Genomic DNA, 72,089 nt, shown 5'->3' on the forward strand with positions numbered 1-72,089 from the left:
TGTGCGCGCGTATGTGTGTTGCAGTCGTAGTCCCTGTGTTCAGCGCACTCCTGAAGACGAGCAGAAATCAATTACAATTATTCTCTGTTGACAATGTAATTAAAGTCAAGGCGGCGGCTAATACTCCGCCTCAGCCTCTTATCTGGAGCGGACGGCGGAGATTTACAAGCAGAGGAGCCCGGCGTGAATAGCAAGTGACCGGCCCCTGAGCGGGACTCTGCGCGTCCTGGTGGAACCGCACTGATCCCACCAGGGAGTCACGAAATCAGCACAGAATTAAGAAAAAAGGAAGATCCAGGAAAGATCTCGATCTGGGAAAAAAAAATTGGATGAGCATGCGCAAATCTACCAACAAGCATTTAATATTAAGAGGATATTCTATTTGTTTTTGATCAAAACACAACTTAATATGGATTTTCTTTAAGTGTGTCAAAACTTTCAAAAGTAAGAGGTGATATCTTTCAGAGTTTGAGGCCCTACCCTTATTCTTCAAACACTTTAAGCCTTAAAATATCGGCTTTGGAAATTTAAATAAAATGTATTTAATAGATTAAATATTATTAAAAAAATATTAGAAAGAGGAACTTTTTTTTTGCTCTTTGTAAGTATAGAACTATTTTTTATGGCCTTTCTGTTCTGTGTCCCGTCCACCTTAACGGCCTCCTCTCGACCAATAGAAACAGTTTCTCTTGCTGTGAAAGTGCGCAGTTGCTAAGCGACGACGCACACGCTTAGCTGGTTTTCTTTTCGTTAGCACGCCTATAATTGGCCTGTCACGTCCACATTAGCTTCCAATGTAACCACCAAGCCTGACTCAGTCAGAGCAGAGCAGAGCAGAGGCCCGGAGCTATTCCGCTTTGTCAGGAGAAAATATTTCAACACAGTGTCAGGATTAGACGTTTTAAACGAAATCAATCCCCTCCTCTTGGTAAGTGTGTTGCTTTGTGGTTTGCCCTTGGCTCCTGTGCCACTTTCTGCGCAATGTTCCATTTTACGGAGGCCCTGAGATGAAAATGTTCTCCAGTTGTTACTTATCGCAGAAACACAAAGGTCACTCATTCCTTATTTTTCGAATAAGTCAGCTCACACAGAACTTGCATATGCCTTTTCTGTTTAAATGGAGGCTTGTACAGTGCTATGCGCAATGCAGTGTTTTAGAATCTCCAGTAAGGCGCCTGTACTCCCCCCTCTCTCAGCCGTCACTGCTCCCAGGCCAGGCTTCAGTGGTTGGCTTGAGTTCAACCTGACACACGTGATTCAAGAAAAAAAACTCCTTCTTGCGTAAGACTTTAACAAATGAGTAGCTTTATAGAGACCTCGCCCACTTTTCACAAAAAAACTTGATCACTGCTCCCATCGCTGACGCACGAAGGAACGTATAGGAGCCAGGAACGCGCCGTGCGTAAAACCCACCAAGCGTAAAAACCTATTTATAGTTCACCCCATTTTTGGCACACCCTCTGAGCCAGTATTTTTTTTATTTTACAGCTTTAAACTTTTTTACTGCAAATGCATATTTATATGAATGGAAAACAGCAGAATAGTTGATTTATAACAAATAAAAGTCAGTTAATCTGACATCCATGTCTGGAAGTCTAGTTCTTGTATTTCCAGGCCTTGGTTTTCAGAACAGAGTAGATTTTTTTTAATAAGTAAAAGAAAAAATAATGCCTATTCTGGGTTTTTCCACCATGCCTTGCTGCTGTGATCGTAACCGTAGCTGAGAAAACCGAGTCAGCACAGTGAAAACATTATCAGGACCTGCCTGGTCTCTGGTGTCTTAGATCTTCTCCAATAATAGCCCTAACGAGCAAATCTCCATCCCCAACGAGCTGTGTGCGCGTGCTCGTGCGGGATGCGTCCATGTTGACGTGCATGTGTGCAAGCATCCCGCATCTCCCCAGAGACAAGTGTATTAATCAGCTTGGAAAGAGTCTGTCCAGTTGCTCACGCATGCACCGTGCGTAAACCCAGAACGCACTCCATCCACGCACGCATACACGCGCTCCTGTCGTCTTAGTTCCTGTTGTCCCTTTAAAAATCCGAATCCAAGGCCAATGATTTATCAAACTCCTATTATCAAGAAAATGTCACGCGAAGGGCACCTTGCTCGGCACTGACGCAAACTCGGCTCTTTCTCGCGGAGCTATAGAAAAGCTTTGCACTTGGAGCTTTGCGCGGATACAAGTAGTCTGCTTCCAGTTCTCTTCTCGTCTTTTTACAGCTGTTTCCAGCCTGACAGCACAGCTCTGCACAAAATGGTGAGTGTCCCACAAGACTTTCTTCACTTTTTTTTCCCATCTGCGCTTTAACTTACCTGTCTTATGAATTTATTCTGAACTGTTTCCTGTTAATCTCACACTTTTCTAACAGCAGTTTGGCGCGTTGATGCACTGGAGCTGTCCGAGGTGCTGATACGCAGCTCCATTTAAAACTTTCTTTACTTTGTTTTTGCTGCCTGTTTTTCTTTATCTTGCAGAAACTTGTATTTTCAGACTCATAACTTTTTTTTTTATTTTAATTTGTGGGAGATTCTTCATTTCAGTCCATGACACTTTATCTGCTCTTATTTTCATTTGTTTCCTATTTAAACAGAACTGATTACAGCCGGATGCATTTTTCTCTCTAATTAACAGCACAGCTTAGCAGGCCTAACAATCAATTAACCGCTTTTTCAAATTACCACCCATCCTAATTTTCGAATCTGGAGCATTTTCTTGGTTTTTCTCCCACTCCCCCTGAAGGATACATTTTAGGGAGTCATTTATAATCCCCTGCCCCGGGTCCGCTCACTGCTGTAACGCCGGCGATCTCGCATGCCTGCCGGGGAGAGCGGAGCTGCACCGAGAGACCCGCAGCAGCTTGTCTATTGCCCATAAAATCAGTGGATGTGTGTGGCTGAATGACATGAGGGGGAAATGGGCCGTAAAATTAAAGAATCTTGCAGAAAACGAGAACTGGAGAAGCACAGCAACCCCCCTCCCTCCAACATGCACACACACATACACACACATACACACACACTAGAGCACTCTCGGTGGACTGTGAGCTGAAACTATAGAGCAGCCAGAGCCAGACCATGCTGCAGAAAGAGGATAGAGCATTTTAGTCCTAAATCAGACATGGGCTGCAGCAGCCTCTCAGATCCTCGTCTCTTGCCGTCCTGCAGCTTTTTGTCTTGCTAATCTCTCCCTCCATGTTCCAGGATTTCTCTGACCAGAGCAACATGGCCAAACAGCCGCCCAGCGCTCCCACCGGCTACATCCCAATGCAGCAGCCGGACGGAGCTGCGGGACTTACAGCAAATAAACCGGACAACACGGCAGCGTGCGCCCCGCCCGCCCCTCACCATCACCCGGCGCCTCAGCCGCCGCCCCCCTGCAACGAGACCAAAACTTTTTGTCCCACGGAAAATAAACCGGGAGAACTTGACAGCAATAAAGCGTATGGGACGTTTAAAAACAACCCGCCGCCGGTTCCGGGAGCCGTGGCCGCTAATTCGGCCTTTAGGAAGGATTCCGCCGGATCAGCCCGCGGGGGGTCCGCCCCGTACGGCGACCCGCTCCGGGCCACCACGGAGCAGAACAACACCGTGGGCAACTGGACGGCTATGAGCCAGACCACCATCATACTGGGAACAGATGGGAACACGTCTGTTCAGCCCGGCACCGTGACGGGGGTAAGTCAGCTAAATGAACCGTTTCCTTAACGGAGAGCCGAGCGGCTGGAGGCAGGTGTGGGTGGATGTTGATGGGAAAAAGCAGAGTGAATTAACCTCACAGGGAAGGTGCTAACCTCTGGGAGTTTTAATCATCGCGCAGGGTTTGTTAGATCAGAGCTGATGCTGTGTGGTGGACTGAGAGATGCTGGAAAACACATTTAATCCAGGAGCTGAGATTGCATAGAAATGCTGATCTATAGCTTTGTAACTTCCTGATTTAGTGAATGCATTCGTTATTTTACCACTCAAACTCACAGAAGCTTCATTATTTAAGCTTTGTTAATTATCTTCCTCCATGGAAAGAGTCAGAAGTTGCGCAGATTTGAGATTTGTCTTCTTTGGCCCTGAACATGCTGACTGGACGTGTCTGTAAACTGCGTGCGTAAAAAGCTGAAACCTCAAAAGCTGAATGAGTTAGAGATGGAGGAGGAGGAGTTGCTGCCTACTTTGGGTGGATCTTGGGCGATTTGGCGCAGCCTCTGCACCAATCTGATGTGCCATCTCAACTTTCATATCTGCTTATGTCAGCAAAATAGAAGAGGGAGAGAACAGATGTGGAGTTTGATGTTTGGTGATTTTTGGAGTCAGTGCAGAAGGAAGATCAGCTCTGAATGAGACTATCTAACATTTAAAATAAAAAAGAAATAATCTCCTTTCTTTTTTTCTGTTTTTGTTTGGCTGATCTTTGCTCACTGTGACAAAACAGTTAAAGAAAAGAGAAATCTCACTCTCGCGGTATCTTCGTGGCTCTCGCTTGGTATGGCCCAGACGCGCAGGTGTTATCCGGCTGATAGGGAAGCTCTGTATCACACTAGACTGCGGATTGTCTCCAGTCCCCGCGAGGGAACTCCCCATCCCTCACACACACACACACACTCAGACACACATTCCCTTGCATGCTGCTGTGTATTTCCCTGAATATTCATGCACTGTCTGTCATGTTTTCGCCGGTGCTGCAGCTGTAATTACGCATCTCTGTCGGTGTTTGCAGCCGTGATAATCTCGCCAACAGCAGTTTTTAATTATTTTGCATGTTAGAAATCGTAATTCTGAGCGGTTTGGAGGCTCTGTGTGCAGAAACAGAGAAAAACAAAGCAATCATTTATTTAGAGATATAAAAAAAAATGAGGAAAATATATTTTATATCCTGGTGATGTGCGTTTTTATGAGTTATTATTTCATCACATTCTAATGGTAGTGTTTTAAACCCATTTATGACGCGTTTTAATTAAGTTACTTTGGATTTAATTCTTTCCAGACCAAGCGATATGTTTTTTTCAGGCCTAAGTTTTCTACTTTGGCTTTTTAATGTTAATTTAATTGACATTTATTTTTTCAGAAAATGAAGAGATGTTTTTCTCCTCTCAGGCTGACGATGATGATGAGGGTGGAGATGAGAATAAGGCCAGAGGAAACTGGTCCAATAAACTGGATTTTATTCTGTCCATGGTGGGCTATGCGGTGGGACTGGGCAACGTGTGGAGGTTTCCTTATCTTGCCTTCCAAAATGGTGGAGGTAAGAGTTTTGGGTTCGTGGTTCTGAGTTTGTGGCTGAAATTTAAGAAACGAAAAAAAAAAAAAAAATTGATGAAGAAAGAAATCAGAATTTGCTGGAGTCAGGGTGTAAGTCAAGTCTTTTATTTTTAGAGTATAAACAGTGTGTGTATGTTGATCCAGTAGGCCTTCAGATAGAAAAGATATATATTTACAAAAAAAAAAAAAAAAAAAAAAAACTACTTAAAAAAAAAAACCTAAAAAAATTAGAAATTTAATTTAATTAAAAAAAAAAAATGAAAAAGGATTCTTTTAATGGTTATTTTTATTTTCCAAAACGAAAAAAATTAAGATCAGCGTCTGAATAATAATAATAATACTAATAATAATAATAATAATAATAACAATAATAATAATAATAATAAATTTTATTCATTTTTATTTCCATGAAGTTTTTGTGTAGCCTCTGTAGCCTCCTGCTGTCTGGTTCCTCCACAGGAGCTTTTCTGATCCCCTACCTGACAATGTTGGGCATTGCCGGGATCCCAATCTTTTTACTGGAGGTGTCCCTGGGCCAGTTTGCCAGCCAGGGCCCCGTGTCAGTGTGGAAATGCATCCCAGCTCTGCAAGGTAAACTGCCACAACTAAACAAGTAAAATAAAAAATAAATAAATTCACAAATAAATCTCATTTTTGATCATTACGAGTTCTCCACTTTTCTTAAGAGTAATTTATATATTTCGTCTCATTTATTTATTTTAGGTTGCGGGATTGCCATGTTGATTATATCTGTCTTGATAGCCATATACTATAATATTATAATGTGCTGGACACTGTACTACCTGTTCGCTTCGTTGAAGGGCTCACTGCCATGGGCTAACTGTAGGAATGAGTGGAACACGGTGGAATGTAAGGACAAAGACATGCTGCTGTTAGGTAAGACACACACCTCCACACACACACATTCCCTCTCTCTCTCTCACACACACACAGTAAAAGTACCCCCTCTCTCTCCACATTGCGCAATGCGTCATGACTCCCTCAGCTGAGGTGTCCTGCAGTATAATGAATCCTGACCTGTGATCTCTGCGGTGTTTTCACCCTCAAAAACTCTCTGAATCCAGATTATTCCACTTTATCTGTGAGATTCATGTCTCTGGAAACACACAGAGAAGGCCTCATCATGCTCCAAAACGAATATCTGATTTATTTTCCATTTTTCTCTTCTTTGATAACGTCAGAAAATGGTGTTTTATGTCCCTTGAATCTGAAACACACAGCTGGAGCAGTCCGTCACGCTCTGATTTTTAATGAAACTGGAGATAAAATCCTGTTTTTGTGATGAGAAAATGTGCGTGTATTTGTTTGTTGTCGATGTGCGTCGAGTAAATATCGAAATTCCGCTCATTTCTTGGAGTATTTGCCTCCAGCGATTGTGTGAATTCAGCACAAAAACTGCTTGCTTGACAAATTTACTGTACCGGCTGAGCTGCTGCAGTGCTGCAGTGAGCTCAGCACTGACACCTAGTGGCCGGTACACGACACTGCAGCCTGTAGCGCTCATTCATTTACCGGTTCGTAGTTTTAAAATGATAAAAAATAGACTCTTAATCTATTTCCTATTGAAATTAAAGAAAGTTTTTTTTTCTAATATTACTATGAAAATTAGCAATTTAATGATTAGTGAATGAAATTGACCCAGATTAGAGTGCCCACGTCACCTTTTTACTTCCTGTGTTGTGGAAATTTATGAATGCTGTTGTTTTCTAACACAAAAAGATCTACAAAAGCTGAAAACCTAGACTATTTCAGTGCAAATAAACATTTTTTTAATTAAAGAAAACATGAAAATTAAGTTTTTCATATCCAAAACCTCAGTGTTATGGTCAAAATTGTGGACAGGAGTCATCCAGTAATACAATTTGTGCATTTTTTTTCTTCTATTGTTTAATCTGATGTGATTTTGCATGAATGCATTATTGAATTTTGTATAAATACTACTGCAATCAACAGTTTGGTGTTTTTAATCACATGTTTTTGACCCTGTATAGGTAAGAAAATCATATCCATCTGCATCTCAAGGGTTCAAATTGTTGTTTGTTAGAATAAAAGAGGGATAAGAAGCTTGTTTGTTGAAATTTGAGTCAACTTTTTGTTTTTTATTCAGCAAGAAAAATGAAAAATAGGTGAAGGTTAATGCACAGAGCTCAAAAAAGGATTTTTCAAAATTTAATATCTTGCAAAAAAAACAGAAAACTTTTTTTTCTCTTTCAACTTTATAGAAATTCCCTCCTTCCTACTAGTCTTTATTTTTTTTATCCTAATGTGTCACAAGCACAAAAGCAGAAAAATCATTACTTTTATTCATATCTAGTTGTTAATTTAAAGACATATATCGAATGTTTCTCATTGAGTGCCCTCGCTGCAGCCCACACATCAGCGTCCTTTTCTCCAGATCTGATCCGTCTGTTCGTTTCCACCTGAGCAGACAGTAAACTCTGTCCACAGCAGCTCTCTGCAGGTCTCTCCTCCTCCTCCTCCTCTGACGTGTGTTGGTTTCTGATTGGAACAGATCAGTGCATCCTGCGGGACAGAAATATCACCTCCATCAGAAACTCCTCTTTCTGTCTGTCCGCTAACGCTGTGGGAAACCTGAGCAAACTGATCAATATGACTGTGGATGGGAACAAGACATACGTCAGCCCCAGTGAGGAGTACTTCAAGTGAGTGCAAAATTAAACACTTCCAGTCTGAGTTTTTGTATTTTAATCAACAAATTAAGAAACCTGCACATTTCCCACTTGCCCTATCTGCCTGAAAAGCAGAGTTTGGAGACACTGAAACTAGACAACAAAAGCGGAATAGCTGATACTTTTGGTTTAGATTTCACTGTTCTCAAGAAAAAAAATGGAAACAAGAGACTCCATGTTTGATTGAGGAAAAGACAAGGACACCATTGAAATGACCTAAAAAATAAAGTCCCAAGAACTTTGATCTTTCCATCTGAGAATTCTGCAAAAAGAGCTTGAGAGATGTAAAAATCTGTCCTCGACATGAAGGTATCACTGGTAAAAACACTAACACTAACACAGGGGACATAATCAAGGTGAAGGGTCACAGCCACGTGAAACTGGATTGTTGCTGAATTGAGTTTATTTGTGCTGCAAGCAAAAGTTTAAAAAAGACTTCTCCATTGTTTCTGAGTTTGTATCTATAGTGTGTTGCTTTGATATTGTGTTGTAGAGATTTGTGCTTAGACTAAGTTTCTCTGTCCCTACCCTCTGCAGGTACAATGTTTTGCACATCTCTAAAGGAATTGAATACCCAGGAGACATCCGCTGGCCTCTAGCAGGCTGTCTGTTCCTGGCCTGGGTTATTGTCTACTCCTCTTTAGCCAAAGGAATCAAGTCATCAGGAAAAGTAAGAAAACACACAAACTGAATGCTCTGACCTCTGCAATCTGAACATCTGGTTCACAGAAGGAGATATTCTTTAAGCTCTGTTGCTTCTGATGCACTGAGAAAAAGTTGGAGATAGCTCTGCTGATCTTTATGTTTCCCTTCTGCAGCTTGTTTTGTTTGGGGCTTGGTGCTGAGTTTGTCGAACTGCTGAATTTTGTTGGATTACGTCATATTTCAGAGTTATCAGAAAACAGGATTTGTGTTTCTTTTCATGCAGGCTTTTCAGTCTCTGAAACTTTTCTATTTAGGAGTTTTATGTGCATATTATTAATGGATATGAAAAAAATAAATATAATAATATAATTTATTTTTTCCTATCCATTAATGACATGCAGGTACTTAATAAGGAATAGGATGATAAGAGCCAAACACACATTTTATAAGACATTTTATTTATGATTCATTAAACAATTGGACCTTTTTTTAACAGTGAGCTTCTGAATTCAAGGTAAATGCAGCCTATGCTAAGCTACCTAACAATGTGAAAAGTGATTTAAGCTGCAAATGTCAGGATACAATTTTATTCCTTGGTAAAACTGGAAGAAAAACACAAACATTTCCTTTTATTTTCCTGAGTGACTGAGCTTATTCTTGCAGAAGTCTTGTGCAACGTTGCCCTCTACTGGGAATGAATGTGACATGCACCATAACTTCATTTAAACTAAGACATCAACTAAATAATTTGAACGTCTCTTTCTGATTTCCCTCCTTCTCTGTCTCCTCTCTGCGCAGGTCGTGTATTTCACAGCCACTTTTCCGTACGTGGTGCTGGTCATTCTGCTGATCAGGGGAGTGACCCTGCCCGGAGCCTTTGACGGCATCCTTTACTTTATCACACCAAAGTGGGAGAAACTGAACGATGCAAAGGTACAAACACCTGCTGGTTTTTCCTCAGCTGTTCTGTACGGTGGCCTGTGGGTGTCAGACGATTTGCAAAAGCTATGACACAAATGTAAGAGCAGAAAACAAGAATGCAAAAGCCACAACAAAAAAGAATGCAAGGGCAAAATCATAAATGCCAAAGCTACAAGACGATTGCAAAAGCAACAACACAAATGTAAGAGCTATAACACGAATGCAAAAAGCAAAGACAGGAAGGCAAAAGCTACAACACGGATGCAAGAACAACAAACAAAAATGCAAAAGCAACAACAAGAGTGCAAAATGCTACAACACCATTGCAAAAGCTACAATACGAATGTAAGAGCAACAAACAAGAATGAAAAAGCCACAACAAGAATGCAAGAGCAAAAAAATGCAAGGGCAAAAACATGGATGCAAAAGCTACGACACCAGTGTAAGAGCTGTAACACAACACCATTGCAAAAAGCTACAACACCATTGCAAAAGCAACAACATGAATATTAGAGCTATAACATCATTGCAAAAGCTATGACACAATTGCAAAAGCTACAACACAAATGCAAAAGCAACAACACATATGCAAAAGCAACAACACAAATGCAAAAGCAACAACACATATGCAAAAGCTACAACACAATTGCAAAAGCTCCAACACACATGCAAAAAGCTATAACATGAATGCTAGAGCTACAACACAAATGCAAAAGCTACAACACAAACGCAAAAAGCTGACAAAACACATGCAAAAATCTACAACAGATATGCAAAAGTCACAACAAGAATGCAAAAGCTACAAAACAATTGTAAGAGAAAAAAAAAAAGGATGCAAAAGCAAAAACATGAATGCAAAAGCTTCAACACTTGTGTAAGAGCTTCAACGCAAATGCAAGAGCAAAAACAAAAATGCAAAAAGCTACATTTTGAATGCAAAAGCTTCAAAGCGACGGAAGTTAAACAGGGCAGTTACCTCATTGGACACAGAAAAGTTGTGAAACAAAGTAAAACTAAGTTAATGGTTATCTTTTCCTAACTTCATCTATGACAAATAAAACTTCATAGGGGTCTCACTTTGTAATGGCCTTCTTTGTACATTTAATTTTTTTATTTACTGGAAAAATTAGTTACCTTATATTTAGCTTTATGAATCAATACCATTAGCATTAAAACTATATTTATCACAGCTTAAGGTAAAAAAGTAAACAAACATTTAACTTTTCTTTGTCTGTTAGGAAAACTGTCCTCTTCACTTCCGTTGTGTTGCAGCTCTTGCTTTTTTGAATCCTCTGACACCTACTGGCCACCATAACTCTGCGATCCCCTTCTGTCAGTTCTTCACCTGTGATTTCCTCGCCAGGTGTGGAAAGACGCAGCCACTCAGATCTTCTTCTCTCTGTCGGCTGCTTGGGGAGGTCTCATCACTCTCTCCTCCTACAATAAGTTCCACAATAACTGCTACAGGTAAACACACAAAAGGTAAACTATTCTTCTGGCAGATGATTCAAAGTGTCACTGCAGATGTCTGATAGAAATGTCAATAATAGATGACTCTCTTTGCAGCCGACAGCTCGGTGTTTCTTTGGTTGTCTAGATTTAATCCACACTCATATAAACACTCACAAAACACCTGAATGCACGGGAAAGTTTGCCTCCTAGTTGGTGAAAACTCATTATTATATGCAGATATTTCTTCACTTATACATTTTTCTTAAACATTTGAAAATATACTGAAGCACACATCACTTAAAAGTCCTGCATTGATATAGAATAAAGGGAAGGGCCCCCTTGTGTTCACTCTCTGTAAACACCTCATAGAGCCACAGTTTTAAGAGTATTTATTTCCACCACCAGGGGGCACTGTTACATCTTTTTTCCCCTATGCAAACACCATAAATGCCTGTGTTGAATGAAACTGTCATCCTCTCATCCATCATGTGTCAAATGTAAAAATATTTCAGGACCGTTTCAGAGACCGTAGCAGATATTTGCTCATTCAGCCTCTTGTTTCTCTCTGTCCTCTTTTCTTCCCCTCCACCTCTGCAGGGATACGATTATTGTGACATGTACAAACAGTGCCACCAGTATATTTGCTGGGTTTGTCATCTTCTCGGTCATTGGTTTTATGGCACACGAGCTGAAAGTGCCGATAGAGAAGGTGGCGGATGAAGGTAAGACACAGAATCTGGAGGAAGCAGCAGCAGCAGCAGCAGCAGGTCGACGCTGAAACACACCTGAGAGAGTTCAGCATCTGCTGTTAACATGATGTGTGTGTGTGTGTATTCATTCATGTGTGTGTGTTTGTGCGTCAGGTCCAGGCATAGCGTTCGTGGTGTATCCAGAGGCCCTGACCAGACTCCCCCTGTCTCCTTTCTGGGCGATCATCTTCTTCCTCATGCTCCTGACTCTGGGTCTGGATACCATGGTAACTACTGCTTCTACACTGTGTGTTTGATATTGTGTATTTTGGCTGTAATTAAGAGTATAATACGCCTGGACACTGAGGACAAAGAAAGGTTTCCAGAGAAATCTGTGTGTGCTCTGGCTTTTGAGACACGTTAAGATGGAGATAGAGAGATTTTTAAGAGTAATTAAGATGATTATAAACCAATTAATTCATCTAAAGAGCAGAGATTCTGTTGGGAAACTTCATTCATCTCATTTACTTCCTTGTTAAAAACTAGCACCCAGTGTTTTTCTCATGCTAACACTTTACCATGCACTGTGAGTACAAACTCATGCTGCAGGAAGTCAGGGGAGCATGTCCCAACAGAGTCCTCAATCTTTAATACTTTTAATTCTTTAAGGACTCAGAACGAAGATAATAGAGAAGCTTCTTGCAACCACTGTTTTTAAAACATGGACGTAGTCTCAAGGATATCACCAACTTGTTTCTGAGGAAGCATAATGAAACCAAAGATGTAGGCTTCTTTTTAGAAATACTAAATCCTGCTGTTACAATGGGCCCACATGCCAGTAAATTAGCTGTAAGCCTTAATTATGCTTAATTATGCTTTATTATGCAGTCTGAGCCTTGATTTGATTAAAACAGATGAGTTTTTAAAGTAACAGCCTCTGTGAAGTTGTTCTTTTAATATAAGCTCCAATGTGGTTTCTTTGCTTTTGAGGCCAGCCTCGAGTGGACACTTGAGGAACTGCAGTTTTCTGTTTTGGCTTTGTAACAGAGAATGTTGCTGCTGGGTTCGCAACACCGTCTTGGTTGTTGGTAAAAAAAAAAAAAGCCCTGCCCCTAATGATGCATAAAACCTGAAACAGTTCACAGTTTTTGTGGCACAAACAGCAACCAATCAGATTTCAGAACTACCCCATGCCGCCCCTGATCACCCCTCCTGAAACTCCGAGCATGAAGTTTGATTCAATTATTCTAAATTTATAACTTTTGAATTGAGAATATCCACTTTAACTCAGGCGGTTGTGGCTCAGGCAGAGTCATAGTCTCTGATTTGGAAGGTCGACTCCAGCAGAGATGGCAAAAGTACCAAGATTCCTTACTGGAGCAGAAGTAGAATACTTACGTCAAAAAACGACTTCAGTAATAGTAAAATGTACTGATCCAAATATCTACTCAAGTAAAAGTAAAAAGCACAGGCTCTGAAATGTACTCAAAAGTACTTTTGAAAGTAGAAAGCATTTGTATTGTAAGATTAAACACAGGATAATTTATAAGGAATGTACTTTATCAAAGTTATTGTTTGAACAAACTCTACCTGCCTGGTATCCTAATGTACTTCACATTTGTGTCTCACTGGGCAGGTGTTGTAGTATTGTAAGTTACTTTTATGTGTTTCCTGAGGTTTGACGGGCTGTTGTTGAACGCCATTACTTCCTGGAGTTTTTGCTTTGTCATTGCTTGGCATCTCTGGATTTCAGCTCCTGCAGTCACATGCCAAAGTGCCCTTGCGCAAGACACACTGAAAATGAACCCCAAACTGCTCCCAGTGGTGTGTGGATAGTATGAATGGTTAGAAAGAGCCAATGGTTCCTACAGTAGAACTTACTACCATCAGTGTGTGAATGTGTTGTGATTGGTTGAATGAGACGGGCAGTGTAAACGCTGCAAAAAACTGAAAACTCATGAAGTGTTTTTGTCTTAGTTTCAGTAGAAAATGTCTTTTTAGACTCAAAATGACCCACATTCACCTGACCAGTCCAGAAAAATGTCTCGTTTCAAGTTATATAAAGACTAAAATTAGGTCTGAATTGCTGTTACAAGTTAAAAAAATCTGCCAATGGAACAAAAAAAGTTACTATATTAAGACATTATTCTAGTTTAAGCAATTTTTTCTTGTTCCATTGGCAGATTTTTTTTTACTTGTTACAAGAAATTCAGACCTAATTTTTGTCTTGAAACAACTTGAAACAAGACATTTTTTTCTGGACTGATCAGCTGAATGTGGCTCATATCAAGTATAATAAGACAATTTTTTACTTAAAATTAGACAAAAGCACTTGAAATATTTTAGTTTTTTGCAGTGAAGAGCTTTGAATGATCGGAAAGACCAGAACAGTGCTGTATGAGAACTGCTTAGTTTACCATATTAAGATAAACATTTCATAAGGCTGCAGAGTGGAACCTTTAGACCTGCAGGATGTTGACCTTTGATACCTTAGATGAGGCCATGGAGGCAGGTAGCTCCCTCTGCTTTCAGTCTGCAATCCGAGCCTGTAACCACCAAAACACTTCAGACAGGAATGTACAAATTTAAGACCAGAAAAAAATGACAACAAGAAAATCTGCAGGAAATTTAACTTCCTTTATTTCCTGTGCTTACTTTTGATATTCTAGCCTAACCAATAAAATATGTCATTCAAATCTACAAAAAACTTTTATTTTCTGTAAAATAAAAAATACTAGAATACTTTTGGGAAGTATCTCCACTTTGAAAATCTTGAGTTGAGACCTTGAGACCTTGAGAAGTGTCAGAAACCCACTGGTCTTAATCTGGAGAAAGAAAAAACAAATCACAAAGACACACTTCCCTTAATAGCAATTGGCCACTAGGGGGCAGAAGTTCTCCATGATCTCTGTTCAATAACCATCACTTGTATTAACACCTCCAGCATAAACTAAAAGAGATAAAAATCCCAGAGGAGTTTAATTTGGTGTTAGCTTGTTTTGCTGTAGCTCATTCACTCTGCTTTAGTTTTTTCCCTCCTACTCCACAGAAATGTTTTTCTGCTGCTGCAAAATGTTTCACTTTTTTCATTTGCTAACTTTCTGTGAGTGATTAAAAAACAAAACAAAGCTGTAAAATGTGGAGTTGATTAAAGAGCGTGTGCTAACAGAGGCTAAAATACCCAGAGGAGCTTCAGACGTGGTTTTAACTCTTCCTGTGTCAGTGAAAGCAAACAGACGTTTCACTAAACAATAACATCAACATTTTTCATCTTGTTTAAGAGTTAAGATGAGTCAGAGATCAGATACTGATTAGAAAAGAGTCCCTGACTTCACACACACATCTCTGATCCTTATTATCTCCAGCAGTGTGGGTAAAATCTGTCATCTCCAATAAGTTTGTGTGGGAGATCAAACTCTTTCTGATGTCTGCCTCTGCTGATGAACTTCTCTGAAGTTTCACATCATCCGTCATCTTTATGTCAGAGTCGAGAGCCTCTTGACTCCAGTTTGCTCTGAAGTACGCTCTTAACTTCTGTTGCGCCATCCAGCTAAGTATAAATGCTGCAAACACTGACCCAATTAGCATAATTACCCATACACACCACCCACTGCGGCTGATTTCAGCTGGAGTGCCGGAGCTCTCCGGGTACTCCAGCAGAAGGGGGTCTGTGTGATTGGATTGAGTGAAATTAAGTTGACCCTGAAGTTTTATAACAACAACACTGACGTAACACAAAGTTTGAGTTCAGATGAAGTACGTGGCATGAAGTGAGGAGGCGCCGGCGAACATGGATGAGAGTTTTTCAGTGTTTCTTGACATTTCAAAGAAGGCGAATCAATGCAAATTATCGTCAAATCTTTACACATGAAAAAAATAAAAACACTTTAGCAACTGATTTAATTTCTTTTAAAAGGCAAATGAATAAAGCAGATATAAATTCTGACCTTGTGTAAAGGTATGGCTGCTGCTTAAAGCACTGAAACAATTTGTTTGATTTCCATTAAACTGAAGTGTTTCAGTCTTTTAAAGCTTGATTATACATAAATTATGGGAACCAGTTTATTTGTGATGTAAATATTTTAAATGAAGTCCTGAATTTTTTTTTATTATGTAAATTAAGACCTGCACAAAGAGACTTTAGCAAAAATAAAAATCATCCTTAATAATGTACAAATACAAAAACTCTGTCACAGCTGATTTAATTTCTATATATATGCCTGATTCTAATCCACACTTTAAAATGAGATTATCAACACCAATATAGGTTATTTCGAAATGCTTCTTCATAGCTTCCCAAGTGAATCGTGCAGGACTGGATTGATTTACGACACATCCAAGTCTCTATGACAACACCACGTCGGCTGATGAAGTTTAGAAGAGACAAGAGAGATCTGTGTTTTTCTCTGCTGAAAATAATGTCTGTGATTAATTTTGTAGTGATGGTGAACACCGGAGCCTAACTGTCAGACAGAAAAAGGAGAGAAGAGCAGAAGAAAGAGAAACAGGAGAGAGATAGAGCACGAGCTAAAGGCTATCAGGGCTAATCTGTTTGTGCTAATGTTGATTCCAACCATGGACTGTATAAAACATGGATGTAGTCTCACCGATGTCACCCATCTGTCTCTGAAACGGAAAATGAAGCACATCGGCTATAGCGGCCATATTGGTAGTGGCAAGGGCAAACAGCAGATTTTAGCACTTCAGCATTGTCTCATATTCCCAGACCAAAGGTTGCCACTTGATTCCAACCCACATGCAGCAGATATCAGAGCACTGGACTGTCAGTAGTGCCACATATAGACAGCTACTAAGCTACTGTGCGAACTGACAGTTAGCTTGTTGTCACGTTAGCCTATGGCTACGTCTTAGCACAGGGCTGCTATTAGCGCTACATTGAGCCTGTTACTGACGTAAGGTACAAACTTTTGTTTGCTTGTCACATTTCAAACAGCATTGCTACGTAACTTTACTGATAAATACCTTATCTTGTCGTGTTGTATCCAGTACAAAGTTGACTCGAACAAAGACAATTTTTTCCAGAACAAACACGTCTGGTTAAAAGTCACATTTTTATGACAGTGTGCGCGAGACTCCAGGCTTGAAGTTGGCATGACAGTCCAAAAACAGATCCTCCTGATAGCATCTTTAAATGTCGAAAACCCTCTACATGGGTATTTTATTTATGACTTCTTTTTTTTTTTTTTTACCTTTATTTAACCAGGTCGGTCCCATTGAGATTAAAAACCTCTTTTTCAAGAGAGACCTTGGTAAGGTATTATATTTAGTTTTTTTAAATCAGTTATATGTTACTTTTTTACTCTGAAATGCCCCTAAACAAAACTACTAGGGGTGCACCGATCACAATTTTCTGACCGATCACTGATCTTTAAAAAGCCTGACCTGCCGATACTGAGTTTTATTTTTTTATAACTGACAGCAAATACCTTCAATGTTCCAATCTTTTTTTTTTTTTTTACTAAAAATCATTGAACAATACCTGTGAAACAATACAATCTACAATCAAACAACCAATAAAGTGTCCTGAATTTTAGGTCTCAGAGCAAAAGGCGACGATGGCTGGCTGTCAGACATTTCTGGAGGAAAATAAGATCAGTTTCATATGTAAAGATGGGCCATTCACCGATCACCCAAAATTAAAGAAATTAGCATCAATTAATCCGTGCATGTCTAAAAACTACCTCTTCAAAAACAACAATTACAATTTTAGTCTTGTTTACTTAAATTATTTTGCCATAGATAAAAAATATTGAAAAGATGATTTTTTATTATTATTTTTTTTAACACATTTATTGCCCAAAATTGACCAGATATGTAAGTTTTGATAATGTAAGGTGACAAAGCCAAGTGCTTTAAGGACTGTTTTTGAGCCTTTAAGCTTTTTGTTTTGGTTTTCCTGGATTTCATCAAACTTGGTTAGAATCAGCATGCAATGTGACAACCTGCCGGCAGATGTCAAAAAACTCAGTTAGCTCATAATCATACCACACTGAGTATTTAGCAGGTAAGCTAAAGTAATTTCCCTCGATAGCTAATAAAAGAGAGATAAAGTTAAACTGTAACACTCTTCAGGGCCCAGAAAGCTGATTTCACTCCTGTAAAAATAAAATCAAAGGTATGTGGCCGTGTCTTTGACGGCCAGGGAAATAAGCTAATTTTGCTAATTTGATATTAGCTTGTTTCACAGCCCTGAAAGTTCTCAAAATCTGATTAATGCAGCTTTTAACTGCTGGGCTAATTTCACAAGTTCCAAAACTGTGATTGTGTGAGCGACCGTGCTGATTCATTCCTCAAGTGAGGGGGGTGAACAAACATTTCTGAAGTCCAGAGCTCCTCCATGTTCAAACAAACAATTGCAGATACAACACAAAGAGCTCCGAGTGCAGCGTGATGCTCCTGAGGCGGGCGGAGGAGCAGAGGGCACAGTGGCACATTAAGACACGAGTCAACAGCAACAGTAAATGATGATGTTACTCTGCTCTGGCAGCGGCAGCTCCGAGGAGTGGGCTGCTGGTGGCTTTGTTGTAGAAAGCAGCCCGATGATAATAGGCTTGGGATGCTGACGGGAAATTAGTTTTGGGAGCTCAGGAGGAAGGCGAGGAGTGGAGCAGAGGCAGATAGTTCGCTGCCAATGACTTTCTACACACACATTAACACACTGCAGCAACTTCCCTCTGTTTGCTTGTTTATATATTCATCTGCTGCTGTCCTCTGGGTGTAGAGGGCCTTTTACTTTCTTGTTACACTGGCTAATCTCCACACACACTCCACCTGTCCGGTCTCCTGATTGTAAACTCCATCCAGAAAACTAAGTGTTCACTAAACATTAGCTGCTCAGGATTAGGGTAATAGTCCTGTTTAACAGTTTTGTCTGTGAAGATGTGTTTGTTGGCTGAGCTGGAGGAGAAAACCGAACAGCAGCTGCTTGGGCTGAAGTGTTTGCTTGCTGGACGATTTAAAGCTTTTCTGCTGAGGGTTTAGTTCCTGCTGCAGATCAAGACTTTTTTGTAGGTGTGTTGTTTCTTGCAGAGGCTCTGAAGTCATGTCACAGTAATAATTTTTTTGTAAGTAAGTATTTTGTAAGTAAGTTTGACCACACTAAGTGACTGTTTTCTTTTTCTACAGAAATCACTAAAGGAAAAATAGTTCACAAACAGAGGATGCTTTCTTTCACAGTTGATAAATATGTCAGTAAAAGCCGCTGTCCTTCTACCTTCTGCTGCCAAAGGGATGGAAAATAACGCCCCCCTTGCTTTAAAATGGCACATCCCACTTAAAAGAGACTATGAAGAGGATCTGTTTGAATTAGACTACAGCGCCACCTTTTGGCCCAGAGTCTCACGCACACTGTTGTGATGACGTGACTCTTAACAAGGCGTGTGTTTCAAAAATGAATGGAGACCAGATCTTCTTTTAAACTCTACTTTTCTTTGTTCAAGACAAATAGGAGTAGAAGGCTGCAAATGTGTCAAACAGCTGTGAGACGTTTCTCAAATGTGTAACGTTACTGAATCCTGGTTATGTCCTGCCAGTCATCTACCAATCAGAGCTAACGTAACCTCACTCTTTATTTTATTGATAGACTCTCAAGTTTGAACAGACCACTGCAGAATAACTGCTGACTGTGGGTTGGAGTCAACATTTGCACAAACAGATTAGCCTGTGTTTAAGGCTTTAGCTGATGGTTTAACCTTTAGCTTGTGTTTTTGCCTTTAGCTTGTATTTTTGCCTCTAGCTTGTGTTTTTTAGCCTCTAGCTCGTGTTTTAGCCTTTAGCTTGTTTTTAAGCCTCTAGCTTGTGTTTTAGCCTTAAGCTTATTTTTAGCCTCTAGCTCGTGTTTTGGCCCCTAGCCTGTGTTTTAGCCTTTAGCCTGTGATTTAGCCTTTAGCCTGTGATTTAGCCTTTAGCTCATGTTTAAGCCTTTATCCCGTGTCTAAGCCTCTAGCTTGTGTCTAAGCCTCCAGCTCTTGTTTTGGCCTTGTGATATTGTTTTAGCCTCTAGCTTGTGTTTTGCTTTAACCCTGTGTTTTAGCTTCTGGCTCACGTATTAGCCTTTGGGTAATGTTTTAGCCTTTAGATAGATAGATAGATAGATAGATAGATAGATAGATAGATAGATAGATAGATAGATAGATAGATAGATAGATAGATAGAAGTGTTTTAACCTCTAGCTTGTTTTTTTATAGCATTTACCTTGTGTTTCAGCCTCTAATAGTGTCTTAGCCTGTAGCTTGTGTTTTAGCCCCTAGCTTGTGTTCTAGCCTCTAATAGTGTCCTAGCCTGTAGCTCTTGTTTTGGCCTTTAGCTTGTGTTTTAGCCTTTAGCTTGTGTTTTAGCCTTTGACTTGTGTTTTAGCCTTTGACTTGTGTTTTAGCCTTTAGCTTGTGTTTTGGCCTTTGGCTTGTGCACTATTTCTCTCCTGTTTATCTTTCTTCTGCTCCTCTGTCCTTTTTCTGTCTGACAGTTAGGCTCCAGTGTCCACCATCACTACAAATTAATCACAGAAATCGTTTTCAGCAGAGAAAAACACAGATATCTCTTCTCTCTACTAAACTTCATTAGCTTGTGTGGTGTTTTCATAGAGACTTTGGTGTCTGGGAAATCAGTCTGGTCCTGCTCAACCCAATCTGGAATCCAAGGAGTAGCATTTTGAAATAGCCTATGTATGCGTTGATATTCTCATTTTAAAGCGTGGATTAGAAATATATCTTGAACTGAGACTTTTTCAAGATCACTAAAAATCTCCTCACAGCCCCTTCAAATACTCCGAAATGGCTCAGTTGACAATTCAATAGTCATATGCATTTTGTACCAAGTAGGATTAAAATGTTGCCAAAGTACTTTAAGTGTAAACAACCTATGAGCTAAGCATGCAGGCGCAGCTAAACAGACTGATGTCAGTAGGGAGTCACAAGTCTAAAGACAAGCCTTCAGTTTGACATGTATCATCTTTCATTGTTAGTATGGACTAAAAAACTGTTTTTAAAAGGCAAAGTAACGATTCAGATGCTTTTAAATATTGAAAAAGCAAACACAGTTAGTGTTGATGTTGTGACAGCCCCAGTGCGTCAGTCACTGATGGATAATCCACAAAGAAAAAGTTGATTTCTTTCACAACAGCTGTGAAAGTTTATGTCTCACTGCAGGATTACAAAATTAAACTTTCTCTCCCTCAAAGATTGAACATCTTTTCATCTCTCTTTGCTTTGAAATGCCTCTTGAGTTCGCCTGAAGTGAATGCAGAGATGTTTGAAAGTACGAGCTCGACATCAATAATTTGTGTAATTTTCAGCCAAAAGTTACTCTTAAGGAATGTTTTCATTTACATCATCCAACAGATGAGATTACACAGAATTTCTCCTTTCTCTGGCTGATCCTCCTTCATCCTTTTACTCTTAGTTTGCAACAATCGAGACCATCGTGACGTCAGTGTCGGACGAGTTCCCCAAATACCTGAGGAAACACAAACCTGTCTTCACCCTGGTCTGCTGCGTCTCCTTCTTCATCCTGGGATTCCCCATGATCACAGAGGTATGAAACAGACCCCAAACACACACACACTTACACACACTCACACACCTTTTTACACTCTGCAGAGATGCTTAGCATTCTCCCTGCACCTCAGGCTCTCTTTGAATCCATCGACAGATTTCTGCATGACAAACACAGCCGTGGCCTTCAGAGGACGAGCTCAGTGAGCGGGACAATAGAGTCTGATTAACCCTTTAAACCCTGGCCTCTTTATTGAGGCTCTGCTAGAAAAAAATGACAAATTGAAATGAGTAAATCTCTGCATCTACTGTGTATATTTAAATCATTCTGGTGTCATTTTAAAGTGAACACTTGTGAAATAAAACATTTTCAAACTTAAAAATATATATATATTTTTTTGCAAATTTTTGAAATTTCAAAAATGTTGGCAGACTTTTAAATCACATTTTTTTGTGGAATTTTTAAAAAACATTTGAAATCACAAAAAATTTAAACAGTCAGTCAAATTCCCTAAATTACAAAATTTCTTGAAATTTATGCAAATTTGTGAAATTTCCTGTCTTTTTAGAAATTTTTGCAGTCTTTTGAAATTTTTTTTTTTTGAAAGTTTTGCAAATTTATCAAATTTGGACTTTTGGAATTTTAGCAACTATTGAAAAATAATTATATAGGACAACACATGTACAGTTTTATAAATAAAAAAACCTTCTCGTTCAGATAAATTGTTCACTACTTTTCAACTATGCATAGAATTTAATACACTTTAAAGTAGGGTTGCACTGACCCGATACTGGTATCGGGTATTAGGTATCGGGTATCGGGTATCGGGTATCGGGTATCGGCACTGATCCAGCCCCCAAAAGTTGGATCTGATATTGGTGGGAAAGGATTGGTCCAAACTTGACACTAACACTAAACTATGATTTAGTCAACAAGGTATAGAATTTTACAACCAAATAGTCATTTCTGTAAATTCTAAATAATTTTTAACCAAACTGGTGTTGAACATTTAAACACTTTTAGTTTAAATAAGGCTGAAACAAAAGTTAAAGACTAAAACTCAAGCTAAGGGGTAAACCACAAGCCAGAGGCTAAAACATGAGCTAAAGCCTAAAACACAAGCTAGCGGCTAAAAGATGAGCTAGAGGCTAAAACACAAGCTAGAGGCCAAAACACATGCTAATGGTAAAAACAGGAGCTAGAGGCTAAAAAACAGGCTAAAGGCCAAAACACAAGCTAGATGCTAAAACACAAGCTAGAGGCTGAACTATGATTTAGTCAACAAGGTATCAAATTTTAGAGTCAAATCGTCATATCTGTAAATTTTGAAGCATTTTTTTTTACCAAACTGCTGTAAAACATTTAAACACTTACAGTTAAAATAAATATTAACTTCAGTAATTCCATATGTACTCAAAAAATTACCAGCCCTATCCCACAGTACAGCATGCAGGTTATTATTTTACACTGGTATCAGACCAGGATTGGTATCAGTTGATACCCAAAGCCCATGTATTGGTATCAGGACCAGAAAAGCTGGATTGGTTTATCCCTAATTTAAAGTCTTCATTGTGAAGATACAGTAGATTTTGTGGCTCTGGAATGACTTTAATCCAGGTGAGCTGAGGCAAAATGGTTTTTATGAAAGTAAAGGTTTAAGATCCCTGATAAAACAACCAAAGATTGATGTGTAATATGACTTTATTTACTTTATTTAATGCTTCGTTTTTTGCTTGAGAGGGGAAAACAGACCCTAATATTCAGACATCATTTGTAATAAGATGTTAGAAGATAGCTCAGAGGTGAAAGATGATGGTGAAGTTGATGTTTTGTTTGTTTGTTTGTGACAGAACGGGATGTACATGCTGCAGCTGGTCGACACATTCGCAGCCTCCTACTCGTTGGTCATCATCGCCATCTTTGAGCTGGTGGGGATTTCTTACCTCTACGGTGAGTCCTCATCCCTCCTCTCTGCTCCTCTTCCCTCTTTCTAATGATGCTCACAGCTCCATGAATCACAAATCTTAAAGGTTTCTGGGCCAAACTCCCTCCTTCCCTTTTGGTAACACGAATATTTGTGATTTTTTTTTTTTAATACTGATGCTCCAGCTTCCCTCTGTAACCTCAATCCATTCCCCTACTTCTTCACCCGTCCATTTAGTGGCACTAATGCACTTCTAATCCAGTTCTCCAGACTACATTACCACAGTTTATTTTAGGACATTCACACATGAAGTCATCTGAGAAGAAAAAGAAGATACGCACATAAAAATATGACGTTAAAAAACCCTCACTTGTAGAGCTGTGTACGTCAGGAAGAGTATAAAGCTAAAGTGTTATCTACGCACATAAATTATGTGTCCATTAATATTTCAGACAGATTATTCATCAGTCTCATCCAAACAACTGTAATCGAACCAAAATTATGAAAACTAAGACCAAGATGAAACGAATCCAGCTAACAGCAGCAAGAAGACAAACAATATCACATTCTCAGAGACAGAGAGGAAAAAACACCTCTCTGTGTTGTACCCTGGTGTCAGGAGCGCATCACTTTGCTGATCTTTGTAACACTGAACACGACTAATTATAGCCACAGAGATAATGAGCTGTTGTTCGTTGGAAAGGAGTGGAGCCACAAGCTCTCTTTAGAGAGTCGTGAGCTCCTTTCACCAGCAACGTTAAAGATTCAAGGTCACTGGATTCAACAGGGTTATGAGTGATTTTACTCCTGACTGAAGCGGGTTTCTCTGGCGTTTCTTTGTCCAAAAATTACAACAAGACTGTGTTTGCACCTCTCATTTTATCTTGTGTCACTTGCTGTAATGAGAAGATGTCCTTTTGGGTTCAGGGCTGTTGTAAAATTACCCAGAATTCATTGCAATGTGATGTGAAACCATAGAAACGCGGGGAAGCCCACAAACACTGCAGGTTAAATGAATGCCTAACACAGAAATTGAAAAAGAGTAATGGGAAATAAATGCAGAAATTACAACCAATGTTGATGCTTCATAAATAAAAGTCTGCCTTATTTATTCTTTAAGAAAAAATGTTTAAAACTACCTTCATCACCACTTTCTATCTTTACAAGACAAATGTGCTTGTAGGGATGGGTACCGAATTGGGTACTTTTATAGGTACCGACCAAAGTCTATCAAAAGTACCGGGTATTGATTCGTGTTAAAATCAAAAGGTTCCATGTTTAGGTACGTGAATGCATCTTTGTGACTGTAAGAGAGTGGAAGTGTAGACGACTTTCCATGCTGGACATGAACACAGCATTGCAATGGTTATATATGGAAGAATTAGCATGTCAAATTGAAAAAAAAAAAAAAACATTAATAAACACATTGATATTTTTTACCACATATACTTAAAAAAGTTCCAAAAAGTGGTATCGACGAGTACCGGTACCGATTGCCAGGTACCGTGTCATTTCAAATATGAAAGGTACCCATCCCTGTGTGCTTGTATTGAAAAAATTATTTTAATCTTGACAAGAACATTTCTGATTTTTTTACTTGTTACAGGCAGTTTGGACCTCATTTTTGTCTTTAAATAACTTAAAACAAGACATTTTTCTGAACTGGTCAAGTGAAGGGCTGCACGGTGGCGCAACGGTTAGCGCTGCAGCCTCACAGCAAGAAGGTTACCAGCTCAATTCCCAGCTAGGCCGGTGGGCCTTTATGTGTTGGCTTTAGTGTGCATGTTCTCCCCATGCATATGTGGGTTCTCTCCGGGTACTCCGGCTTCCTCCCACAGTCCAAAAACATGCTCATCAGGTTAATTGAACACTCTAAATTGTCCCTAGGTGTGAGTGTGTGCGTGAATGGTTGTTTGTCTCTGTGTCAGCCCTGCGATTGGCTGGTGACCAGTCCGGAGTAATGACAGCTGGTATAGGCTCCAGCCACCCGCGACCCTGAACAGGATAAGTGGTTTAGAATATGGATGGATAGATGGTCAAGTGAATGTGGCTCATATTAAGTCTAAAAAGACATTTTTACTGAGAGGAAGAGAGAAAAACACTTGATAAGATTTCTGTTTTTTGCTGTGCAGTTACAAACATGATAAGCCAATGCAAAAACAACATTGGTACAACACAAAGAACACCACAGATATACAAATAATACAGATAATCTTCATATTGAGCGTGAAGCAGAGATACGGTGAGTCTGTGTGCAAATGTGAGTCTGAGAAACTTCATTTAGTTGGTCTGCAGAAAATGTGCTGTATGCATGCACTGCATAAAAAAGGAAATTTTTTTCAAGTTTTTCAGCAGAAAATGTCTTTTTAGACTTAATATGAACCACATTCACCAGACCAGTCCAGAAAAATCTTTTATTTCAAGTTACATAAAGAGAAAAATGAGGTCAGAATTGCTTGGAACAAGTAAAAAAAAATCTGCCAATGTACCAAAAGAAAAGTTATTTTTACTTGCTACAAGCAATCCAGATCTTGTTTTTGTCTCTAAATAACTTATAAAAAAGACATTTTTTCTGGACTGATAAGTTGAATGTTGCTCATATCAAGTATAATTAGACATTTTTTACTTAAATTAAGACGAAAACACTCAGTTTTTTTTGCAGTGTGTCATCTGCATATCTTACCTGTTTATTCGCAGCTATCACCTCTGAGAACATCTGGCTAGGACTAAAAAAGGAGAAAATTGACATTTTTTTTATTTTTTCCATGGCTTTATCTAATTTGTTTTGATACATTTTTCCATGAAAATTAATAAATAAATAAATAGATAAATTAGAAGTAAAATTTGAAACACATTTTAAAATTGTACTTGGAAGCCAGTGGACCCAGTTTTACTTATTTATTATTTTGAGTGTCCTTTTGAATTCCACACCCCAAGGTTTTCCCAGACTCTCTGAAGTTTAACCTTGAAAATATGGCTGTTTGGGGGACTGGGCTGCTTCTTTCAATGAGTTTCCTTTCCTGGCAAAGAAAAACACTGAACTTTCGTCTTTTGTGGAGAGAAAATGATAAAAACTGATGTGTTTGAAATAAAACAGTAAAAAGTACCACTCTCCACGGTGCGCTCAATGCAATCCCAGCCCTGTCCACTAGGTGTCTCTGTTGTAATGCAGTGGCAGTGCCACGTGCAGCCCAGGGCTCAGGTGTGTGTCAGGAGGCTGTTACCGAGCAGCAAAGCAAGCAGCTCTCCTCCAGTTTGTCAGAGCATCAGTACAGGTGACATATTGAAATGATTGTGTGGCTCTGCCTCTTCATGTCACTCACTGTTATCCGTCAATAAAAGTGGAGGAATGAAGCCATCTGCTCCTTCGCTTTTTCCCAGGGACGACAGAAACTGATGCTATCTCTCTGTCTCACACACACACACACTCTCATGAGGATGTCTCCAGTTTCCTCTCTTTTTTTTTTTTAAGGTGGCGTATTAAACCCGGGTCACTCTCCGTGTTCCTCTGTCTGCCCTTTTTCCATTTTCCCTTCTTTTATTTTTATTTCCCTTCCTGTTCTGCAGGTCTGCAGAGATTTTGCGAGGACATTGAAATGATGATTGGTTTTCAGCCCAACCGATTCTGGAGGATCTGCTGGGCCTTTGTGACTCCAACCATTCTGACGGTATGTTTGATTTTGCTCTGCTTCACACACACACACACACACTACACACACACTTTCACAGACACAGACATCGACATGTGCGGCTTAAGCTGTTTCCATTTTTACTGCTGTCTTCCAAAGTCATTGATTTGCAATTGGAAAGAAACCAGAGGGAAATAGCTCTTGTAACACCAAAATCGAAAATATAGCGTTGTTTTTTCTTGTCCCTAAGTTAAGTTGTGTTTGTTTTTCCAAAATAGCAGCAGCAGAATCATTTCTGTGATGCACTTACTGCTGCTGCGAAGACACAAACGCATTGAATTCCAGATATTTCTCATTCCTGTGCAGAAGAATATGAAGCTTTCAGCCCACGGTGTCAGAAAATGGCCGGTTTTAATATCAGAAATTGTAACAGAAGCTCCAGAAACAGAGGTGACGATGACAAATGAAGCAGCATCAGGGCCGGCGGGTGATCCTGCTGCTCCCCGGGGACGCCAGCTTCCTCCTGAGAGCTCATTTAGCCAAACCTCAAGCTAATCTATTCCTGTCTGTTTTTTTCTGTTTGTTTGCCTTTCCTCCTCATCTTATTGTAATCTTTTTAGCCACATTTCCATAGAGAGGAGTCAGACTTCTCCTCAGCTCCTTTTTCTGTATTCACCGCACATAAAGTCAAAATGAGGCTCTCATTTTCCCACCATCTATCAGCTCTATTATGTAGAGCTGTGGACTTCATTTTGGCTCTGTGTTTTGGGTCCGGTTCAGGTAATTAGAAAGAAATCGTCTGCACCAAAAAAACATGTACACAGAGAAGCACGTCAGGATACATCTGTGTGAAACAACAACTTCAGCTCCTTAGATTTGAAGGGGACATATCATGCTGATCCCTGATTTAATACTTACATATAATATAACAAATTTGAAAACAAGACCTTACACCCCCTGAATTTTCAAAAAATGAGACATCGTATTTTTTCTGATATCCTAGAATGAGATTTGATGCCTCTGAAAATAGGTCATTGCCATTTGGCCGCGAGATTTCGACCGTCGTGACGACACGAGGATCCTTTCTTTTTATTGGGGTAATCTGATAAAGCAGCTCCTCCTCTGTGATGTCAGTTAGTCAAACAACCGCCACCGAGGGATACACCCATCAAGAGCTGACTGACTAAGTGCTAGATGCAGGGACTCTGCTCTGCTGAGCAGCTCGGCTTTACATGGTGAATTAGCAGTTAAAACACCGTAGTTTTAGCAGACGTCGTAATACTTGTGAGACTGTGATATTTGCATGCTTGTTCTGACATGCACTGTGAACCTGGACCACAATAATGCTGCAGTAATAACATAGTGACGAACTGACAGTAGAGGCGATCTTTAGACGACACTTTCAGCATGATGGATAAAACAGACAGAGAAAAGTGAAGGAGCAGGATGGAGCCCTGTTATAGAAATAGTTTATTGGTGAAGTCTGCCTATATTTCCACGTATAAACTCTACATGTTACAGTACCGGTTTGACTCACCACACTGAAGCGTCCTGAGATGATCTGTGTCGAGGTGGATTTTCTTCCTCCTGAGCTGCAGAACCGTCCGGGTCTGACTCGGGGTCCAATACAAAAGGACGTATCCTACACTCTGCCATTTTATTAGTGCTATCAATGCCTTACAGTGAAGTTTTGGCAAACAGCAAACTCGCTCGGTCTGCACCATTCAATGTGGCAATTTTGTAAATACTGCTATGCTGCAAAAACCGCCCCCTGGCTCTACCCCCTCCGCCCCTCTGATAGAACTGACCAATCAGAGCACAAAGGGCTGTGACGTTGCGAGGTTACTGGAGGTCATTCTTGAAATGGAGCTTTTCAACGAGATCTTCAGAATGGCCTAAAATGAGGATATTGAGAACGCTATTGTGGGGAAATGAAGGAACTAAATGACTTGTACTGAGGGCAGAAATGCTTTACAGGCATCCTAGTCTGGCAAAGTGAAAAGGAGAAACAAGCATGATATGTCCCCTTTAAAATAATATAACCTCTGATAAAGTGGATTTGAAGGGGCAGAGAGGCTTCTGATTGAGGCATGAAGTTCTCATAAAATGATGTTATAGGTTAGCATCATGGTAGCTTTGGAGGAGCTGTGAGAAAGAGGAGAAAGAAAAGACTTGTGCACGTCATGGGACAGGTGCGAAGGAGAAGAAACAGAAGAACAAAGTTTGCAAAAAGAAAAAAGTGAATAAACATTTGGATGGTAAACCTTTGTCAGGCTTACAGTCAAGCAGAACATCTCAGAAACGGTCAACATCGCAGCGCCATTTGTGGGGAGACAGACGAAAAAGAAAAACATCAGATGGTGACTAAATTAAAAAACAAGCACAACATGAATCATTTGCAAATTTTACAAAGAAAGAAAGTTTAAAAAGGGATATTGAAACACACAGGTAACACCTGAATCCCGACTTTCTGGTCTTTCTGATCACTCAAGGCACTCATCTGCCTCGACAGTCCACGCACACTGATGGCACAAAAGACCATTCACTGGAAAAAACTAAAACCTTATCAAGTGTTTTTGTCTTATTTTCTGTTGAAAATGTCTTTTGAAAATGTCTTTGAGCCACATTCACCTGACCAGTCCAGAAAAATGTCTTATTTCAAGTTATTTAAAGACAAAAATTAGTTCCGAATTGCTTGTAACAGGTTAAAAAAACAAACAAAATCTGCCAATGGCACAAGAAAAAATTGCCGGAAAATTTGCTTGGAACTACAATAATGTCTTAATACAAGTAACTTTTCACTTATATCATTGGCAGATTATCTTTTACATGTTACATGAAATTCAGACCTCATTTTTGTCTTAAAATTACTTACTTACTGGACTGATCAGTTAAATGTGGCTCATATCAAGTGTAATAAGACAATTTTTACTTAATATAGGACAAAACACTTGATAAGATTTCAGTTTTTTGAAGAGAGAAGAGCAGGAAGAGTGGGAAGAGTGGGAATCATATAATAATGTGAAACCTGTGGACTGGATATCTTCAAAACTCATGAGTTATGAGAAAGATCAACCCTACTTCTGTGTAAGAATGGAAAAATGGGCGACTCAGACCAAATCTGTGTGTTTTAACCAAACCATATATATAAAAAATGGATGTTATTATGCTTGGCTTTAAGTAAGGTTGCCACAAAAACTTCTCCCCCTGGTGGCTGGCTGCAGTATAGGTCAGAAAATCCATCTCTCCAGTCATTCCAGATGGGCTGTGGTCAAACTTTGAAAAATTAGTTCACCTGGTAGAAATGTTTTTCACGTCTGATTGTTGTGGTGATTTGAAGATGTCATTTGGCTGCCTTGAATTCAGGTCCTCTTTTTTTCTGAAAAGTTTTGTTTTCATTTGTTATAAGAGGTTAAAGATGAAGTTTTACGACACGTTTAACGATGACTGACAGCTGCCGTCCTTGTGTATTTTTGTCAGGGATTGTAAAATATGTCGGAAGGGAGATCCAAGGAGTGATTACACTCTCAAAAGAAAAATAAATTATAAGTATTTTTGTCTCCTGGCTCCACTCAGATTCTCCCAGAATCCCTCACAGTCTCTACTGCGCAGACTCTGGCTGCACAACTGCTACCAATGGCGGCGCCTGTGACGGGGAATTTTGGCTTCCAAATTGCACAATGATAAATGGTGGAGCCACGCTGTCCTCTCTATATACAGTTGGGCATTCCAATATGGGTATTAATGGGGCTTCTTCGGCTTTCAGAGCCAGCCTCTAATGGACACTTGAAGAACAGCAACTATTTTTTTCTTTTGGCCCTTCAGTTATTTAATTTCTAAACACAATGCATCGTTTCCTTATTAACACAGATTAGTGCTTTTCTTAAAACCCTCTGCCATCAGCTTATGAAGCAAAATCATTTTCCTCTCTCTACTTTTTATTTTCCTTTACACAAGACTTAAAGGACATTTAAATCTACAGAAAACCACCAAAAAAGGAAGTAATGATTTTATGTCATTTCTAAAATAAATAATCTCAGTTTTATGATTTATTACCTTTTTTCAAACTTAAAGTAAAACATGCACAGATTTGTCACCTCAGCCGTGCAGGTTGTTCACACATTTGCATTCCTGCGTCTCACTGCTCATCGTTAAACAATGTTTACTCTGAACCACAGCGTCCCCTCACAGCAGGGGAGACTCTTTAAAAATATCTGTGAACAAAAATGTGTGATGGATGTTTCTGTGAGACGTGACTCATTCTGACATCTGTGCAGGGCATCCTGGGTCTGAGTCTGTATCAGTGGAAGGTGATGACCTATGAGGACTACACCTACCCCACCTGGTCCATGGTCCTGGGCTGGCTCATGGTCATCTGCTCCGTCATTTGGATCCCGATCATGTTCTTCATTAAGATGCATCTTGCTCCTGGAACCATCTCTGAGGTAAGAACGGAGACGACGCTGTGAGGAGACAATGCCACGCGTGTTGTGTTTTTGCACAAACACACACACGTGAATACACACACAGGACTCCACACACTGACGGAGAAATCAATAGTCTCATCCTTTGCTCATTAGCAGGGGAGGCAGGCTGCTGGCTGCTGCCAGAGTATTAATTTGGACATTTTTCTGGGAGTCCGGCGGGTCCCTTTTAAATACTCTGATTAATGGATGATGATGATCGTGGCTTCCTCTTCCCAACGTCTCCGCTCCCTCAGCAGCTCCGACAGCCGCTTCAATCACAGAGCTTCCTCCAAATTCACTCTCTATTTTTATATCTGTGCCTGTCTGAAATAAATGAATAATCATCATAAATTTATCTCAGATTGAGGATGATGCTGCGTGCCGCGCAACATCCACAAACACTTCACGTTTCATGATGTAACACAAGCAAGAGGAGGATCTTTGATTCATTTTCAACTAAACTGATTTGAGCTTATTTGATAGTGATGATAGTTAAGTTTCAATTTTGTTTCTTTATCAAATTTAAGCTGCAAGCCACATTTTTCCCCAAGTAAAAGTCTCACAGATTCCAGAGCAGGCATCATCTCAGGGAGCAGTCGACATCATCCATCATGAGGCACCAAGTAATGAGACTCAATGACCCGAGTTAACAACCAAGCAAAAAATAAAAGCACCAGAAGTAGAACTGAGAGACTCCTTCAGCAGTAAATGAAATAAAAGTATGCACGTCAGTAAGACCAGGCAGCCATGCATTAAACAGACCTTCGAGGAAAGTAGTGAAATTGCTCAACTTGACATAAGTTAACAGTGGAGTGCATCGGAAGAGGAGCAACATGTGTTTCCAGGACTGACCTTTTTAATGGGAGCATCAAGAGTTTTCAGTATGAGTGGAGTCTTATGATGGAAATCCATGCATTTTAATGTTGTGATTTTAAGGTTTGAAAAATAATTTAAAGTTGAACCTCAGCACTTGTAAATCCCTGAAATTGTAATCACATAAATTTCCCAATTAAAAGCAATCTGACTCAACAGATCAATCAGTGCATGACATGCTGGTCTCTTGCAGTGGTGTATAAAGTACATGAAAACTAAACTTAGTAAAAGTAAAAATATCTCACTTGAAATCTACTCCTGTAAAAGTGAAAGTCACCCACTAAAAAATCACTTGAGTAAAAGTCTTAAAGTTGGCAAAATTGAAAGTACAAAGAAACAAAACAGACAGAAATTGTTGTTTCTCTCATAAGCTTTAAAAGTAATTCCCCTTCCCTCAACTTCCTTTATCTTGAGCTCCTCCTCTCCTTCCTTCTCCTCTTGCTCCCCCTTTTTTTAAGGTTTGACAGTTAGGTTTTAAACGCCAGTATTTTGTAGCTTTTAAGGAAAGGAGGCACTTTATCCTGTATCCTGTTCTTTTGAAGCTGAACTAGCAGCACTTAAAGGTTTCTAAGTGTGTTATAAATATATACTATAATTATTTTTATTCATATTGTTTTTATTGTTATTATTTGTATTATTTTTCATTATTGTTTTTATCATTATTATTACTTTATTATGATTATAATAATAATTATTATTATCATTTTTGTATTGTTTTATTATTATTATAATTACTATTTTTATTTCCTTATTATTTTGTATTTTTTATTTATTCATTTATTTATTTAATTTTTTATTTTTTATTATTACTATTATTATTATTATTATTATTATTATTATTATTATTATTATTATTATTATTATTATTATTATTATTATTATGCTGTAGACACTGAGGAATATTCTTGGGCTGTTCGCGGTCTTGCTGAGATGAATCTCAGCTTGATATGCGAGCGCCACTTATTGGCCCAAGAACACAGAGTCCTAATAGTCGATATATGATGAGACAATTGTATTCACATTTTATTTTGTAGCAACTAAAGACGGTGACAATGTAAAAAGTAGCGGAGCAAAAGTTACATATTTTTCTTTTTTAATGTAGCAAAGTAAAAGAAAAAGTTGCAACAAATACAGAAACTCAAGTAAAGTACAAATCCTCCCAAAACCTACTTAGGTGCTGTAACAAAGTACTTTTACTTTGTTCCTTTACACCATTGGTCTCTTGTAATATGTGACGTGACAATTCCCCCATGAGGACAGAGCGTAGACCAACATGTCAGGAGCTGGAAAACGGTAAAAGTAAACCTTGAATAAAACTTGGAGCAAACGCATCGTAGTCTGAAAGAGACATCACTTTTCTCTTTTTATTTTCTAAGCTTTTGTTTTGATGTTTTCACAGTTTAACAGAACAAAATCTGAGACAGGATTAGTGATATAAAACAATAGAGAGTACCAAACATATTGCATACATAAATATTGCTGCATATGATGCAAATGTACATCAGATATACATGATACAATGCAATGATACAGAATACCGATCAAAAAGGAGACGGTACTCTTTACTCAGAAGAGAGCATTAAAAATGCCTAAAAGTCACACTTCCTGTACCTGATTGCCCCGTCATGTTTGACCTCACGTCCAGTGTTCGCTGTTTTGACCGTCTGTGTGTTGCCTCTCCTCCCACAGCGTCTGAAGCTGGTCTGCGCCCCACAGCCTGACTGGGGTCCCTTCCTCATGAAGCACCGTGGAGAACGCTACAAGAACATGATCGATCCTCTGGGAACCAACTCCCTGGGCCTCAAACTGCCCCCTAAGGACTTCCAGCTCGGGTCCTACCAGTAGCAGTCACCTCGGTGGCGCCACATCCACCAACTCCGACCCCCTCCTCCTGAGGGGGGGGTCACCATGAGGGAGGAGACCACCACCACCTTATTCTCTCCCCTCTCCTCTCGCTCTGTCACCCCTCCACCTCTTTGCTTCCTGTCTTCCTTCCTGTTCATGTGGATGAGGAAACAGGCTCCCCCTCCTCCTCTTCCTCCTCTTCTTCCCTCCTCTCCTCTCCTCTCCTCTCTCTCAGGGAGGAGTGGTTTTTGCAGGTGGAGCGTACTCCTCCGCTGCCGCTTCGTACTCGGTTAATGGGCTATCATCGCCTTCCACACATGACCACTGATTACTCCCGAACCCTTCCCAGGGATCTTTATTCCAAGAGAAAAATTGTGTCATAAAATGACACAGCTCAGACTGCACTTGCAATATTAGACTCACCGTAGCCGCTCCCTGTGGAGTCGTGTGTGAGTGTATGTGTGTTAATGTGTGTGTGTGTGTGTGTGTGTCATATTGGTGTGTAGAGGTAATGAATCATCTTGGTGGAAGCAGACACAGGAAAACAAAAAGAAAATTGAGCGACAGAGAAACAGCGGTTCATCGAGCTCGACGGGGATCTGTGTTTTGTTCCATCTCTGTACAAATTTCCATCTGCAACACAAATAATATCAACTGCCTCTGGAAAAAAAAAGAGAAAAATCAACACAGTATGCATTGGTATCACATTTTGTTCCTATCCAGCAGTATATATATGTATATGTATTATTCACAGCAGATATTGCTCAGTCGCTCTTGCTTTGTCAAAAATAGATTACAAGATCAGCGATTTGTGCCTCGACGTCCCGGTGGAGTCGCGTCCTCATCTCCGCTCCGAGTAGATCCACTCCGGCCGGGATGACTCTGCAGTACGATAGAAGCTTGGCCCTATTTTCTCTCTGGGGGACCATCCGTGACTCTCTTTGTCTATTTATTAAGTCTTGTCCTCCCTGTATTGTGTTAGCATAGATTGTAAAGTAGCGTACTTCCTAACGTAGGGTAGAGTAGCTTCGCCTTCCTTCTGCGGGGATGAAACGGCCATTTAATCTTTCCAAATCTACCCCGATAGTCACCTTGCGTATATATCCCAGACGGTGCATTTATCGCTGTATGTGTTGTGAACTTGTCAAGCTTTACAGTATACATCACATCAGTAAAGTAAAGGTATAAAATATATAAATACATATATATAAATATAGATAAACATCTATTTATAGCTTCCAGCAGAGGAGAGCTAGCTAGACCCAGATGGAGAGAGTGTGTATGTGTGTTTTCATGTCTCTCTGACGTTTGCTAGCCGTGTAATATCTTGTATAAAGTGTACACTTCTTTAAAACAACATATATATCTTGTAGTGGTAGGTGTGTGTGTTGTCGCGTCCTCACATTGTTAGGAGCAGCTGCTACGTGTGAGTAGATGAAGATTAGAGTAGAAAAACGGCCTCCTCCTTTTCCAGGAAGTGTACTTTGTCTCTTGTTGTTTGTGGTAGAGCTCCGGAGACCTCTTTTCACCATCTTCAGACTTTTGCCTCTCGCTTCTCTGTGTGTGTCCTCATGAAAAACAGGGTCTCAGGTATACTCGATTCCATCACACTACTCCGGTAGTTGTAGGAATAATAATATTCAGTGCATAGGAAACAGAGAATAGAGCCATCCTAATGTTAGACTAACGTGAGGAGGAGTCTGTAAGTGTAAGTTCGAGGATCAGAATCAGCAGCAGCAGCTCTTCGCTTCTTACTCGCTGTTGCTTAGACCCGCCTTTGTGACAATTATACGGGAGCAACTTAAAGGGCACGTTGCAGGTTAACTTTTTTGTAAATTAAACACTTAACACAGTCAGAAAGAATAAGTCAATCATTGATTTTATATGTCATTCAACAAAAAAGGCACAGTTACAAAAGGGACTCAAATTCCTTTACTCCACTTTGAGCCAATGTGAATAACAGGTTGTCACAAGTGAGATCAGGCATTTCAGGTGGTGTTATTGTGTTTCTTCCAAAGTATTATTTGATTTAACCATCCATTAAGATGATTCAGGTGCATTTGGATGGATGGATGTAGAAATACTAGCTTAACAGGACATCCAGTCCACTAGCTTCTGTTAGCTTTTGTGCTCGGATTTTATGCAGCTGACAAGTTGGGACTTTATTTCTGCATCGGTCACAAAATAATGCAGATATCATTGGTGCCTATTTCTTGACAGGAAGATTGATGTGATGGAGTCTACTTTATAAGGTCTATAGATGGAGTTTAGGATGGGATACCCGAGCCAGGTCCAGGTGATACTGACGCGGCTGCTGGAAACAAGGATTGTCAGAAATTCAACCCGAGATTCAACCTGACAGAAACGTGAGCTGAGCACCGAAGCTGAGTCTTGGACATCTGATTCTAGATCAGTGGATAGACCTCTCTGTCTTTCTCTCTATGGGCTTTGTCATGACGGCTCAAAGCTTCATGATCAGCTCTTACACATACCCCGACCCCCTTAAAGTCGAGTTAATTTTATTTTCCATACAGCACCAGATCACAGCAGAAGTGATTAAAAGTTACTTCTCTCATAAACCAGGCCTATACCCTGTCTTTTTTTATTTAACATACTAAACAGCCTTGTGTTGTACATCTAATTTACATGACGGGACGTCATTTGTACATAATCAAGTTCACATTTCTCCCTGTGCTGTTTTGCGCATGGCGACACAGACACAAAACGTGTGCGCATTTACAGACACACACACACAAACTCATTCCATATAGTGGACAGAGAGCTGGAAAAACCCCCATAGGAAACATCTCTAAGCACCGTCTCTGTGAAGATCCAACACTTGCTCTCGACTCCTGAATGTTTCCTTCATGTGCGACTATGTAGCGTTTTGGTTTCTAATGAGCCATGTGACAAAACCCTGTCCACTGATTGGCTTCTGAGGCAAGCATTGAGCAAATGAGGACTTTCAAGCACCTCTCTTTTGCCATCTATGCACGATATGTTTATTTTTCTTAAAACATTAATACTCAATAATATAAAATTGCTCACTGTTAAAGCAACATTTTGGATAATATCATATGTGATACATATCTCCCGTACTACATATTTTTGAAGTCAGTGTATCTGATTTCAAACTTTAAATATGCTGATGTGAACACAGTATTAGGCTACATATCACTAGCTAACAGCGCTAACTCTGTTCTTGGTCTCCATCTTTCCTAAAAGGCTCATAGTTATAACCCTGAGGACCATCATATGGATAGGAATTGAGATTTTCTTCCTCTTCATTGACAGGACTGACAGTCTGATCCATGTTTATTTATTTTTATTTCTTTTATTCGTGCCATAGAACATTTTAAGTACAATCATACAATGTTCAAAACATAAGTACATAACAAGTGTACTTCTTTCTTATCCCCTTGGATACAACAAAACACTTATATCTTTTTCTTTTTTTTTGTGGCAAATCAAAAACTATATACATCCCGAGAGAAAGAAATTTGGCCAAATAAACCTTGGATAATACCAACAAAATATAATTTTATGACACGAGAAATTAAAATGACTTCCAAAAGTAAAAGTAAAAAAAAAAGAAAAAAGAAGTTCCTACGATGCATTTAGTCAATGGAGTCAGGTCTCAGAGGTTCGAAGTGTTTCAACCAAGTTACAGCCCATTTTTGGATGAGAGCCTTTTTACCTGCTGTCAGCAAAGTAGCTATTAAGTATTTGTCAGCACCTTTTACTTCACTACTACACTACAATTTAAAGACATAGTTTTGAAATCATAGGATGTTATGGTGTTAAAAATGCTCTGTGTTATAGTTTTGTGCATTTCTTTCCACTAATTCTGAATCTTTTGGCGTTCCCAGAAAATGTGGAAGTGGTTTGCAACAAGGCACCCACATTTCCTCCAGCACTCTGCACCACCGCTATCATACTGAGCCTTCAAATGATCAATGTTTGTTAATGTTTTTATTAATGTTAGACAGAGGCAGAAGCAGCACGGCTCACTGTTGTGATGTCACGTTTAAATGCCAGTTTTTAACTAAAACATCTCTGGCCCTAAGGTTTATTCATTTAGGATTTTTCCTGTCAATTTCTTCACACTTGTCTTTAACCTGCAACATGCCCTTTAACTGTTTGACCAAATGTGTGCCAATCAAACACCCTCTCTTTAAAAGAGTCAAAGGACAAACTGCAGCGAGCAAAGATTAATTAAACCCGAGTTTGATCGCCTTCTAATGAAGTTGCCTTGCCACTGTCTTTCAGGTCAGCTTGCTTACACAGGCCCTGCAGTGAAGTTACTCTAATCATGAATGTATTTACATCTCAATCTGAGCATCACTCCGGTGCGTCGAGAGGTGTCACAAAGTGGGGCGTCCTCCCTGGCTCTGCAGCCTCTGTAAACGTGACGTGACGGGCAGCCAACCTTTACTTCGTGGACTGCCGGCTAATTACCTACAAAGTAACACCGTGTCTCCACTCAGAAGCAATTAGTCGGCTCCACGCTTTGACCGCTCGGAAATGCATTTTCATGTTGATACAAAGTCCTGATTGGCTTTTAACACGGCGGGCGTTTACTCGCTGAGCGGCTGGAGTGTTCTAAAAAAAAAAAAAACGGAGGCTGTGGATGCAATAACAGGTCAGCTCAGAGGTTCTTCCTGAATATTTCTCTAAGCCATGTCTTTTAAATCTCGACTCTAACGTCGCACAGGTCTGATTTAAGAGCTTGTGCTGTTTCAGTAAAAGCATAATCAATTAATGAGCACAATGCCCTGCTGTTAAATAGCTTACCTGCTCCTCTGTGTTGCTTTTGTTGGCTCTATTTGTTCAAACGTGGTGATAACGTATGCTCGTGTGTGTGTGCGTGTGTGTCTGTATAAGTTTCCTGAACTCCTCGATGGAGTTTGCATGGCCACTCTCGGAGGTTTGTAGAGTTTTCAGCCTCTTCTTTTCTTACAGATGATGTTAGACGGCACAAACAAACTAAAGCATAAAAACGCATTAAAAAAAGTCAAAGTCGGAACTTGGAATCCTGTTGGACAAACTTGAAGGATAAAAGCCTTTTTCACCCTGAGATAGATTTTAATGATTTTTCGCAGGGCGTCAGATAAAAAGCCGTAACTCTCCTGTTTTGTGTCCCTGTGTTTCCATTTTGTCTAACTGGGCTCCCCTGCTTCAGGGTTCAGTTGAAACCACGCTGCTTCTTAAAATATATGACACTGAAGAGCTTGCATGTGCAGTTTGTGTTGCTGTAACTCAATGTCCACGTAAAAAAGTACTCCTCGTCTTTTCTCTCTCAGTAGTAAGAAAAAAAAAAAAAGTCTGTGCATGTTTACTTTAGGGAGCTTTTCGTTGGACGTGTTAGGAATCAGAGGGTTGCTGTCGTCTTTCCGTCGCAGAGGAAGGATGAAAAAAAAAAAAAGAAAAAAAGAAAAACAAAACAGAAGGATAATCTGTGAATTCGCTTTGCCTGCAAGTCAACTTTCGGGGCAGTAGAGGTAACCAAAGAAAGAAACTCGGATTGTAGTAAAAACAGAAGAATAAAAGAATGTGTCATCGCGTTTAGGAGGTTGTGATACTGCCATCCATACCCCACGTAGTGTTCCTTGATGTTCGCCAATACGTTACACAACATCTTCAGGTAACCATTGGCCTTATAGATGTCCTCTAATGGTAGAATATTGTATGTCTTTCCAAAATAACACCACACAATAGCTTATCGTCTGTCTCATATGGTACCAGTATTCCTATCGTTCTGTCTGTCGTGTCTTTTTGGCACTTTATTGTCCGACCTATGGGTGCATAGGTTAAATTTCTAATTACTTGAGTAATGTCATATATTTCTGTGTGTTCTATGTGAGGTACTGCTGCCTATGGATATAGATATGTGCCTCCAACCTCCCATGACATCCACTGATTTCAAAGTAGAGAGTAGATATATAAAAAATATGTTTTAGAGTTGGTGTGAGATATAAAAAAAGGAAATATATATCATATATGTGAAATGCATTTATTTATTTTCACTGTCATCAATCTTTGAGGCCCTACCTCAGATTTTGTATTTATGTATAGAAATGCAATTGGATTATAGTATCTTTGCCAATAACAATATATCGCTATTATATCATGAAATGTATAATCTATGAATCAATAAATAAATGTTATTGTTTTCTTTGTTGCGACTGTCTTCTTTCACAGACAGACCCCCCGCTGAGCGAGCAGAGCTATAAACAATAACAAAACAAAGAGGAGGTGAAGACGTCGCCTCCCCTCTGTGACCTGTCAGTCAAATCTCATATCTCAGAAACAGCTGAAGACATCACGGCTGCGTGGAAACATCACGTTCTGTTTGTTGTTTGCGGAGAAATCACGATCAAAGAGGAGGAAGTGAAGGTAAAAAGAGAGGATTTAAACTGCTCCTGCAGGCGTGTTGTTTCTTGTTGCACACCGTGTGCTGCTGAGTGAAGCGCCGACTGTGGCGCGCGGGCTCCGTGCATATTTCATGTTAAACTGATCTGCAATTTAGATTCATTTGCATGCAGTTCACTGATTTGTGAGGTATATCACACGCAGCAGTGAAAAGTCCCTAAATAGAGTCTGTGCTTCAATGCCACATTCAAGGAAGGCATGAAAGTGATAAAACCTGCCAATAAGTGCAACGTTTTCCACCATAGATCACATTATACTATCTATCCAAATGATTGACAATCAGAGCAAAGAAAAAATTTACCGTAGGATTTTTTGTTAAAGTGCTGTAACAGTGCTCCGCTGTCACATCTTAATGCTTGATGTCCTTCGCAGTGATCCTGCAGGTGTGCAATAAAAGTCACCCTGCAACACACTCACCAGTCACTCTGTTAGATATCCCTTTCTAGTATAGTGTTGAACCCCTTTTTCCTTCAGAACTGGCCTCATTTTAGATATTGACACTACAGCATCACTCAGTTGCTGCAGATTTGTCGGCTGAACATCCATGATGAGAATCCCCCGTTCCACCACATCCCAAAGGTGCTCTGTTGGATTGAGATCTGGGGACTGTGGAGGACATTTGAGTACAGGGAACTCATTGTCATGTTGAAGAAAGCAGTCTGAGATGATTCCAGCTTTATGACATGGAGCGTTATCCTGCTGGAAGTAGCCATCAGAAGATGGGTACACTGTGCTCATAAAGGGATGGACATGGTCAGCAACAATACTCAGGAAGGCTGTGGACTTTAAACCATGCTCAGTTGGTACTAGAAAATATCCCCACACCATTATACACGAACCAGCCACTTTATTAGGCACACCTGTCCAACTGCTCATTAATGCAAATTTCTAATCAGCCAATCACATGGCAACAACTCAATGCATTTAGACATGTAGACATGGTCAAGAAAATCTGCTGCAGTTCAAACCAAGCATCAGAATGGGGAAGAAAAGTGATTTAAGAGACTTTGATGGGCTGGTCTGAGTATTTCAGAAACTGCTGATATACTGGGATTTTAACCCACAACCATCTCTAGGGTTTACAGAGAATGGTCCCAAAAAGAGAAAATATCCAGTGAGCAGCAGTTCTGTGGGACAAAATGCCTTGTTGATGCCAGAGGTCAGAGGAGAATGGACAGACTGGTTGGAGCTGATAGAAAGGCAACAGTAACTCAAATAACCACTGGTTACAACCGAGGTCTGCAGAAGAGCATCTCTGAACGCACAACACGTCCAACCTTGAGGCAGATGGGCTACAGCAGCAGAAGACCACACCGGGTGACCCTCCTGTCAGCTAAGAACAGGAAACTGAGGCTACAATTCACACAGCAACACCAAAACTGGACAATAGAAGATTGGAAAAACGTTGCCTTCTGCTCCACATTCAGATGGTAGGGTCAGAATTTGGCCTCAACAACATGAAAGCATGGATCCATCCTGCCTTGTATCAACGGTTCAGGCTGCTGCTGGTGTAATGGTGTGGGGGATATTTTCTTGGCTCACTTTGGGCCCCTTAGTACCAACTGAGCATGGTTTAAAGTCCACAGCCTACCTGAGTATTGTTGCTGACCATGTCCATCCCTTTATGAGCACAGTGTACCCATCTTCTGATGGCTACTTCCAGCAGGATAACGCTCCATGTCATAAAGCTGGAATCATCTCAGACTGCTTTCTTCAACATGACAATGAGTTCCCTGTACTCAGATGTCCTCCACAGTCCCCAGATCTCAATCCAATAGAGCACCTTTGGGATGTGGTGGAACGGGAGATTCTCATCATGGATGTTCAGCCGACAAATCTGCAGCAACTGTGTGATGCTATCATGTCAATATGGACCAAACTCTCAGAGGGATGTTTCCAGGACCTTGTTGAATCTATGCCACCAAGGATTAAGGCAGTTCTGACAGCATTGAAGACACTGAAGGTTCTGAGATGAACAAAGTGATCCACCAGAATAGAAACTTTTGTCCAACCCGGGACTTGCAAGATGTACCTAATAAAGTGTCTGGAGTGTATGTTAGAGCAGTGGTTCACAAACTTTTTATCAGTGATGCACCCCCTACATATATATATATATATATATATTTAAATTCCAACCAAGAACCCCTTAACAAGCGCAAAGCAGTTTTGGTTGGATAAAAAGTCATAAAACCCAGCCCTGTAATATTAGTGTCTATTGGTGATGATATTGAGTTCATGAACTTATACTTATATTGGATTCAAACACTGATTAAATATATGGTTTCAAAAGGAATTTTGCTTGATTGCTAATTTTTAAATATACATTTTTAATTCTTGCTTACCTCCTGAAGTGCTGTCACAAACCCCCATTTTAGAACCACTGAGTTGGGGCCCAACATTTAACCACAACCCAAAATGTGATTGGACCAAAAAATAGTAGTAACTGGTTGATAATGTAACGAAAGTGCTGAGCCTGAAATGTAATAAAAAGTGTAATAAAACCCAAATGTAGTAACTGAGCAGAGCAACGCACTGACCTATCCATAAATGATTGTTTCAACAGGACTTTTTTCCACCCATGTTCTGTGTGTCGACTGTTTGCAGGTTGCTAAAAAAGCCTCTGGTGTCGACAGTTTGGGAACACACATGTTGGAAGTCATTGGGTAAAATCCTCCCTGTGTGAAGAGACTGTTCACAGAAAAAGAGTCATTACAGTTTTCCTTTAACTCCAGTCTCACTGTAAAGAGTCTTCTTTCCGATGCTCGTACCAATCCATCACATTTCTTTGAAGCTGGACTGAAGTCAGACATCAAGCGGAGAAACATTCAACATTTACCTCATTACCTGTGTCACTCTTCCCTCTGACAGCCTTTTTGTTCCAGAGATGCCTCACGGTCACGCTGCAGGCATGAAGAAACTCCTCCTCAGAGCGCGTGCAGATCCTCTGATGCTGTGTGAGTGTATCATACGTCTCATTATCTCTGATATGTTTCGCTTTTGATTGATGCAACTACGACTGAGAGATTGCAGTGGTTGGAAAGTAAGCGTGCCGTTTTTCTTTCCACCTCTGCAGCAATTAGGATTGATGGCTTGACCTGTAGTCTCCACCATTTCAGAAAAATTTTGCAAAAGATAGAAATACAAATCTTCAAAACATGACTGCAGAATTCACACCAAGCTTGTTAATCAACATGGAAAACGTACAAGATTAGCATCTGAGTAAGTTCACCGTTCCTATAGAAGAAAAGAGGCTCCTGCAGTGCTTACAAAATCAGGGTACAGCACAGGAAAACAAAAGAGGAGGACCCAAATGAAGATGCAACAGAAAAGTTTAATTCAGGGGTTCCCAAACTTTACTCTGCCAAGGCACCCCCACAGCATTTGCTTCTGGCCAGGGCCCTCCTTTGGAAACCAACAGGCAATGCTTCAGAATATGTACAGAAATGTTAACTTTAAAAATGTATTTTTAAACTTTTATTCATTTTTCAATAATTATTACATTTGTTTCGAACAGGAAATTATTAACGAAAAAAAGCCAGACTCCAAAAGGGAGAAGGCATTCAGGGCTCTGTCAGCCAAGGTGGGATACTCCTTTCTTACATGTAGTCAGTAGTTAGACAGAGGGAAAGCCACTAAGTTCAGTTCAGATTTTTAGATGGCTTAATAATAGGCACAAACTACCGGGTTAACACGGATAATGACGGCACGCCGAAGTTGCAGTAGGGTGTGGTTTGGTACAATTGAAAACATGTGGACCCGACATTTCACGATTTGTATGTCCAGGACAAATGGTTACAAAACAAATAAATATAAATAAATAAATAAATAAATAAATAAATTTATTAATTTATTATTATATATTAATAAATAATTTATTATTATTATTTACTTTATTAATAAATAAATAGATAAATAGATTCTATTTTTACCATTCCCTCTAATTTTTTGAGGCCCCCTTGTGCACCCTGGCAGCCCCCCAGAGAGCCACAACCCCCACTGAAAACTATTGGTTTAATCAACTAAACCCAAAATTCAAAAAATTCAAAATAAAAAAAAAAACTCTAAAAAATACCTACGCAAGAAACCAAATGTCTGCGACACGAGACCAACAACACATGTGAGGCAACAGCAAACAATGAACTGATAAAGGAACTCATGAAACAGATTATTAGAGATGTGGACAATCAACATAGGTGTGAAACGAGACACAGGTGAAACACATGAGGGGCAATTACACAGGAGGGAAATACAAGGAGAACTAAAGCCGGGCATACACTGTACGATACTTTAAATAGTTAGACTCAGCTACATCTCGAGCTGCACGACTCAATCGCTGAGTTCAAAAGTTCGCAGCCTATAAATCATGTCCTCACACTATACGACCCGATGCTCTGATGCCACTTCACTGCTCACACGATACATCCATGTGTTGGACTCTATGTCCTTCTTCCATGGCGTTTGGGAGCTGAGCTCTTGTATCCAGCTCTGCTACTTCAAAAGCAGGAGAAGAAAAAAACAGAAGTGGGAGAAGATGCTTGGTAAAAACAAACACACTGCCTTGGTAATCTGTGCTATTCTTTGTGAAGAGTCAACCAAAAAAGAAGAAGAAGACGTGTAAAGACAAGAAATTGTCTGGGCAGATGTTGAAAATACAGTCTCTCAATACTTCAGAGAGAACAGGAGGTAAGCAGCGACAGTTAAATTGGACTTTAGACCATCATCTTCCAACTTGTGCGAGAGGTTGAGGCAAGTCGGCTCGTGGCGCTGCTTCTTCTGTGCGATACCTTCACGAGGAGCGACTTGGATTTGAAACATGTTTGATTTTCTTGCGATCAGTGGACTCCTGATCTGGAGCACGTTGTGAGGTGTCGATTTCTCCTCGTTACCCACTTTATACCACATGTAGCATGATACAAGATTGAGCTCAATCCAAAAAATAGATGCACGGGTGGCAAAACGTCTCAAAACGAGCCGACAATCACACAGTGTATGCCTAGCTTAAGGCCTTGTCCACATGTAGTTGGATATTTTCAAAAACAACCCTCCCCCCATTCGTCATTTAAAATGCTTTGGTCCACAAATGGACAAATCTACTGATGAGTGCGGCTCAATGCATGCCAAACCCATAATAGGTGGTGTTTTTCCTGCGTAAAACCTGGGCCAGCCAATCAGGATAAACCCTTGTCATTTAGGTGTGGCGTTTGAGAATCAAAAACTCAGTTTACTGGCGTCTACTTGAATCCATGAAAACCAGAGTTTAAAAAAAAAAAAAAAAGGCCAAAAGCTGCATTTTCCGGGTGGATGACAGGCATACACATATGAAAATGGATGCGGTTTCCCAAATACCTGGCTACGTGTGGACATGGTCTAAAAACACAGGGAAACTAAAGGCAGAGACAAGATAAATCCAAGGTACAGAAACACCAAGAACACATAAAACCCACACGTGACAAAAACCAAACAAAAACTACAAGGAGCACAAACTGTAGAATCAAGTTCCTTTTCCACCAAGTGGTTCAGTTCAGTTTTCGGCATGCTTTTTATGACCTTTCCACTGACTAATCCCGGGACAGATCCCCAAATAACTGATACGAGTCGTCCCACTTTTTGGGACCCTTCTGTTGGGGTGCCAGACTAAACTGATCTGATCCCAGAAGGTGGAGCTACAACACTGCAGACCATTGATTGGTGGAAAGAATCGTTACTTACCATGTGACAGTGGCTTCTGTTTTTCTACTGGCTGTTATTTAACTGTTGTGGCACCCGGTTCCACCACGATGGGGCATGGTTAGCTGTAGAAACACAAACAGGAGCAGGCTTAACCGAGCCAGCCCGTACTAAACCGTACTCATCTGAACAGAACTGCTTGGTGGAAACAGGGCTTAACAGGAAACACAGAAAACATCAAACAAGAACCATGAAGAAATAGTCACCAATAAAACTCAGGAAACATGAGACTTACAAAGAATAACCAGGAAACTTAGGAACCCAAGTGAGAAAGAAAATCAAAAACCAAGAAATTCCCAAACCAAAACTGACCTGGGAGTAGAGGTAAAAAAAAGTGCCGCCATCTGTACCGTCATCTCCGTCTCCTCTCCTCAGCCATCTAATGTGAGATCAAAGAACTCTGCAGGTAATAAAAAACTAAAGTTTGATGCGTTCAAGAGCACTTTGTCTCCGTTTTTTTCAGGGTCTTGACATTCAGACGTTTATCATTCTGACCGCGACACTCTGGCTCGCTCTGCGGCCTGACAGCTCGGTTTGTTTACTTCACCATCAGTTAAAAGTTTCCTGGCCCTGGGCTGGAAGACACTGGAGCCAGCGCTCACTTTTTCAGCCTGTCCTCAGCTGACGGAGAAAATCCTTCATGATTTATCCAGAAAGCTGATGAAAGCTGATGAGATAAGGCGGGAAGTGAGCTGACCTTGAGGAGCAGAGAAGTTCGCAGCTTCACGGGTGAAATATGATTTATGATGTGTGATACGCCTTTAAATATCCTGACATAAATGCTGTCGACACCAACATGATGACATGATTAAAAGCAACCTGTTTTGCAGCCGGGATGTGAAATGCACTAAAAGCTTTCATTACAGCCTCAATTTAGAGGACCTCATTTCAGCTTATTTATAAAACCTAATTTCATAACAATAAAAAGGACGCTTGATTATAAAAGGCCTCTTATCCATCGCCTGCCACTGAGGCACATATGAAAGTGCAGCTCATCCTTTATTTGAGTATTTATTTGACTTCCTGCTCCTAAAACATATTAGCTCGGTAATTAGAAGGCCATGATTCAGAGAGCGCGGCCCCGTCTAGACACATTTTAGTGTTATGTTAATAGTATCTCCTTGACTCGAGGGCAGCATGCACAAGAGACACTCAGGAAGCATTACTCAAAATTTGCACCACAGGGAAAATCAGCAGCAGGCAAAAAAAAAAAAATGTTGGTAACATTTTGCTTTTCTGTTCATCTGTTTGAGATGCAAATTGTTTGTGATGCAGGCCTTCAGACCTGAATAGTTTACACAGTTCAGGCCATGGGCGTATAGAGAAACAAAATAAAGATGTCTGCAAAACACCACCAGACCAGAAGAGGGCAAAAAGGCAAAAAGTGGCACAATGGAAAGCAGAGGACCACAGACTGTAAAAATAAAAATGGATGCCATCTTGCTTGGCTCTAAGTGAGGTGGCCACGAAAACTGCTCCTCCTGGTGGCTGGCTGTAGCATAGATCAAAAAACCTGTCTCCTCATACATTGCAGATGGGCTGTGGTCACACTTTAAATGCTGCCAGGCCTGTTGTTGGCGCTACAACTGTCTTGTCAAGAAGCGGCTTTTGAGAGATCTCTACCGAAGTCGACTTGAGACGATCATCTTGTGTATTGGTGAATACTAAGAGCAGAAGTGGAGCAACAGATGCACATTTTCTTAAAAAGACAGTCAGCAGAATAAGCAGATTCAGCAACACAAGCACAACACAGCAGTCGGTGACTCGTAATAAGGATACTAATGTACTGTTGTATGTGCTTGTGCGAAGCGGAGTGCGATGTCAACGTTTTCACTAAAAATGTCGGCTAACTGTTTACACAGCAACAATGTAGGCAGCATTTCAGAAAAAAATCCACTGTGGAGGCTGTTTTCAAAAGTTTGCGTTTGAAGTCGGCTTAAACGCGTTTCTATGTAAACACGAGGGCGAAAAGCAACAAAACTTTTGTGTTTCACCTTCAAACTGATGCCGTGTAAATGGCCCCTCAGATTCTCTACTGTACAGACTCTCTCTGCACAATGGTGTCACCCTTGACGGGGGTATTTTGGCTTCAAAACTGTACAATGGTAAAAGGCGTAGCCACACTGTCCACACCACATACAGTCTATGGAGAGGACAGGAAGACATCATTATGTGCAACCTGTTAATGTGGAGGAGATCAGACTGTGCTGGTTCTGATCATGACTTATTTCACTACAAATGGATTTGGGAACACCAAACAGCTCCACTGACTAAAGCATGAAGACAGCAATGATCAACCAGTTTCTAAGCTTGGAAAAGATTGTTGATTTAGGACTTTCTGCTTCTCACACAGCTTAAGGTCATCATTAAATTCTAATCTGATGAGAATATTTTGACACAAATATAAAACTGAGAAAACTAAGATACATTCCCAAGGAATCCTTCTGTGTTAACAGTTGTTGAAACCTGGATATCCACTGACACGTTCAGCTGAAGGTCTCCAGTTAAGAGGGTCACTCTTTAAACTGGAACACCGGGAGCTGACAGAGACACATTCACATCATCAGGCTCAGAGAAGACCATGTTTAGGATTAGGAGATACTAAACCAAGGCCATCACAGCTTTTACCAAACTCTCTGCTGGCCTCACCTTCCAAAGTTCCCAGGCATCTACTAAACCTAGACCCCAGTTTCTGCAATGGAAAAGCAGGTATTAATACCATTGGGGTGAAACAAAACAAAACAAAAGTTGGTCTGTTCATTGCAAGGTTCTTCATAAACACACCAGTACTGACAAACATCCTGTTCCCCAACTTTCTAATCTTTCAGACCGTCCTCCTCTCTGTGGGACTTGGTTGATTCAATACAAATCAGGATTCCTCCATCCCCTCCGACATACCAATCATTCATTCATCATTTTCGCCAAATATCCAATAATCTCACCTCCTGACAGATCCTTTATTTCTGATGATTAACAGATGGCTGCTTCTCCCTCGCCTAATGACAGACTTCATTATGAGTGACTGATGAGTTATTATAAAATTCTAGAAAATATAAGAATTGTTTCAAGTCTTTTCATCATGTTTGTGTTGGGGTTTTTAGGACCCTGAGGAGAGTAGGAAGCCCCACCTGTGGAGAAAGAAGGATGCAGGATGAGCTGAGGAGGTGGACAGATGAGACAGATTGGTGGAGACAAGGATGGAGGGTTTCAACAACTGAACCAAAACGCCAGCTGAATGTTAAACAGAGAAGAACAGATTTACATTATTTGGCAGCAGCTAGATGATTGGTCGATAGATTTAGAGGCTAAATCTGGTTGGAAGGGGACTGACGTGACTAATAGTGACTTCTCATGAATGAATGAGTATCCCCTGAGCACCAATAGTCTTCCTGCTTGAACTTGTGCTTATCTTCATGACCCACTTGGACCTTGAAATGGAGTAATCCGTCGACCCCAATCCCCATTCTGTTGTTTCATAACCTAGATAAAACTTTCATCTGGACAGGACAAACTTTTCATTTTCACTCTGATATCTGGCGCTTTGGAGCACCAGGGAATGGCCAGACTCAAACCAAACATCACGGCCTTGTGCAAACTTTTCACAAACTCTTCAGCACTGCAGCATGTGTGAATCTTTGTGTGTTAGTGTGTGTGTGATTATATTACTCACATCTGGTGCCTGTCTAATCCTGAGGAGGGAACTGACAAGAACCAATTCAAGGACCCAGGCGCATGACTCGAGAGTTGCAACAGAGAGAGACTTCCAATGCAACAGAGAGTCAAAGTTAAATATGAGCAAAAGGAGAGGAAGTAACAAAACAAAATCACAGCAATAAGGTAATAAGGGAGGTGTGTAACAAAAGTCTCAGCTTTCAAAAGTACTGATCATAAGAACTCCTAATAAGTAGCTTGTATTCAAAATCTGTTACTCGAAGAGAATCTCATATACCCTCATAATGCACTATTAACATATTATTTTTGATCAATTTTGTCATATATAGTCATGAAAAACCAGAAAGAATGAGGCAGTTTCCCATTTGAAACATCATTTAAGCTGAGGGAAACATTGCTAGTTTCAACAAGCCAACTCGTTGTAATTGTCGAGGACTCTGCAGGAGAAAGAAATAACGTGGGAGAGACAGAAAGCAGGTAAAACACAACATCATAAATATGTTTAAATGGGCTTTCTTCTGTCCATTCTTGGTTTTTTAATGCCTAAATATCAACCCTCCTCCTTTATCTGGGCTGTGGACCGGCAAAAGTGACCACAATGAGACACACACTTGTGTGATTTCATCTGCTGCGAGAGGGGACTGTATCTCTCTTGGATAGGGGAGGGACGCACGCTGCCCATTCGGGAGATCAAAACACGCTTCAACATCTGACTCCACACTCCAGAAAAGTCACAAAAATTGTTGTCGTTAACAAAAAACTTCCCAGAGGGGTATGAATCTAAAGTACTTCTAGACAGCAGAACTACACAACGCCACAGGTTCACCCTTTAACTCTGCCTTCTCCTCATGTAAACAACACACATGCTTCCCCACAACTGTTCCTGTGTCCTTCACCTTGCGTTGTGCATGCGTATGATTGGAGCTACATACTCGCTTCAAACTGAGCTGTAAAACGAAGACAAAAGAAAAACACAAACTAAATGGAGCACACGCGCCCCAAACCGAGGGAGGAAAACCAAACAGTTTTCTTCATAAACCGTTCCATCACTAATCTAAAATAATCTTTTTTCTTTTCTTTCGGGAGTTTCTTTCTTTCTTCTTGGCTCCCCCCTCTCAACATATTTTACTATTCCCCCACAAAAATGCACAAGAATGCCAGCTGTCAATCATTGCATCACTGCAAATCATTCAGAACTCGGCTGCCCGTATCATCACTCGCACAAAATCATCCGACCACATCACCCCTGTTCTCATTCAACTACACTGGCTCCCTGTCAAATACCGTATTCAATATAAGAACCTTCTCCTCACCTACAAAGCTCTGCATAACCTAGTCCCCTCATACCTCTGTGACCTACTCCATGAATACACTCCCTCCCGCACCCTCCACTCAACCTCTGCTGGACTACTCACAATCCCCACTTCACGCCTCACAACCGTGGGTGCCCGAGCCTTCAGCTGCTCAGCACCCAGACTCTGGAACTCGCTCCCCCCACACATACGACAGTCAGACTCTATCAACCTGTTTAAATCTCAACTCAAAACTCATCTGTTTAAACTGGCCTACTCACTTTAATTGAACATTGCACCTCACTTGCTTTTATTCTGATGATTTGTTTTAATAATGTTTTACAATGTTGTTTTTATCTTTTGTTGTAAGGTGGCCTTGGGTGTCATGAAAGGCGCCCCCAAATAAAATGTATTATTATTATTATTATTATTATTATTATTATTATTATTATTATTATTATTGTTAAACATTATCTTCATATCATCACAACAATCAGATTTGAGAAACGTTTGCACCAGGTGTATTAATTTTTTAAAGTTTGGCCACAGCCCATCTGGAATGCCTGGGAAGATGGATTTTTTGACCTATACTGCAGCCAGCCACCAGGGGGAGCAGTCTTTATCGTGACCTAACTTAGAGCTGAGCAAGATGACGTCCATTCTTTTACAATCTATGGTCTCAACTTATTAGGTGGCTATGTGCAGGAGTGACCTGGCTGGTGGTGCCTCAGGAAGGCAAAACAAACCTCTCCGACAGGATCCCTCAGGTCAGACCATTATTATGGAAAGTTCAGCAACTCATGCTCTGACATGGAGTTTTACTGGACGTTTATTCTAATTTTCCTGTTTAACGCATGTCTCACTTTGTAGATTAAGGCGATGGACCTATACTCCAGCATGTCACCAGGGGGAGCTCTTACAGTGTTGGCTTCACTTATTTAGAGTTGTTATGCTGCCCATCTTTCGTTACAGTCTATGGCAGAAACATTAAACATAAGAATTTATTTGTTATTATTTTAATGCAGCACCACTTTTAACTACTATTTTGACTTTTTTATGTTAAATTTTTGGCTCAAAAGCTGCAAAATCGACTGTTTCCTTCACAAAACAAGTTAAAAATAGGCCAAAAGTTAATCAGAGAAAGTAGCAGAGTTTGGTTTCAGCTCCTTCAGCTTTGTCACTGACTTCATCTGATTAATAATCAAGGTCTAAAAAATATATTTTCCCTCACAGGGTTATGAAGTTGATAAAAATATAATGAAAAGTATTTAAAGGACACCGCAGTCTTTGATCTCCGCTTTGAAAGAAATGGGCTCATACTTACTATAAGTAATTGGACCATCCAAGGCCAGCACAGAGGAAAATAACAACAACAACAGTAAAAAATACCTCAGCTGACTTCTGAGGCTTCTTAATTTTGCGTGTCAACACTTTTATATAACCATGAGTCACTTATGCTGGGACTTTATTGTGAGGCTGAGGAAATATGTGGTATTTTTCTGAGGTTATCTCCTTCTCATAGCAGCCTCCAGCCTCCATCTAATCTACTGTATGATCACATTATCCAGTGTAGCCCTGCAGGTATGATAACCTAAGCTGTGTTTATCCTGCTATGGGCTAAAAGGCTTTCCTGATGTTTTGATACCATGAAAAGCGCCGAGCCTTACGCAGGAAGCTCACAGCAAAAGCAAAACAAAGGCCTCAAAGGTTTCAGCAGACCTTTTCAAAAGGAACTTCAGTGTTTCACGGAGGCTACACACGGAGAACAGCACAGGCTCGCTCTGTCTGCATCCCTAATAGTCACCTTTTTGAACGCCAGCGTCTTTGGTTTCCACATTCCCCATAAATATCAGACGTCTTACACTCAGGAGAAGCTGCAGCTACAGCAGCCTCCAGTGCTCTTGGCAGAGTTTTAAATCAGGGTTTAGAGTCTGGCTGCAGCCTTGAGGTCAAGACATGATAGGGACTATACCATCATTAGTAACTTTTAAGGGGCTGTGAGGAGTTTCAAAATGATCTTGCAAAAGTCTTTCTTCTAGACAAATGCCTGATTGTAATCCACTCTTTATAGCCACGTTTCCACCAAGCAGACTGGTTCTGTTCATATTGGTAAGGTGTGCATTTTGAGGCGGTTCTACTGACTCATCTCAGAACAGATCCCCAAATAACCGAGGCCAGCCGTCCCACTTTTTGGGACCCTTTCGTATGGGTGCCAGACTGAATTGATCCCCTCTTAGAAGGTGGAGCTACAGACCGTTGATTGGTCAAAAGAATTGTCACTTTTCCTGCGACAGTGGCTTGTGATTTCTCCTAGCACTGTCTTCTCGAGAACATTTTTGTTTGCACCTTGTACCAAAGAGCTACATTCCAATCACAGAGAGGGTGAAATGCTGCATGTCTTCCATCTATGCTCTTTGTTTACTGTGTCGCGTTTTTCTTCTTTGTTGGATCTATTAGCAGGTAATCTGTGTCGCGCTGCCATGACGTCATGCTATTGTTTAACAGCTGCGACTTTCGGCATCCGGCTTAAATGCCGCCTACCACAAGAGGGTACAGATTTGCTGTGGAAACCCAAACGAGATCAGGCTTAACTGTACCAAACCGTACTGAACCGACCCACACTGCTTGGTGGAAACGTGGCTTATAATGAGATTATCAGCACCAATATTACAAGTTATTTTTAAAATGCTACTTTTTAGCTTCCCAATTGGGTTGAGAAGGGCTGTCCAAGTCTCTAAGACAACATCACACCGGCTGACAAGGTTTAGTGGAGAGAAGAGAGATTTGTGTTTTTCTCTGCTGAAAATGATTTCTGTGATTAATTTTGTAGTGATGGTGGACACTGGAGCCTAACTGTAAGACAAAGAAAGGACAGAAGAGCAGAAGAAAGATAAACAGGAGAGTGATAGCGCTAATGTTGATTCCAACCCACAGTCAGCAGTTATTCTGCAGTGGTCTGTTCAAACTTGAGAGTCTATCAGTAAAATGAAGAGTGAGGTTATGTTAGCTCTGATTGGTAGATGACTGGCAGGACATAACCAGGATTCACTAAGGTTACACATTACAGACACATCTTAGTGCACCAGGGTACCAGCTGCGCTAAATATAGACAGCTACTAAACTACTGTATGAACTGACAGTTTGCTTGTTGTCATGTTAGCCTAGAGATACGTCAGAGCACCAGGCTGCCGATAGCACTACATATAGCTGGCTACTACAACGTTTGCTTGTTGACATGTTTCAAACTATAGCGCTACAAAACTGTACTGATAAATTTGTCTCCAGATGATCCCCATTTAATTCCAAAAAAAAACGCACACCTCACTAAAAGTCACTACGGCAGAGTGTGTGAGACTCCGGGCCAGAAGGTGGCTGGGCAGTCCAATTAAAACAGATGCTCCTCATAGCATCTTTAAAGTGATGCTCTGGGATTGAACAAATTGGGTCCTATCACAAGGTTTAGGGCAGAAATGACCCCTACAGCAGTGTTTTTGCACTGCGCACCAAACACCCCCTCCCTGCTCCTCTGCCGGTTTCCTCTGCACTCAGACAGGGCCATATTTTACTTGACCAAAAACACAAATAAACAGACTCCCACCCAAAAAATCTGGTATCGGTCTGCATTCACGCTTTATTTAGAGAATTTTCAGTGCGTTACTTTCACACAAAAACACCGCTAAATAAGGCTCTAGTTCTCATCGTGTCTCTTCGTCCTGGCAGACTACCTGCGTTTGTTTATATCTGGCACGCCTCGTGCACGGACTGATACACTAAGCAGCGAGCGCCTCGTAGCCAGCTGTGGCTCTGCAGCGGAGGCAGCGACGTTTTACGACACGATGAGAACTAGAGCCTTATTTAGCGGTGTTTTTGTGCGAAAGTAACATGCTGAAAATTCTCTAAATTAAGAGTGAATGCAGACCCATATCAGATTTTTTCGGTGGGAGTCCGTTTATTTGTGTTTTTGGTCAAGTAAAATATGGCCCCGTCTGAGTGCAGAGGAACCGGCAGAGGAGCAGGGAGGGGGTGTTTGGTGCGTGCGCCCTGGGCTTCTGCTGCACAAAAACACTGCTGTAGGGGTAATTTCTTCCCTAAACCTTGTGATAGGACCCAACTTGTTCCATCCCGGAGTATCACTTTAAGGCCTGGCTTTAACATGGACCGAAAGAGTCTGAACTTTGCAAAAGAAAAACTTTAAAAAAGTCAACACAGAAACCTGATAGTGATACTCTTGAAGTTTCTTGAGGCGTATTTGAAGAAATAACCAACTGAAGGTCTGGAGGGATAGTGGGGAATGGTGCCAGAGAAGAAAGCAGGCGTAATCACAGAACAGCTCCCAGGACTCAGTGAACACCACAAAGTGAACAGAATAACAGCTTTTGTCAGATATTTTTCCTTCTCATTCTTGTGAGGGCGTTCAAAATGAAAAAAGGTGAGTTTGCTTTTATTGTGAAGAAGCTGAAGTTTAACACAAACAGACGTTCAAGTTTGTGGACACATTTAGACACAATGGAGTCGCTGCTATTGTTATGGTATTATAGTTATCACATTATGAGGATGGATTGGTTCAATCTCTGACACAAAATGAAGTTTGAAACTCAGTGCTGCTCTTAAATACTGCTTTAAACTGACTCTAAGCCCAGTAAGGTCCCTGGGAATCTCCAAACATCCTCTACTGGTGTAAAGATGTAATAATATCTCCTTTTAGTGTTGGAAACATGATAAAGTGCTTTGATTATTATGCGTCATTTGTGTTTTAATACTTGTGAACTTTTTCCATGCTGTACAGCTGGTGCCCTTTCAGTTTTTCCACCCCTGCCCTTCGAACAGCCTGAGTATGCCGCTAATGCCGGCAACATTTTGAGCTGTGTGTGTAAATTGGCGAAATCCTTCTCTCAGAGTGTCAGCGTGGATGAGGGGAAAATGACTGTTGCACTTTTTTGCTGAGACATAATGAGGTGCTTCAAATCAGCTGCCTCATGCAGGTCTCTGCAGGTCTCTGCAGGTTTTATTATTCCTTAAGTCTTTGCTGGATGACTAACGATTGAAGCGACTGTGTGAAAGGAGGATTTGTGACACAGAATTCAGATCACAGTTCTCTGATAGACTGTGGCGATGGCCACACACAGGATGATGTGTCTTATATTGAGAAGTAGATTGTGCCAGAGTCCTGGGTCCATGTCAGGACAGCATTCACTTATATGCTGAGTCATTGTCTGTGTTTTGATGGACAAGGTTCAGCAGTACTGAGTCAGCTTCTTCTTGCAAAGATGGGAAAGAAACTCTTGGATGGTGTGCAAAGTATTCAAAAACATGAACTAGCAGAAAAAGAAGTAAACGTTTTGTTTTATATGATTGCACCTGTTGCTTTTAATTGGCTTTTTAAAAACACAGACAAAATTGACAGTTGGTGATTTATCCCAGGTACTACATTTTGTCCCCAATTCTACACACTTCCTATAGCTGTGACGCAATGAGCCAATCACAGTATGTATAGCCATTTCCATGCACCCAGATGTTCTTTGTCTGGACGTCCATTGAAATGCATTGTAGAAAGCAAGTTTTCATTTGGTTTTATGAAGCTTTTATGAAGCTTTTGTGAGATTTAAGTTAAAAAAAATGTTCAAACTGTGTTCATGGGGTACATGCAACTCCAACACAAGGTATCCTCGGAGGCCGGACAATGGGGTGTATTTTTAAACCTTTCCTAAGACACATCTCGATTGCATTTTTTTAAATCTTATTTTATTATATTATATTATATTTAGTTTAATTTAATTTAATTTTAATTTAATTTAATTTATTTTATTTATTTACTGTATTTTATTTTCATGTATTAATTTTATCTTTTTTATTTTATTTCTTTACTTTATTTTATTTTCATTAATTTATTGTATTTTGTCTTATTTTGTTTTATTTTATTTTTATTTATTTATATTTTTGTATGTGGGGGGTACATCCCCATTTGTATAACAATGACCCGAAATGTTATAGTTTAGGAAATTTTGGCCTTGGCATTTGTTTCATTTTGGATAAGTTTTTAAATTTCAGTTTTTATTACTTTTTCATTTTTTCTTAATCACATCTTGGGTCATTGTTATGTTTTGGGCCCTGATAGGGTGTAATCACATTAAAATAGAGCCATAAAATACTGCAGGTGTTGCAACATGTTACAGATGCTGTGTTAGCAACTGTGGAGCTTCCATCATGTTTGTCTTGTATCCAGTTAAGTCCTTTGTGTTCAGGTTTGTATAAAAGAAGTGCTTTGAGAATGCACTGAACAGCCTTCATATTTATGGGGTCAAAGGTGGGCTGTGAAAATTTTTGAGACTTGACAGAGGCCATGAGTTGGAAAAGGTTGGGAGCCACTGCTGAAAAGTAATAAAAAGTCTCTTTAACAATAGAACCACCAGTGCAGTCTGACGGACACTTGGGGATTTTCTCTAGCGTTAGCTAAAGTTAGCCTAACGTTAGCGTCTAGCTGTGTTGTTCATCATGTCTCTTTGTTTGTTGGGAGTTCAGTGTGCTGGATTTTGTTCTTTGGTGATTGAACATCATTGTTAACTGTCGTCCAAAGGGCTCTAGTTAAACTACCGTTAGCATCTGGAGCTTAGCTTCATTAGCTCTCTAACAGCCGAGATAACAAAGGTTGTCAAAGGTTGTGCTGAATGATTCCGTTTAAATACTGTAGCACCAAACTAACAGACACACTCTTGGTAAAAATGGTAAAAAGAAGGTTATATATTTGTCCTCTATCGGGTGGTCTGAGATGCTGATGCTAAACAGACGCTGTTTATCAGGTTTGCTCTGGGAGCTGTAAATTAAATCTGAAGCTTTTCATGGACCTTCTCAACCATAAACTGATTCATATATCCTCCAATGTGGACTTTAGAGCCTTTTTGTGACTTCTAGATAATTTGTGATCTTTCTGTCTCCCAAAATCACCCCCAACAGAAAGAGAGTTAGCTATTGGTGGTCCACTGTCAGCATCACAAGTGTTTTTTTTTTCTCATGGACAATCTGGAAACTAAATCCACAGCCGCTGCCCACTCTCTTTTTGAAAGCACAGTCAAAATGCAGTCTACATTCAGAGGTAATGTAGCCTTAAACTCTCATTGATGAAGGATGTTGATGAAAATGCACTGAGCTGGTTAAACCTGTCAGCAGTGTTGGATGAGCAAGGAGAAACTCTTGGAAACCAGAGGCTGCAGTAAGGGCTCTTACGCACGTCTGACAAACAACACGGTTTACCAAAGAGCTGCAGAGTGGATTTGAAAAAGCAGAAATCACCCCCACCATCACCCCCACCATCACCCCCACCGTCCCCTTTGTGCAACAGGGTGGACATCAAGCTGTGAGGGACGTGTCCAAACAAGCCATTTTAGAAAATTTAGGGGTCAAAGTTCTGGAAGATTTCTGGAAATTTCCCGAAGTACAAAGAAGGAAGAGGCTAGCAATGAATCATGGTTATAAGTTCAGTATTGATGTAACTCTCACAAAGTTGATTGAAACACATTTTTAACCAGCAATCGGTGTTAGAATGACACTAATCAACAAGTCACTCAGCTTGGATACATCCCTTTTTTTCCCACACCACCTGACTTTTGTTTGTTTTATTTCCTAAAATGTAAGGTTTCATGTATTAAATCATAACGTGCAACCATTTAATTCACCAGTTTAAAACATAAAACATTCAAAAACAAGATAAATCCATCACTCCATCCAAATGTGCTCGAAAAGTTTCTCAAATTACATGAGGGAGAAGTCGTTTCATCCTGTCCATAATCTCCGCCTCATGATCGTTTCTCTTTGAACTCCATCGACACATCCTCAGTTGGAGCGTGAGCTGCCTGAACTTTTCTGACTTGCAGAGTCTCACTTTGCCTCAGTCATCTCACATCTTCTCCTCATATCCATGCTGAGCTCTCATCCAAAGAGCACACCGCTCTCACCCACAGTAGTTTACGAGCAGGATTTTGATCGCCGAGCTGTAATGTAAGCTCTGCAGGATTTTCCTAAAAAAAGTTAACTTTTACAGGAATAATCCTGCTCAGTCGTCACTTCTGGGTCTCTTTACATGTGTGTAAGTGTCTCTGTCTGCCTCAAACCCTCTCCTCAGCCTGTGTAGTGATGTTTAGGTTGTATCTGGACATTTCTTGGTGGAGAGGAAGCATGGTTGATTAGAGAGTAGAAGAAGCTATCCCTAGCTACGATAATGTACGTAGCATCGAGAAAGAAAAACACAACCAAAGTAAAATAAAATGCCTAACAGTGAAAGCTTTTTTACTAGGGCTGTCACTTTAATGCATTAATAAGATTAATTAATTACACTGTGAATTAATTCATTAAAAATACACTAAAAAAAATAATAAACGCAACACTTTTGTTTTTGCTCCCATTTTTCACGAGATGGACTTAAAGATCTAAAATTCATTCCATATAAACAATATTACCATTTCTGTCAACTGTTGTTCACAAATCTGTCTAAATGTTTGATAGTGAGCACTTCTGCTTTGCTGAGATAATCCATCCCACTTCACAGGTGTGCCACATAAAGATGCTGATCTGACATCGTGATTAGTGCACAGGTGTACCTTATACTGCCCGCATTAAAAGGCCACTCTGAAATGTGCTATCAGAAAAATGCACATTTCAGAGGGATGGATTATCTCAGCAAAGCAGAAGTGCTCACTATCAAACATTAAAATAGTTTTGTGAACAATGTTTGACAGAAACGGTAATATTGTGTATCTGGAATGAATTATAGATCTTTGAGTTCATCTCATGAAAAATAGAAGCAAAAACAACAAGTGTTGCATTTGTTGAGTGTAATATAGTGATTAAATTTGGGGTCTGCAGGGTTTTCCTTAGAAAATAAAACATCAACTTTTATAGGATCAATCCTGTTTCATCATCACCTTTGGGTCTTTATATCCGTGTGTCAGTGTCACTCACTGTCTACCTCGAACCCTCTCCTCTGCCTGTGTGTTGACGTTTTGGTTGTTTTGGGATGTTTCTGGGTGGAGAGGTAGCATAGTTGATTAGTGAGTGAAAGAAGCTTTATGAAGCGGCTACAATAGTGGATGTAGCACAGAGAAAGAAAGACACAACCAAAGTGAAACAAAACACCAAACGGATAAAGCTTTATTAGGGCTGTCACTTCAACACATTAATTAGATTAGTTAATCACACTGCTAATTAATGTGACACAGAAATTTACACGATTAAATGTACAATCTGCAAGATTTTCTGAAAACCTGTCAACTTTTAAAGGAATAATCCTGTTTAATCCTCTGTTCTGGGTCTCTTTACATGTGTGTCAGTGTCACTGTCTGCCTTGAACCCTCTCCTCAGCCTTTGTGTTGATGTTTTGGTTGTTTTTGGATGTTTCTGGGTGGAGAGGTAGCGTGGTTGATTATTGAGTGGAAGAAGCTATCCCTAGCTACGACAGTGGATTTGGCACTGAGAAAGAAAGACTTTTATGGAACGAGGGTGAAGATTGGCTCGACTTTCACTCGCTTTTGGGATTAGCGTGATTAGCTTGTGCTAACATGCCAGGTCAGGTGCAACACTCACACTCCCTTCGGTCATTACTTGAAAGAAAATGAATTACTGTGACTACATCTGTGATGGTCAGGTCTTCGTCCTCCAGCTCTGCTCCTGTCTGAAATAATGTCTTTCTCATTGGTCCCTTTCTTCCTGCTGTTGGTTGAGACATGTCTCAAGTAGCCTCTCGACTGGCCTCATTCTGACAGCGCTGGTGTTTATTTATCATCAGGAGGTCTCAGGTTTGAGGAAATTGTGTTTGCTGAAGTGGCTCCGACCAGACTAACAACAAAACATCATTAAAGAGAGATTTAGCACTCGTGTCTACGCAGCATGACGTATCTGAGTGTGTTAAATGTCATAGCAAACTGCTCCGGCTCTGTTCTTTCTTGTGATTCCTCATCACTGCTTTGTTTGCCTTTTGTTTCCTAAAGTTCAAGTGTTTCTTGATTTTTTTTAATCAAGATATTTAAGAATAGACCTTTTGCGGTATCATTCCCCACCTTTCGTTTTCAGCTGAGTTTTCCAGCGTCAGATGAGATGCTAATTCATGTCAGCTCTCGTTATTGACAGGCCCGCTCATTGTGACAGTCATGAAAGTGGAGGATTGCACAGACGGTGAGCTGTAACAACAGAAATGAGAGTTAAATCTGCGATCCGTTTGGTTCTTAGGAGTGAAAACACTTTGACGACTAATGCAGGAAACCGCTTCAACACTTCCCAATACCCTCAGGGCCGACTTCCTTCATCCATATTTTGTGAGCTGCTTAAAGAGCCCAGAGTAAGCAGAGCGACCCTGCGTATCTAAAAATACGTGTTTGCTTCTGATCCAGCTTGAGAGCGAGACAGACATCTGAGGTGTGCCTGTTTGTGTAATACATCTCCTCAACAGACTGCACCTGCTCTGCTGACAAGAGGATATTAAATCTCAAACAGGCTCCTTTAGAAACGGGAACACGGAGTGCAGATGCGCTCATCTCGGCACGCCGTGTCGGAGCTGCTCTGGAGGTCAGCGCTGTCTTGGTGCTGTTGTTGTTTTGTGGAGTGCAGAGGAAAGAAAGTCTGAGGCCTTTCTGAAATGTCAGACTGGACCTCAGGGCTTCTTTTCCAGCTAATGTATTCATATTTTCCAGCAATAGTTTGAAAGTGAAGAAGGTATCCTCACTTCAAATGCAAATTATAAGAATGCTCCAACGAGCAAAACTAAATTAAATGATACCAAATGCCCTTCAACCTGAGCCTGACTGGCAACTCTCCAGTCATCGGCAGCGGCGCTGGATGCTTCGCTCAAAAATTCACTCAGATTTGAAGCTCTTGGGTTTCTTAAATTTTGATTATTACTTTAGAAGTGGCCCAGATTCGTTCCTGAGAGGCTTTTGACTCTTTGGCAAAAAATAAATCGAGTGAGCAGACGGTGAATATTTCATTCACACTTCCGTAATCTTAGTCACAGCATCATTCCTGATACTCTGCACAAGAGCGCAAACATGCAAACTGACAGGTTTGCTTAGTATAAGATGATGAGGATGTGCCCTTTGATAATTACTGTAGGATTTGAACATTCAAGCTGTGGAGAAATCTGGTGGTAGTGGCCACCCTCACACTTATCTTTGTATGACCTTTTCTGCCTTTTCTGCACACCAGATTTTTGGAGCCTTGGTGAAAGTTTACGGCAGGTGTGCATAAAGTCAGACTCAGAGGCCAATCATGGCCAAAGGTCCTTTTCCATACAATCATGTTTTTAATATGTGAACATTTGCATTTTGTGACAACATCACCAGATCCATCAAGTAACATGTCGAAAAATGACATTTAGACTGTGCATGGGCTACCTACGGTGGCTGGTGGGTGTCAGATGATTTGCAAAGTCCAGAACACAAATGCAAAAGCTACAACACAACGGGAATACAGCTACAATGGAAGTTAAAAGGTTAGTCATCCCAACAGACAAAGAAAAGTTGTGACCGTGAGTTTTTTTTTAACTTCATCTATGATAAATAAAGCTTCGTAGGGGTGTCACCTTGTAATATCCTTCGTAGTATTTCTATTTTTTTGTTTACTCGAAAAAATATGTCATCTTTTATTTAGCTGTATGAATCAATAACGTTGGCATTAAAACTATATTTATCATAGCAAAGGATAACTGTCTTCTTAACTTCTGTTGTGTTGTTGCGTTTACATTCTTGTTGTTGCTTTTTTTTTTCAAATTGGCTGACACCTACCGCCCACCGTAGCAGCCTGTATCAGAATCAGAAATATTTCGTTAACCCTGGGGGAAATTTAGAAATGCCGTTGTTCACCACCCTGGAACAGCAGTTGGAAGTAAAATAGAATAAGGGTAATAAAATAAGCAGTAAGTACCAAATAGAAAGTAGGCATCAAGTATGCTTTGAGTACCAATAAGATAAAACTATTAAAAAAAGAATTAAAATCAAAATAGAGTAAAAGTGTATAAAGCCAAAGCAAGAACTCTAACAGCTGATGTTTAGAAATGAATGTATTCTTATTATGTGAAAACATGACAGCTCAGAAAAAACATTAGAGGACACAAGACTAGATTAAAGTTATGGAATGGTGCAAAAAATGTTAAAGTTAGAGCATAATAATTGTTCAGAGCGCAGGATAAGAAATATATGGGACTAAAAATGGTTTTATGTCAAAAAAGTCAGAATACAAAAAAACAATCCTGATCCTGCCATAAAACATCCTGACATATTTTTCTCATATCGCCTCCTAATGGAGAACACTTGCGTTGGTCAGAATATAGACTGTGTATAGAGTGGACAGCGTGCCTCCGCCATTTATCATTGTACAGTTTTGAAGCCAAAATCCCCCTGTCACAGGGGCCACCATTGTAGCAGTTTGGAGCCAGAGTCTGAGTCCCCGAAAAAAATACACGAGAACGTCAGCTGTCAATCATCATTAAACGTTACATAAAGCCTCATTTTAACCTCGTATAACTAATGAAAATGAAACTTTTCAGAAAAAAGAAGACTTGGATATAAGACAGCCAAATGACATCTTCAAATCACTACAACAATCCGATGTGAGAAACATTTCTACGACGTGTATTAATTTTTTAAAGTTTGACCACAGCCCATCTGGAATGGCTGGAAAGCCGGATTTTTAAACCTATACTGCAGCCAACCACCAGGGGGAGCAGTTTTTGTGGAAACCTCACTTCGAGCCGAGCAAGTGGACGTTCATATTTTTTACAGTCTATGGGTCAGAAGCAGAGTTTGCTGATGTTTACGCAGCGTGTGACACTGCAGAAAACTGACCACTAGGTGTGCATGGGTCAGAATTTTCTGGTTCATCACCAATCACGGATCTTTAAAAAGCCTGACCTGCTGAAACCGATTTTGGCCGATACCAATTTTTACTTTTTGTTTTTTATAATTAACAGCAAATAACTTCAATGTTCCAATCTTATTTTATTGAAAATCATTGATTAATGCCTGTGGAACAATAAAATCTTTGTGTTTTAACTTAAACAACCAATAAAGTGTGCTGAGTTTTAGGTCTCAGAGCAAAAAGCAACAATAGCTGGCTGTTAGACCTTCCCGGAGGTTTTTAAGATCAGTTTCATATGAAGGATAGGCCAATCCCTGATCACGGATCCATGATCACCCATCACTGATCCCCCAAAACTATGGAAATGGGATAGATCGGTGCATGTCTTCTGACCACTGATCATCTGAGATCAACAGACACTTGAGGGACAGGTGAGCTCTGATTTCATCAGATAATGGAACAAGGAGGTTTGAGCACACTCAGTGACTGATTTTTACAGAAATCACTGAAATAAGTATTTTTTAACTAATCATGAATATGTCAATAAGAGCTGCTGGCAAAATCAGCTCACAAAATCACTTTCACTAAATCAGATGTGGTCCCTCTTAAAAAAGAAGTTATGACACTCCTATAGAAACAAAAGATGGATGTGATTAGCAAGTAGATCCTGTGATAAATGTGATGTAGTAGGCTAAACCACTTTTGCATCGAAGGAAAGTAAAGAAAATTCAACCAGCAATGAGCAAAGATAAAAAAAAAAAGGATCTGCATGTCTATGTCCAGGGCCAACCTTGAACCCTGACCCGAGGCCTGGAACAGATAATCCAGAGCCCTGGTGTGTGTGTGTGTGTGTGCAGCACTACCTGCAAACTGCAATGATATCCTTGTAAGAGGCAGTATTCAAAGATCCCATCAAACGGACTGCATTTACAGAGCCTTTCTAGAGTTTCTCACTCAAAGTGCTTTCACATTACATGTCACAGTCACCCACTCACACTGCATTCACACACTGATGGCAGAGGCTGTTTTATAATGCCCATCAGTTTTAATTAATCCCATTCACACACTGATAGCGCAGCCGCTGAGGGCAGCGTGGGTTCAGTGTCTCATCCGAGGACACTCTCCATGTGGAGAGTCTTTGAGTGAGATGACAGAGATGATTGAAACAACAACCCTGCAACACACACACACACAGCTTTCAATGCAACATCTCTTCATCCTTATTTCATGTTCTCTTTATAGAAGCCTGAAAGTAAGATCTTCAATGAAAACATCACTCTTATAAGTAAATCTTTCTGACCCTATGTGAAACGTCTTGCAAGAAGGTGCTGTTCTTGTCAGGTGAATGTGCCTCATAACACGTTTAAGTAAGGTTTTCTTTTCCTGGAGTAAAGACAGAAATGCTTTTTTACTTTTAAGTTTTTGCAGTTTATTCTCTCATTTTGTAAATGCACAGCAGGTTTTTAGTGGAAAGTGTTCAGAAACATAAAGGCTTTTGGTTTGAACTTGATGTTATTATGATGATGTGATCATGAAAGCCCACGGTGGCAGCAGGTGGAGCAAGGTGACTTTGTAACATCTGTCCATTTGTCATCAGATGATGAAAATAGCCTCTCTGCTAACTCTGGCACATTGAAAAGCATGCTTATAAACCTGCACTTCACCTCTTTTGTTGACTAATACATGGATTACATAAATTAGGATCCAAAGTTTGCCGTCGTTTGTGACCTGAAGTGACCTTGAGTTTTATTTTAATTTTCTCCTGCAAAGCCTGTGTTGTGTTGTTTCAGGTACTAATATTGATGTGATTCTGCATCAATTTGAAATTTAAGTTGTTGTTTTATCAATCGATTTTACCTGTGTCATTAGGCTGTGCTTATTTCTAACTTGTAAATTCGTTTAGAAATGATTTCTTGAAGTTGACTGTAGCTACACATTTTTCTTAGGTTACAATGATTAAAATATCTTGGTGACATATCTTCTTATCGCAATGTTTGCACCACATACTTTCCTGCTGTAACACTATAAGTTTGACCACTGTGGGACCAATAAAGGATCATTTTATCTTATAATGCATTTAATTCAAAGTTTTTGCGTCTGGTTGTAACAGGATATAACCTCCAGACTGTGGCTGTGCAGCATCTGGAACTTATTCACTGTTTGACATTAAATAGAATAAAATCTTCCAAAACATAACTGTCAAACTTAATAAGAAAGCATCTGTGTTGCGACACTGAAAGATTAAGAACTGGAATAAAATGCAGAACTTCCGCATCCCCAAAGAGTCCTGGGGTGAACTCTGTTTTTTTCCTGGAAAAGAAATGTAAATAAATAAATGAATTAAAATAAGTTGGATTTTATTCAGGTAGACTAGGAAATGTTGATCATATCATATCCTTAGCTATTCAGATAGTTAGTGTGTGGTCTGTGTCTGCCTCAACCCCTCCTTTGCCTGTATGTTCATGTTTTGATTGTTTTGGGCCTTTCTTGGTGGAAAGTAATGGCTTCAATACAACAGATGTGTCTGCAGTCTGTCTCCGTTCCGTCACGTCAAAACAGATCAAAAAGGTTTCCTTTATGTCAATGTCTCAACTTAAACTAGATCTGTTTTGTTGCAGTCGGTCTGCATGGCAGCTGTATGGAAACAACCTTAAAAAACAGTGACTTTTAAAATAAAACTGTGTCAAAATTGGTATTTAGCATGACTACAACAACAAACGAAGGTATTGAGCAGAGCCAGACCAGAAGTCCACAGGTTTGAGGTTTTACAGCTCAACATGAATGAAGAGAGGCTTACTAACTTACATCTTACTTCTTTGTTAAGACCAATGTGTATAATCACGTCTGACAGACATGTCTTGACTCTCCAAGATGTCTTGAAACACTTTGATGGCTGGGTATGTATCAATGGAGTGTGAAGCGCAGGAACTCCTCGATCTAGGACTCCAGGTGTCTGTCAATCGTACGACCTGTCAGATTGAACACGCAGCCAGTGTGGGTTGACAAATGCAGCCATCATGTAACGAAACTGAGTCGGACTGGGGGCGTATCTGGTGTTTTTGAGGTGTAAGCGTGGCTACCTTAGTTAGAATGGACCCAGTGCGTTAGTGGCTATGATAGTGGATGTTGCACAGAGCAAGAAAAACAAAGTAAGAGCAGCACGGCAGTGAGTGATGTGAGCTGGTTTAAGTCAAATAACCCATTGCTAACAAGCCAAGTCAGGGGCACGGCCCTAAAGTCTCTCCCACCTAGGATTGCATTGCTGCAGGTGGTTGCTGGGCTGATCAGTGTGTTCGTGTAGCCACAGTCAGAGGCAGTGGTGAAATTTGTGAGTCTTTGTCTTTCCTCCCAGCCCACAAAATGTGACATTTAATGACAAAACCAGTACTTAGTAGTGCTTGTGAATGTAAAATCCTGACCTAAAACGAGCTGTTTGGATTTTGGGGATTTGCCGACGTCAGCGATTCCCTTTTTGGACCAATCAGGAGCAAGGCTGACCTGATTGGTCCACCTGAGCAGATACCACCAAACCCCCTCCCTGCCCACTCCTCCCCCCGCTGCTGGAGAGAAATCTCTCCAGCAGCGGGGGGGAAAATGCTGAAGTTGAAGAGCCATCACTGCTCTGTTTTTGGCAGTAAACAGCCACATAGTTCCATGCTCAGCTTCCCATCTCAGAAGAAGACAGACTAAGAGGCTAGAGTTCATTTATGAAGGAAATGTTCCAGCTACACTCAGTACAACTGTGCATGTGTGTGCTAGTCACTTCACGGCCGACTGCTTTTCCAACTTTGGACAGTCCAACAGAGGGCTAGCCAATAGACTGGTCCTGAATCCAGGCGCATTACCAACCATCCTCCAACAAACCTGGGACCCTGGAAATGTGAGTATTTTAAATGCTGTGTGCTGTGGAGCAGATGGAAGAGCTTTTCCTCAGTGTCCCCCCTGTCTCTGTGTTAGCTTCAGGATGCTAACTTTAGCTGCGGTTCGCCTGTTGTTTTAGCCTGTAATGTTACGGTAAACGAGTTTCATTGTTTTCTAAACATTGTGCACTCAGAGCTCGTGGCGCCGCTCTCAGTGACATGGAAGAGCGGGGCGGTATCAGCAGTGGCTCATTTACATATGAAGGCCACGCCCACTAAATCAGAGCGTTCTGAACAGAGGGGCTATGAGAGCCTGGAAACAATGCTGCTGTGCTTGATTTATTGGCTTTTTGGACCAAAACATGTTACTACCATTTCATGAAGACATCAATGATCCAGATTAAACTGCAGAAAAGGAGCAGAATATGGAACCTTTAAGTACTGAACTATTAAACAAATTGAAATAGTCATTGATGCATCAACAGTTCATGGATGTAAGTTTGTATAAATATGTATGAAGCCACAAGTTACTGGTTTGTAGCTGTTAAACTTACACCACGATTTATTGGAGAAATCCGCTGAAATATTAATCATAACACCAACAGTGTTTTTGTTTGAAAGGTAGTGTTTGAACTGTTTCTTTCACCCCTGACACAAAGGGAATATTATGTCAGCTGTATTAACCAGAAAGCGGCATTATCTGTGAAAGACTACACGCTGCTGAAAATAACAGACAAGCCTCCTAAGGCTTTTACTTTGCAGTAATAATTATAATAACAGTCTGAGTGCTTGACACAAAGACCTGCAGCAGAATGTGACAATGAGCTCTGTGTATGGAGGATTAATAAATTCTTCTCTTTAAACCGTGTAATTTTTCAAACAGCTCCATAAATCAGTCGGTAGATTTCACACTTTGTTTTTCTACCTGCGATGAAAACAAAGCGCCACACAAACACCTGTTAAAGCCAACTCCGGTCTGAGGAACTGCAGTTTGAATTGTGCAAAATGAAGTGTTTTTTACTGAGGAAACATTATTTATAGCTGTACAGGCGAGCTGCTGGTATCAGGGAAAATATGCCAAAGAAGATAACAATGTTATCCTTTAATGAGTCTTTCAAAATAAATTGCTTTGGCTAAACAAGAAGGTTTCCGCTCTGAAGCTGGTAATTTTGTCAGAACTTGAGAAGCCTTGGCAGTTTGTACTTTGAGTGCTTGTATTTGACAGTAAACAAACCTTAATTAATACACGACGGTTTGAGTCGCTGGTAGGAAATGACTCAACAATGACTTGGCCCTGAATATTTTGATACTTCAGAAGGATTTCAGGGTTGAAGCAGAGTAAGAAAATTCAATACTGCAAAATCCAAAGTTAACTTGAAAAAGAAAACATCAGAAGAATAAAGTGCTGTCATGGTTTAGCGTCTTTCCATCTGGAGATAATGGAAATTTAAAAATGAGAATGACTTTATAGTCTGTTTTAGGCCTGAATGTCAAACTCTTAATCCACAATCCCACTTTTTCTCTTAGTGAGTCTTTCAGGATGCCAGCTACCTGAATGCAGCTTGATTTCATTTGAGATTATCTCCAAACCTTCAGCAGGATTGATGGGCTACATCTGCCATTTGGAGTAGAAGTAGAAGAGTTGAAGAGGAGGGCTGGAGCTTATCCCAGCAGTCACTGGTCTTTAGGCAGGGAACACCTTGAACAGGTCACCAGTACGTGTACACGTTTACATTTAAACCCCTGCAGATTAACCAAAAATGTAGCAGCATATCTGGTCTTTAACCAGCCCAAAACAGCATGTCACCCTGCTTTTAATCTCTCTTCACTGGCTTCCAGTGGCAGCTCCAATCAAAGTCAAAGCTCTTCTTCTGGCTTACAAAACATTCACAAGAACAGCTCCTGCCCACCTGGGTCCCTCATCCAGGTCTTCACTCCTTCTGGCCCACTACGCTGTGCTTGTGAGAGACGCCTGGTGCTCCCAGCCCAGCGTGGCTCCAAATCACTAGCCAGACTCTTCTCCTCTGTTGTTCCCAAATAGTGAATGAATTATCTAACTCTATATGATCCACAGAGTCTCTTTCTACTTTAAGAGATGTCTGAAGACTCATCTGTTCAGGGAACACTTAAACTCTTAATCTGAGCCTTCTCCCCTTGATCCCAGGGGTCGAATGAGTCAGTAGGCCTAAGACCCAGGTCCTATTGATTTTTCTGCACTTATTACTGAATGTTGTTGAAGGTTGAAGTATATTGTTGCAGTAATTAATTGTGGTTTGTTGGCTTATTCTGCACTACTTAACAAAAATAAAAATAAAGAAATAAAAAAATCCTGCACTTATTGGCAGCACCTGCAGCCCAATAACTTTTAGCACTGCACTAACTAGTTTGTATAAATTCTTGCTTGTGATGAACATCGCTTTGGACAAAAGCGTCTACTAAATAAACTGTAGAACTGATTTACAGTGAACGATCAACTTGATGAGCCTGTTTTGGACTTTGTGAAGCCAGCACTGTAGCTAAACTCTGCATCCCTGCGTAACCTTAACGTTTTCCAGTAGAGTGAAACAAGCTGTCAGTCATCATTAAAAGTGACATAAAGCCTCTTTTTTAACCTCTTATAACTAATTAAAGCAAACTTTTCAGAAAAAAGAGGACTTGAATACAAGACAGGCAAATAATATCTTCAAATCACCACAACAATCACATGTGATTAACATTTCTACGAGGTGTATTCACTTTTTCAAGTTTGACCACAGCCCATTTGGAATGAATGGGGAGATGGATTTTTTTTTTTTTTACCTATACAGCAGGCAGCCACCAGGGGGAGCATTTTTTGTGGCGACCTCACTTTGAATTGAGCAAGATGACGCCCATGTTTTTTTTTTTTTTTTACAGTCTTTTGTTGACTGTGTTGACTTTATTCAGCAACATCACCCTCATTGAATTTCCCTAAACTTGCAAGCTAGCAGTACTGAAGAAAAATATTTCAATACTGAGAATATGCTTTTCTGTTTGGTAAAAAAAAAAACACAGGAACCTTCCCTCTTGGAATTCTATGCATTTCAAGTCTAGAAACTTGGGTCTAACTTTCGTTCTCGGGGGTAAATTGTGTCAAGGAACTTTGCGAAGCTAAAAAATTCTGTTACGTCCCCGGCCTAGGGGTGCCCAGGACACAACATGCAGAGCCCTCTCCGCTTGCCCAACCCAACAAAGGCCAACGAAACAGTGATAAATCAGGTCAGGAGGTTTATTGACTACAGCCCAAAACAACAAACAAAATGTTCCTACAAACCTAACCTTACCTGTGGAAAATGAACAAAGGAAAAACAAATGACAAGTATCTCACCTAACTAAATCTAACAAAAACAGGAGAAAAGTAGGCTACCAATAAAAGAAAACGGGCTTCTCCCTCCTGAAAATTCGTCTGTCAGGCTTCACACAAATCTCAACACGTTACACGAGGACAACCAGGCGGCACACGGCTCTTTGTTCGGCATGGCAAGTCAGAGAGGGCGAGGGCGGGGCGTTCTCTGGCTTTTAAAGATGGAGACGCCCGATCCCTCCGATCGGAGCTCTCCCCCTAAAAACCCGTCCTCCAGCAGAGCACCAATCACACTGCTCGTCCTCCATCTCCACCTGTTGGGCTCTCGCACTCACACACAGAACACATACCAACAAATACATGACCGAGGGACATAACATTTCTTTCTGGTGTTTTCACAACCTACAATTCTACAATTCTACAGTTTCATTTCCCAGAGTTTCTGTACAAAGAGACTTACAGTGATTATGACGTAAGTGCAAGAAGAATCGCTTTTTCAATCTAAAATGATGTAGCCATAGCTAACCACAATTAAATTTTGTTAACCCTTCAACAGCATTCAATAATCAGTGCTGAATATTCACTAAGAGCTTGGTTTTAGACCTCATTCTATCCCTGAGGACAAAGAGGAGAAGGCTCAGATCAAGGGTCCAAGTGTACCCTGAACAGATGAGTCTTCAGACATCTCTTAAAGTAGAAAGGGACTTTGTGGATCGTATAGAGTTAGGTAATTCATTCCACCATTTGGGCAACAGAGGAGAAGAGTCTGGCTAGTGATTTGGAGCCACACTGGGCTGGGAGCACCAGGCGTCTTTCACAAGCAGAGCGTTGTGAAAGAGAGTGTAGACCTGGATGAGGGACCCCAGGTAGGAAGGAGACGTTCTTGTCGATGTTTTGTGAGCCAGAAGAAGAGCTTTGACTTTGATTGGAGCTGCCACTGGAAGCCAAAGAAGAGAGATTAAAGCGTGTGATATTTTGAGGCAAGATAACAGCAGAGTTCACATCTGTACATATGTGAATTCACA

The 72,089-nt window shown here is 40.4% G+C and overlaps 1 protein-coding gene across 2 annotated transcripts; it reads left to right on the forward strand.

Moving 5' to 3' along the window:
• Nucleotides 1-2,139: 2,139 nt before the first annotated feature.
• On the forward strand, nt 2,140-40,005 carry slc6a5 (solute carrier family 6 member 5). Of its 2 annotated transcripts, XM_074666646.1 has the most exons (16): nt 2,140-2,261; nt 3,206-3,679; nt 5,090-5,237; nt 5,714-5,845; nt 5,978-6,151; nt 7,788-7,938; nt 8,503-8,635; nt 9,409-9,543; nt 10,895-10,998; nt 11,581-11,705; nt 11,847-11,959; nt 21,093-21,224; nt 23,036-23,135; nt 26,677-26,777; nt 31,016-31,183; nt 33,767-40,005. In XM_074666646.1, exons 1-16 carry the CDS (start codon nt 2,259-2,261, stop codon nt 33,920-33,922), a joined length of 2,349 nt encoding a protein of 782 aa, XP_074522747.1. In that variant the 5' UTR covers nt 2,140-2,258; the 3' UTR covers nt 33,923-40,005. The 2 variants fall into 2 exon arrangements, with proteins under 2 accessions (XP_074522747.1, XP_074522746.1); XM_074666645.1 differs by lacking the exon at nt 2,140-2,261 and having other exon boundaries at nt 3,106-3,679.
• The last annotated feature ends 32,084 nt before the right edge of the window (nt 40,006-72,089 follow it).

Source organism: Halichoeres trimaculatus, unplaced genomic scaffold (genome assembly GCF_033239565.1).
Source record: "Halichoeres trimaculatus isolate MK-OKI-2021-1 unplaced genomic scaffold, fHalTri1.1 fHalTri1_scaffold_3, whole genome shotgun sequence".
Taxonomy (NCBI): domain Eukaryota; kingdom Metazoa; phylum Chordata; class Actinopteri; order Labriformes; family Labridae; genus Halichoeres; species Halichoeres trimaculatus.

Coding starts and splice junctions, on each gene's coding strand:
- slc6a5 (XM_074666645.1), top strand. CDS start 3,197: ATGTTCCAGGATTTCTCTGACCAGAGCAACATGGCCAAACAGCCGCCC. Junction 3,680..5,089: donor AGCCCGGCACCGTGACGGGG/GTAAGTCAGCTA, acceptor TTCTCCTCTCAG/GCTGACGATGATGATGAGGG. Junction 7,939..8,502: donor CCCAGTGAGGAGTACTTCAA/GTGAGTGCAAAA, acceptor TACCCTCTGCAG/GTACAATGTTTTGCACATCT.